Below are 72,089 nucleotides of genomic sequence, written 5' to 3'. Positions count from 1 at the left end.
GATTTAGGCACAGATATAGAGTGGGGGAAATTTTTCACGGTGGATTCAGCTAGACGGGTGTTTTTCGTGAAATATTGGCGAGGGGAGACCAGAGATTGGAGCTCAGATGAGCACCTGCCATGGAAATAACGATAAAACAAGGATAGGTTCGCAACGTCTCTTCTGTGGGAGAGAGGTTGCAGGGTAGAGAAAAAGGCATCCCCCACTAAGCCACGAAGTCTATTTTGTACTCTGTCCAGGCAGGATAGGCTGTTTTTAGCAGCTCCTGCCCAGATATGGCAACAGTATTCCATCCTTGGACGTACTTGCCTTTTATATAGATAGAGAATTGCATCAGTAGTGAGATATCTTCTGGAGCGGTAGAAGGATCCCACCATCTTTCCAGCGACCTTGGCAACAGACTTGATGTACGTGTTCCATTTCTGATGGTGATGGCAGTAAATACGCACTAAGTTACACTAGGGGATTGAGATGAGGACTGATATCAAAGATGATGACAATGACTAAAGATGAAAAGATGTCCATACAGAGAGAGATGTCTGAGAGAAAAAGAGGGACCAGTTTTTGATCACTCATATATTTTCTTTATATGCATTCCATCGCTTTTCTCTATTTAATTAGCTGTTCTTCTTATCTTTCTCACTATCTATGTATCTCTCTCTATCTCTCTCTATCTATGTATCTCTCTCTATCTCTCTCTATCTATGTATCTCTCTCTATCTATCTATCTATCTCTATCTATGTATCTCTATCTATCTATCTCTATCTATGTATCTCTCTGTATCTCTCTCTATCTATGTATCTCTCTGTATCTCTCTCTATCTATATATCTCTCTGTATCTCTCTATCTATATATCTCTCTGTATCTCTCTCTATCTATGTATCTCTCTGTATCTCTCTCTATCTATGTATCTCTCTCTATCTATGTATCTCTATCTATCTATCTCTATCTATGTATCTCTGTATCTCTCTCTATCTATGTATCTCTATATATCTATCTCTATCTATGTATCTCTCTCTATCTATGTATCTCTCTGTATCTCTCTCTATCTATGTATCTCTCTGTATCTCTCTCTATCTATATATCTCTCTGTATCTCTATCTCTATCTATGTATCTCTCTCTATCTCTCTCTATCTATGTATCTCTCTCTATCTATGTATCTCTATCTATGTATCTCTATCTATGTATCTCTATGTATCTCTCTCTATCTATGTATCTCTATGTATCTATCTCTATCTATGTATCTCTCTCTATCTATGTATCTCTATGTATCTCTCTCTATCTATGTATCTCTATCTATCTATCTCTATCTATGTATCTCTCTGTATATCTCTCTATCCATGTATATGTCTCTCTATCCATGTATTTCTCCCTATCTCTCCATTCGTCATTCTCTTTCATTCTCTCTCTATTTCTGTTTTATCGAATGCTTTGTTTCATCTCTGTGTCTCATCATGTTTCGTTTCCTAAGAAAGAGAGAAAGGGAAAAGAATAAGTAGAAGGGGAAGAAGAAGAAGAAGAAGAAGAAGAAGAAGAAGAAGAAGAAGAAGAAGGAAGAGGAGAAAGAATGAGGAGAAATAGAAGGAAACGAAGAAAAAAGAGATAAGGTGAGGTAAAGAAGAAAGAAACGGTGAGAAGGAGAAAAAGGAGAAGAAAGAGAACGAAAAGGAGGGAAGAAGATAGAAACAGATGGTCGATCGACAGCTTAAGATTTAAATATAAATACAAGAAAATTGAAAATTATCAATGTGTGAGTGATTAGTGCGGAGGGATATTGGGAAAGGATATGTTAAAAAGATTTACGACGCAATCAACAGACGATAAAAGAAATGAAAGCGGTGTAAAACATCAGAGTCGCTCTGCCTTTGAAAATAATCGCTTTAGTCTTTCAAAAAGTAAATTTACATAAAACAATAACATTCATATAAGCGAGTACAAAACCCACATTTCAAAATGGTTTCTTTGTGTTTAAACGTCTTTAATTTTGTTTCATTTGCTTATTTTTTCCTTTTTTAAAGATTTTTTGTCAGATGTGTTTCATTTAAGAAATCTTGACACTCGACAGAAACAACAAATTAAAACTAATGTTGATGCAGTTGCAAACATAATAATAATAATAATAATAAAAATAATAATAATAATAATAATACAAATAATAATAATAATGATAATAATAAAAATAATAATAATAATAATAAAATAATAATAATAATAAAAATAATAATCATAATAATAAAAATAATAATAATAATGATAATAATTATAATAATAATAAAAATAATAATAATACAAATAATAATAATAATGATAATAATAATAATAAAAAATAATAATAATAAAATAATAATAATCATAAAAATAATAATAATAATAATAATAAAAATAATAATGATAATAATAATAATAAATATAATAATAATAATAAAATAATAATGATAATAATAAAAATAATAATAATAAAAATAAAAATAATAATAAAAATAATAATAATATTAAAAATAATAATGATAATAATAAAAATAAAAATAATAATAATAATAATAAAAATAATAATAATAATAATAATAATAATAATAAAAATAATAATAATAATAATAATAATAATAATAATGATAATAATAGGAAGAGGAAGAGGAAAACAACAAGAAAAAGGAGAAGTTAAACGAGTAATGCGTGCCAAATAATGTATATAAAGTTCGATTGCAAATGAAAAAGATGGGGATACTAAAAAATGATAAGTTCCCCCCGACGCACATCTAAAACCAATATTTTCCAACAAATCAAAAAGAAAGAACAAAGTTGCTATATTGAAAAAGAGCAAATGATTAAGGATTCACCCACGGATACAACAGACGTAAGCAAACAATAATAATAAAAAACTATTCTAAAATATATGCACTGCTACAAGATTTAGAAGCAAAAGAAAGATTTGATGAGATTATTTTCTACATTTTATTTCTGTGACATCCTCATGATAACCTTATGCTGAACATTCCGTTTTCAACATTATTGTAAGAAACATACATACGAATATTGCTATAAAAAAGGTGAAAGCGCGTGAAAAATACATTAAAAGTTATGAAACTGACCACTAAAATTTATAGATTTCAAACGAGAACTAATTATTATCAGACGATAATCTTTAGACTGACGCGAAGTGGATTCTCTTCTCTAAATTCATGCAGAACCGATATCAACTTTTATTGTTTTTTTTTTGTTTTTTTTTTGTCAAGTAGGCTGAGACACGTTTAAATTGGCCAATGACTTATGTCATATCAATTACAGAAGATTATCTCTAGCCATGATTGTATCGAATTTAACTTCAATCGTCACCAACGCTCGCAATAGTAACACAATAACCTCGTGACTGTAAACGACACTGCTCCTTTCTCTCACTCAAGCTTGCTTTTTATCCAGTTTCACCGTCTCATTTGCATGTGTGCCCTCTGTTTTCTCGTGATCTCGCGATCTCGCGAGACCACAGTTTATAAAACACCAGGCACCATCTTTGTTTCTCTTTTCCCACCCAACACGTCCGTGCGGCAAGTCCACCCTCCTCCGTCACACCACCGCTCGCACGCATATCCATACAATGCATAAATACGCTGACGCTTGCTACTCTGGTGAGAATTACAATGATTACATTAAAATTTACGCTTAATGAAATGCTACGGATAATGATGATAAGAATACAATTTGAAATCTCTTCTGATCCATTCTGGCGGAATAGAAATATAATGCATTACTTTTGGAATGACCTTTGTAAACGATTGTCAGCAATAATTGTAACTTATGAATCTTTAAAATTGTTTCTTGTTCTAGTTTTGAACGATAAATAAATGATGACCACAACTATGGACATTATTTTGTATATTCGGTTGTTTTTAATCGATCCATAGCCATAAGAAATAACTTTTTGGTGTTCAATGACTTAATGTTAACATGTGTTTTAACAGTGATAACGGAAGTAGGAAACGCGTGGGTCACACCATATAATCAAGGAAACCGATTGGCATTATACAGTTCATTGGAAACGAGCATGGGAGATCTATATTTAAAAATGGTATGCTGTAAATCTCTTTCTTCTTCTTTCTCACACACACTTACTATGTATTTTGCATTCTCTTTCTCTTTCTCTCTGTTTCTCTCTCTCTCTCACACACACACACGCACGCGCGCGTTGTTTTCCTATTCCCCCAACGTTTTTTTTTTCTTGCTAATTCGACCTTACTTTATCTTTGGTCCATGTCTCCTACTTTTTCCTTGTTCGCGCTTACTTTCTTTCTAGCTCTCTCTCTCACTCGATTCAGACGATGATTGATTACTCTTTTATATAAAAAAAAAATGTCAGGGTGTCGATTTTCCGTCTTCCTAGACGACCAATATTTTGGTGGGGATCGTCGCAGTATGTTGCTAAAAACAATTAAAAATGTAACTTTTGTTCCTTCCTACCATAACAGTATTTGTCCATATCAGAATCAGTTTCCCGTAACTGCCATTAAAAAAGGAAAGTAACTTCATAATCATACATGATATCTATTATCTCTCGGAACACAAAAATTATATTTTTGCAAGCAAAAGGGAGTAACTCTGTATTCGTTCACGCATATTCAGTTTCCATTATTAACGGGAATTTTATCGTCACGTTCAACGAATTTTATCCCGTTCCACGAGACTAAGTGTTCTAAAGAAATTTAATCACATTAAAAAAGGCCAAGGTAAACCGGTATAAATTTTATCAGAAAGAAAAATAGGAAAGGACGGAAATGTATAGTTCGGCTGGGCTGCCAAATACGCCCCTCTGGCGGTTCATAAAGAACACTTATAACAAATATACTTTTTACTTGATTTTTTTTCTTTTGGCATTTTGAAAGTTCGCAACACCGCTCTGATATAAAGTAATTCCAAAGTCGCCTAACACCGCTCTGGCGTTTTCAAAAGCCTAACACCGCACTGGTGCCTTCCTTTTCTTCTGCCAGTCTGTTGTGTATTTTTGTTTTTCTTCTTTCTTTTATCGAATATCGCGAGACACAGCCAGAAGTAGTAGCACCAGATTCACCGAGAGAGGGGGAGAAAAGAAGGGGAGAAAGAGAGAACAAAATACACCAATTAGAGCGGGGAAAGGAAGGGGAGGTAAATAAAGAAAAATAAAAATAAAATTTCTACACTATTTGATATGCTACAGATTTAAACCCGAAACAAATCAAAATACTTTAAATAACAAGAAAAAACATCGGAAATACATGAGACAATTTTAATACCATAATAGTTCTACATTTACTTGAAAATTCATAATAACCAGTTAGTGATTCCTATGCATACAAATATATATGCATGCATATATTAATTTACATTTTAAAGGCAGCAAAATTCAAATTGGCAATTTTATTGTTTTCATTGCAGATGTAGTAACTGTCGGTTATTTTCAGATCCGTGTGGTTTAGAAAATAATCTTAAGACAGACACCTTAGCTGCATTTTAATATTGCCATTGATACGACCAATTTTTACTGCCAGAAACATTTTATAAAACAAATAACTACAAATAATTAACTTGCCCACTGGCAACATTGTTTGCGCGATTGAACCTCATTAGATAATTTCGTTGTGTATATATAAGAGCCCATGTCTATCCTAATAAACCAGACACAATAGAAAACCTGGAAGACAATATTTGACGTGCTTTTTAATGTGAAAAATTAGAGAAAATCAGACCTCTTTACGCCATATACATGGGAGCCTCGGGAGCCATATGCCTTAAAATCGTATATAAATCATGAATGCAAATAGTTAATCTTTAGAATAAAACATATGTATGTTATAATAAACCATTTTTTCTGTGATTTATTTTAATTTGAATTTCACAACCGTTAAAAATAACATCTTCATATATGCGAAGGGTCGACATCTTTATGCATTTTCCTTCCTTTTGAACACTATTATGACAATAGCTCTCTGCTTCTCCTGACATCTGTAGAATTTGTTCTTCATCTAGTCTACAGCAGATTGTGTTACCTCCATTGGTTTCCGAGGTGCGAATTCTGCTACTGACATGAACGGTTAATTGAACACTGATAATTCCAAAATGATGAAACGTATATTTTTTTAACTTGGTTAAGTAAAAAAAATGATATCGTTCTATTCCTCTTCTGTCTCTATTTCTCTCTTTAGTTAACTGTTTAATAATCCTACTACACGTGTTAGCGTTTCGTTTCCTTTACATCTTCTTGCTTTGTCATCTCGTTAATAGATGCGACTGCTAGTAAGCGGGAAGAGCATTACTGGGTAATGATTGACGAGTGCAGTAAAACATAAACACTGTGATAGAGCAACAGTTTTTGAGAGAAGATAAGCTTGATAGCTAGGCAATTAGTAAGAGAAAATCCACTTGGTAAGTTAATCGCAAATTTGTATCAACTCCCTATATCAGAATTTTTGTCCTTGAAAATAGATTTAAATTTTGTTGCCAAACATGTTGACCGTATATGATAAAATTAGTGCAAGGCACGAATCCTGCTATTTCGTACATTCATGGGTAATACAGAGCGACTTTTGAAGAAATCAACGCTTGTGATCGATATTGCAACTAAGAAATGAAACAAACAGGATTACATCAATGTCAAAGAACGGTAAACAGATGTGCTCAGCCCAATATTAAGGGGACATTTATTTTTAGTTTTATTCTATTGGCACTGGCGACAGTCGTTGGCCATCGGTCTTACAATTAAAAAATGATACAGACAAAAATACTTCGATAGTAAGTAACGAAAAACCAACTCGATGACGCAGCAAAATATAAAGGTAGCATTTATTTGAAAGAAATAATATTTAAACGTGATATATGATTCAGTTAGTAGACAGGAAACGAGTTGATCCGCATTGCAATGTTATTTCAAGGCCGAAAATCATTTTAATGATCATGCTTGATCATGGATCGGCTGACTGCTGCTGTGAGAACGGAAGATCGTGGATGAAAGGTCATCGGCCTTACAACTAAGAAATAGGTCAGTTACAAAAAAGTAAAAGAAACTCATATGCGCAATAGTATATGAAGTTGCTATTTATTTAAAAACATAGTTAATAAAAAGATGATGGATCGTTACGAAAAGATGGTTATGCTTATAAATGCTGTGGGATTATTGTCTTTTAGTATTTTTCACTGAGATCTGTTGTTTTTGACGTAACTGTTGACGTAACTTTTGAAAACCAGCTTTAGATGATGATCATCATTATGATCATGGTGATGATGATAGTGATAATGTAGAAGTTAGTTAAGATGCCGTCCAATCCAACAGTAATTGGCGGGATGGTAAGGATGCTGTTGAATGGCCTGCAAACATTTAGAGGGGAGGAATGCTCCGTTCGCGAAACTGGAGAGTGAAATCGCACCATTAACATAATTGTCTTGCCAGCAGCAGATGGTGGTTGTTGTTATTGTTGTTATTGTTGCTGTTGTTGTTATAATTGAGCACTATTCATGTACATATTTAGAATAGATCAGATGATTATTGTGGCCTTTGTTACTAGAATATTTTCCAGAAAGAAAGAGTATAAGGAAAGAGTTACGGAAAGGTTACATTGTCCTTAAGTAAAAACCTTTCTCTCAAACGAACTCCAGCTTGCCACACCCATGTTTTCAGTTCATGTATTTAACTACTTAGCCACCATCAAATTTTGCCATTCCTGGTTAAGATTTATCAAACTAGATTAGTGTTAAAGGTTGGTATGTTATTCTATATTTAAATAGTTGTATAAGAAAAATATAGAAATAGGTATATTTTCATTCATATTTGTATGAACCAGATGATTATTCGGCTCCTTCGTTTCCCCGGTTTCCAGCTGCTGCTGATGCGTCGGTTTTATGAGATGTGATCGGTGGGCTCGATGGACGGCATGCGTAGCAAGAAAAGAACTGCGTCAGTTTCTGTCACAACGGTGTAAGAGGATTAAGGGTTGAACATCCGGTTTTGTTAAGAGTGACGAGTCGTAAGTAACGTTAGAAGACAACTAGACTTTTTATTAAATAGGTACTGACAAAATAAAAGACCCTCTTTAGAAAAAGGTTCCCTAATACTATATAAGTTTAACTCATGAAACGTCGTAAAATCAAAATATCTTCTTTATTAAATCGGAAGTATTTTAGGAGCTTTTATGTTTCACATTTTTTAAAAACCTATTCTATTGGTTTTTACGAATTATAATTTTTAAAATGGACTGTTACTATTATATTTAACCATTACAGTATCATTTTACGAACTACATACAGGGTGGAACGATAAAATTGTCGCCATAGAAAAGCCGATATTATTGTATTTCGATTTTCTGAAAACCGGTTTTCTTCTTTTTTTTTTCGTTATAATAAAATCATACATTTCATCCAAGGCGCAACACCCTCACAATCGCAATTTAGTTGGCCAGTCGTGTACAAATCTCAAGAGCAATATAAGCCTTTCATTATGACTTAAAGTAACACAGTGTTCGGCTAGCGACATCTGAGATGCGCCGCTTCACAACTCATGCTCTCTACCGATACAAATTATGGAAATAATTTCAATTACCAGAACCAAATAAAATGCACCGCTGAGTTACCAAGAATAACGGTCGTGCCAAGAGTGATGAACACAAAGTTTCAGGCCAGGTTATGGTCTTTGGTGCGGTTTAAAGTGAGGGCCACATCATGCCTTTTCACATCTTCGAAGTCGGCTGAAAAGTCAACACCAAATGTCCCTGGATGCGTTGAAGAGTGTGGTGATCCCCTGGTCCAACCACTGTTCCCACTGGCATACCCTGGGTTTGGCAGCAAAACTCGGCACCGGCCAACAATTCTAAAGAGACCTAGGCTTAGCTTCGGAAGGATTGCTACGACTTTAAACCTTTTCTTTCACTGACATCTTCATCCCACGTTCTGAACCAGCTAGACTCATTCGTTTTGTCATACGTCATACGTCGAGAACATCACCAACATATCGTAGTTTGCGACAACAGATGCTACACACAAATTTATTATGTCTAGACTATTAGACACTATCTTATGTAACGTTACAGAGCCATTTTAGACATATTACGAGGGGCGTGCAATAAGTAATGCCCCTGACTCACTTTTAGTTGTCTGATGATACTGAAATTTTGCATGTGCGATGATTTATATCTCTACGGGTTATGTGACAAATTACAGCTCTGAAGTAATTGTGGTTTCTGTTTGAACTGAGTCAGGTGTGAAATGGAGCCTATTGACTGTCAAGAAGTGATCCGGTTTTTGTATTTGAAAGGATGCACACCACAGGAGACTTTTGATGAAATAAAAGAAACTTATGGTGATAATGCCCCATCATATGACCTTGTAAAACGCTGGCATCGTGAATTCAAACATGGCCGGAGTCTGTAGAAACAGCTCCCTGACATGGCCGCCCCCCCATCCTTCTGCCATTGATGAGGCATCTGTCCGTCAAGTTGAGGCTGCCATTTTGGAAGATCGGCGCATTATTATTCGCCAAATAGCCCAAGATGTCCAGATTCGTACAGGGTCTGTAAACATCATCATTCATGACCATTTGCATATGCATAAGGTGTCTGCCAGAGGGATAACCAGGTTGCTCACACCATTCCAGATGCGAGAACGCGTCGCGTACTCGAGGATGAATTTGGAGATGAGCCAAGACGATGAGTCAACGTTTTTCATCAGACAGATTACACAGGATGAAACCTGGGTCCATCACTATGATCCAGAGACCAAAGCCCAGTCAATTCAGTGGAAGCACTTGGACTCACCACTTCCAAAGAAGGCAAGGGTTCAGCCCTCTGCTGGCAAGGACATGCTCACAGTCTTTTGGGACCAGGACGGAGTAGTGATGACAAATTTCCTGGCAAAGGGTACCACAATTACAGGAACCTATTATGCTTCACTTTTGAGGAAATTAAGGGAAGCTATCAAAATCAAGAGGTGGGGCAAGATCAGCAAAGGTACCCTCCCCCCGCAGGACAACGCTCCAGTCCACAACTCGCATGTCGCCAGATCAGAAGAACGGGCGTGTAGTTATGAAATCTTTCTCCATCCTCCTTACTCTCCTGACCTTGCACCCTCTGACTTTCACCTCTTCCCAGCCATGAAATTGTTTTTGAAAGGAAAGCGTTTCCCAGAGGATGCAGCCTTGATCTCTGAAGTCACTTCGTGGTTGGAGAACCAACCTTGGGTGTTCTACAAAAACGGCCTCCAGAGCTGCATCAAACGATGGGAGAAATGCATAACTCTGGGTTGTTCCTATGTAGAGAAAGACTAATACCTGTGCCAAGTTGCGTTGCTCTACTGCTATGGGAAGTGGGACAGGGGCATTACTTATTGTACGTCCCTCGTAAGTTGTTATAAGAAAATCATGCTCCTAGGAGCAACATCATCAAAATCGAAACCATCTTTAGAGGAAGTATATCCTATTTTTCTATCTAAATACCAATTTTTCTTACTGACTAATCACCACCAGGAATAATTTTGCACTTTTAATAGATATGGGGTTTTACTCTTCGTAATTAGATCATAAACTCCTAGACATGACATAATTTTTCTATTTTTTTTATTAAAATAAATCTCCCTAGACTAATTCCGCTCAATCTGATTGGTTGAATTCTAACTATTCCTATATTCCGGATTTACGGTATTCACATGCTTGACGCTCGCTAATATACCATTCAAATATGGCGTAGCAATGATACCCACTTTTTCCCTCTGAGTAAATAGCTTCGTTCATTTTCTTACAATTTACGGCCTAAGTTTGCATTTACTCTCTCTCTCCCTCTTTTTCTATCCTTCCCTATCTTTTTCTGTATAATTCTTCTTCACTCTCTCCCTAGGTCTTTCTCTCTCTCTCTCTCTCTCTCTCTCTCTCTGATTCTTAAGCTTTCTTTCTCTCTCTGTCTCTCTCTCTCGCTCGATTTTAGATTTCTTTTGTACCAAAGAAAAAAAACACACGATATCGAAGAAAAAAACAACAAACGTTTATAACTCTTCTCTCTCTCGCTCTCTCTCTCCCTATTTCTTTCTCTCTCTCTCTCTCTCTTACACACACATACACACGCTCACCTAATTTGTACATTGGTTCCAGGAAATAATTATATTTTTCAAACATAATTACGATTTTTATGTATTTTATTTAAATATACTTTACTTTAACTTGTGTAATCGATTACGACCCTTTTTGATTAAAAAATAAATGTTTCGGTAATATCATTTACTGCATTATCGACATTGCGCACATGTTAACATTTTTATGGGTGAGGGTTAAATTGAACATTAGGTCTACATCCGCAATTTACTTTAGAATGAGGACGTTTATAGGTTTTCAACAATGCTGATTAAAAACATCCCATTCAAAATTTTCGGAGTACTTCTAGAGATATAATATAAAGACCTCTATTATGCACTGTAATTCACTGGTTGTCAGGTTGAACGCACGCGCAATGAACAAATCTACTACTCTCCTACTGACAATATCAGCAACCAATCTATTTTTGTAGCATTTGCGGGTGCGTTCGCTGACAAAATTTGTCAGGGTTAAATGTGTGGGAATTACTTTTCCACCAACCCCTACAAAAATGGTGGTTGTCTACTACGAAAGCTGTTCATTACATATGAATGTTGGGGGTGTCTTTCCAAACACCGTTCTTAAGATGGGGATGTTGTTGGTGTCTGTTCCAAAGCCGTTCTTAACATGTGTAGTCTGGGATATCTATGACTGCGACCACGGGTTTCGATCATGCTAAGCAGTTAATATGTAGTGAGAATCCCTAACTTCTAAAACTTTAGTTTTTACTTTCCATTATTATTCTATTGAACCATTTTTCGTAATTTCATTTATATACCGATTCATCTATTCCCTTAATTGCTTATCTAAGATGTAAACAGTACCTGCAAGTTATCGACCAAAACCAGTTCTAATCGCCAGTGAAAGCCACATTATTTTTTCATCCACTGCCGCAAATGTCCGCAATTATTCACGGACGACAGTGGCACCAACAACAACTGTAGTTTACTGTTTTGCGAGGGGGGGCTAGCTTTAACCGGGCAATGCCAGTTTACGGGTCCAACGATTATATATAAATTTCAATCGGTATAAAAACCAAAAGCAAAGAAAGCATTATAGAAATAGATTTACATCTTTTGGTAAAGGTGAGATTGACATGTAGCCCCGCAGAGAGAAACCTTTCAACTGGCATCGAGACAAGGAGAGAGAAAAACAGTAATAAACGTGTGTTAAAAAAGAAAGTAAAGCCGAGCCGGATTTATTTATTCTTCTTTGTTTGTTCCTTTTCGACAGCCGTGGGGGGTATGAGAGAGGTTTGAACTATAACGAACACTGGTCGTGCATAACGGACACGTTACAATGGTACAATCCCTTCGTACAAAACAATAGTGTCTTAAAAACTGTCGGATTAAGACAGATACTGCACTAGCTCATCTTTCCATGACATTAGCAGCTACTAAATCAGGTTGTCTGAAGATATCAGCTTCCTAACTTAAATGCACCAACGATTGGTGTATACTTGCCTTGCTTTTTGTAAAACTCAATTTTGTTTTAGGTTAAATATTAAAAGAGAGTAGAATAGTACAACAATTGAAAGCAGTCGTTTCGTTCCGTTCAGACAGAAAAATATTAAACTTTATTTATAATAGATATGATTCGTTGTGAAGAATTGTATCTATTAGATAAAATGTTATTCAATATTTCAGCGATGTATTTGTTTCATATACATATCTTAAATAAAAGCCATTATTTCAACTGCAATTTTCTTCTTTTTTTTCTTATGCTAATTTTATCACACTATGCATTTGACTAAATAGATACTGACGTTTACTATCGATAATGTTAATTCACAAGTTAATGCCCTTGAGGTATGTATGAACACAGAAGTGTTCCCCCCGCAGGTAATAAAATAGCAAATTATCTTGAATCTACTGCATATCTTGAATCTTTGCAATACGTAAGAAAATAACTCAAACACACGTAGCGTAACTGATTAAGTACTAGATGTCAGTGCGTGCGACACTCGAAATATAATTAATTACTTATGACTTCTTCCTAATCATAGCTGATGGAACGAAAGCATGCTAATCCCGTGGATTCAATACTTTTCTTTCGGCCAAAATTCTATGTAAATTCCTGAGTTCGGCAGAAAGTTTTCCGAGTTCGACAAGAGACGCATGAAAAAGGTGAAAGATACATCGGCCGAAATGTTGTGAATAAGACACTCGAAATGAAAACAATAGTCCGAATAATCCAAATGATGAAAACTTAAAATTAGTTCTAGATTTCAAAAACCAAAAAAAGTAATTTCATTTTATAACATCAACTATTGATTGTGTGTTGTTTTTATTTTTACATCTAGTGGAATGCAACTAGGAATTACATTATAACCAGCCAATAATCGATTGAATCAACGAGAATGATATACGTCTAAAACATTTATGGAATTGGGTATGTCTCATACTTCAAACCGTATTTTACAAACTGGGTCTTCTTTTCCACCTAAGGGAATGTGTCAAATCCTTTTAATAGCACTTAATGGTGTTATCAATCATGAACGTGCTCGCTTCAGGTTTCCGGAAGTACTTACTCTGACAGTGCACACAGCGCATGCGTTGTACGAACAGCGATCTTTGTCTCCATTTTCTTGTATTTTAAGTCTGACTCATGACTCCTGGAAAGGATTATGTGAGCTGAAATTAGAGCCGCTCGAAGTTTGGCGAATTAAATATGTTCTTATACACCGTCCATTAGTGAGGCTGTAGATATTGTTTATTTTTCAGTGCCACGTTACTCATGTGATTTATCAAGCTCAGTAGCTGGACCACGTGCTACTATATATATATATATATATATATATATATATATATAGATATATATAGATATATATATAAAGAAATAAATTCATGTTGAATGTAATAATATATATATATATATAACAAATAACATACAATAAGTCACTACTTTTGAGCCACCCTGTATATATATATATATATATATATATATATATATATATATATATATATATATATATATATATATCGGGTGGTCCAATAGTATTGACTTTTATATAAATTATTCATTACATATATATATATACACATATATATATATATATAGTATTATTACATTCAACATGAATTTGGTTCTTTATTATTGAATTGTGTCCAGCTTGAAATGAATTGATGTCACGTTATTAAATTAAGTAATCCTCTAATAACCGTCGTATCAGTCGATAGGTGAATCTATGGCCAACCGTTATCAATCATACATCCATGCTCCTGACTAAGCATTCTACACTAAATTTTATAAACATTTTACTCATACAAAAATTGTAACCATTTCGACTGATTTGATTAGTCTTATCGCATATCGACCCTTTTCACTATTTAACTTTAAACACGATGATATAGCAAATAATTCATCAATTATTTATCTGTATGTTTTACCGCATATCAACTTCATTTACTTCATTTAATACTGAAATATAAAAATTAAAATGATTCATTAATTGTTTGGATTTTAGATTATATCCCTTTGAAAGCGTATTAGTTTTAAAGAGATGTAAGTAGCATTAGCAGGAATATCAAATCAAGCCACCGAGCGCACAGACTCTGTTACTCGGAGGTGGTTTACTAAGTGGTTCACAACACAAATTGACAACCTGGGTGTGCAAAGTTCGAAACCAGTTGACCAATAGAGGCACTTTTACTAAAGAGTGTTAATAACCTTCATGTGATCTGTTCCATAAGCAGCCGACGCCATTCTAAGAAAATCTAATCAAAATAGAAATATAACTAGCAACGGAATGCCACCAACAATTATTTGTTTCGTTTGGAATAAAGTAATAAATATTATTAATAAACAACAAGGACACTAAAAACTGGTGAACAATATAATTATTAATTAATAAATCTTAAAGTAAATTAAAAACGAGGTCATATATAAACACATACACACGCGCACACACGTACACACATACACACACACACACACACACATATATATATATATGTGTTACGTTGAACAGCAGGCATAATTGCTGTCTATTATCTTACGATGCTTTTAATAATTTTGAACGATTTTAAATTACTTTTCAATAACTTCACGAAACGCAAATTTTAATTCACCATTCGCCTGAAGACGAGTCATGGAAGTCGAAAACGTTCGCAACTCTGGCAAATATATTTTTACACTCGAGCAAAATGTTCGGACATTTGCCTGCCAAATGGAAAAAACGAATCGCAATAGAAACAAACATGAATTACCCACTGCTGTTCAATGAAACATGCTTAAGAGAATAGGCTGCCTTCACACACACACACACACACACACACACACACACACACACACACACAAACACACACACACAGACACACACACACACACAAACACACACATATATATATATATATATATATATATATATATATATATATATATATATATATATATATATATATACACACACTAGTAGTGGAGGATTTTCCGGGTCGGAGAATACGCTTGAATATATTTTAATACATGCAGATTTCAGATTTCAGATTTTCTATTTATTATTACAGAGGCAATTATTTACTGAATATTATATTGTACATAATATATAGTAGATTTCCAAACTTAAAAACAATGATTTGGATGCCATCAGGTAGAATCGAAACCAGTCCTTTTAGTGCTCCAATCCCACGTCTAGCAGAAGTAGCTACCAAAAACAGGCAATAAACTTACTATATAATGATTGCAGAAATTTCCCTCTCTATGAGTATCGTAGGTTTGCAACAAAACCCTTATCCCTGAGTGGCTTCCGGGCCTTGATAAGCGGTGACCACCCTGAAATAAAAAATAAACACATGCCACATACAAATCAAATACTTTTATACTATTAGCCACTGTCTTATGTAACTTTACAACATAATTTCAGACACATTATAATAATACGTTATACTAAAATGCTACATTGCATCGTATGAATAACACCATCATAGTCGCAATATCTGCAGAGAAAAGGGTTCCTATTTTTCCCCGTAAGTATTTAATCCTACACCACTATCATTCAATATCTGAGAGAAATTTACACTTTTGGCAGATATTGTGATTTCACCGATCGTAACTGGTCCATCGACACATGGACATAACATAATCTTTCCGATTTTCGATTTATGAATAATAGCAGCTCCTTTGGCATATTCCGCCCATTCTTACAATTCTTATATTCTGGATAGAAAATATTTTCTACATAAACGAACACTTAAAAAAGTTTGCAATATGGTGTTTCTCTTTACAGGAGACGATAATGCTAAAAACAAACAAATACACACGTATTAACTCCTTATAAACAGACAATTAAATTAATTACTGGAAAATAAGTGTACAATTAAAATATACATAAGGTTTTTTCGTCTTTGTTTGTTTTCACAAAATATCTAAGCGCCAATATCCCCCCTCTTCCCCAAATACCAGCCCTGAAAAAGAAAACTTACAGGTACCAATGTTTATTTTTTGGTTTTGGAGCGATTATCGACCCTTATAGTATACTATGTTTGTTTTGTTTTTCTTTGTTAGTTTTCTTTTTTGGTATTTACTATCCTTGTGGAGGATTTGATTTACTTTTATATTTCTCGCTGATTAACTGGCTTTAGTTTTAATGTAAATTTAATTGGATACAGAAATATTTATTTGTTTATATATGTGGTTTTCCCAAATTTATTTCTGTGGACTATTTTATTAATATTTTTCGGACTGATTATCGAGACTGCATCCACGTTAACGGGGGGGGTCAATTTTTACATAAGGTCCACCTCAACAATTATCTTTAAAATAGCGATTTCTATAGGTTTTCGACTATGCTGAGAAAATCTCATTTACATTTTGCAGAGACAAGTAATTTTGGAGATATGGCCGTTAGCTTTGTACGCACGCGCGATAAACAAATGTACTTCTCTCTTACTTACACTGTCACCCCGAATTTTTTGTTTGATAGCATTTGTGAGTTGTATGCTGATAACTAATATTACGGTTAAATTTGGGAGAAATATTTTTAACCACCCCCCTAGTCCTCGAAATAGGGTGTCAATTCTAAAATCAATTCTTAACATGGGGAGATTAGGGGTGTCTATTCTGAAAGCCGTTCTTAGCAAGGGGAGGTTGGTGATGTATATTCCGAAAGCCGTTCTTTACATGGGGGAATATCTATTGCGAACACTGTGTTTAGCATAACATTACTTAAGGAAGTGAAAAAAAATCGTAATTGTTTTTTTTTACACGTTGAAAACGAGGACGTAAAACTGGAATTGAATTGAATAGAATTAGTGGAAGATTTAAAAGAAAAGGAAGACTTGAACAACAAACTGAAACACCAAGGACTGCTACTACTGATTTCTAAACAGTTAATATACGGTGAGATCTGCTCACTTCGAAAACTTCTGCTTTTACTTCCTATTATTATTATTATTATTATTATTATTATTATTATTATTATTATTATTATTATTATTATTCTAGGGGATCATTTTCCGTAATTATGTTAATTCCTACTGATTTACGCATCCCCTTCGTTGTTTTCTTTTAGAATCCAGCAATACCTACAGATTATCTCCAAGGGAAGACAGATTATTTAATTTTTTCACATCTGTCCGCGTCCGCAATTGTCCAGGAACAGCAGTGGCCGCCACCAACAACGGTACTTTATTTTTTTACGAAGGGGGCTCCAGTAGTTAATATTAGACAAAGAAAGTAATTTAATTTGGTCATGCGCAAAACAAAACCCTAAAATATTCCGGCAAGTTTAAAGAAATATTTTGCATTTCAACTTACCAATATATGTGCACATTCATCTATTCAAACAAGAGTTTTAATCGTTATAAACCATCCTTGGTGTATGATTACTATTCCTGTTCATGTCAGTGTTATAACCTGTTGTTGCAAAAAACAAAAAAAAAAGAGAGAATACACACAACCTCAGCTCAATGATGCAGCGTCGTCCGTCGTTTTCACGTCTGTCCCATCTGCTTCACTGGCGTGTTTTTATAAAAAGACAGAGTTCTCCAAATTTGCATATTTGCATATGTGCGCGAGAGCACACGAGGTTCTGCGATACTGCATGTTTATATAAGGCCGCAGACGCCATCTTGGACCCTTTTAAGCATCATGACGCTGCGTCGGCAAAGAGCACACCGAGCGTTCCCACAATTTTCGCCCCCTCCCTAATATTACCATCACAGAGGGCAGGGACGCGGTGGTCTTTTTCTTCGGGTGCTTCTTGAGAGAGAGAGAGAGTTCTCGCATTTAGTTTTCGTCCTCGGTTTCAAGATCAGTGAACCTAAGGCTGCTAATCTCAGGGTAGCTGTACGAGAAATCGGCATAACCCAGAATGATGGTTCACTGGTCTCGGATCCAGTCTCGCTCTCATCGCCGAGTGACGGCTGCGCTTGTGATATCGGTCGAGTATTCTTGATGTAACGGGGCACCTCGTCAACCTGCTGTGATTGCGGCCTGATCACCTCAGTAACACGCCTGATTCCGTACCATGTGGTGCACTTCCGCGGGGGTTCTTAACCCAGACAATATCCACCTCTTTGATACTCTCTCTCGTCGCCTCCGGCTCGGGAAGTGGGTTGGTCTCCATGGCTCTCACCCAGACGTGGTACCTGTGCAGTGCTTCGGCTGGTGCGGTAGAGGGTGAAACGTCGTCCTTACGGGTGACGTTATACCTATTGACCGCCTCAGGCACCGTACACCCCTTCCTAACTGCGATGATCTTGACGGTCCTGTGGTTTCTCTTAATAATTTCATTCCCGTTAAGCACATGGGGGAACTTAAATCGCAGACGTGTACCCCAGCATTTTGGGTCAGTATCTCAGAAGTGGGGCCACGCTCGAGGAACACACTTTTCATCTTACGGACAATGCAAATCTAGAGGGTCGGCGATCGATGAGCGTAAAAAAATGTCAGCCGCTGTGGTGATTTACGTCCATGATAAAAAAGGTACGCAGAAATAGCTTGTTGTTGCAAACGAAAGTTTAAAAAACACACAAAACCTCAGCTCACTGCAGTAGCGTCGTCTGTCGGTACTTTCTGTAGACACGTTTTCACGTCTGTCCCATCTGCTCCAGTGGCCTGTTTTTATAAAAAGACAGATTCCTCCTAATTTGCATATTTGAGTATGTGCGCGAGAGCACACAAGATTTCTCAATACGTCGGAGGTTCGATCCACGGCGGGGGAAAAGCGGACTGATAAGTTGTGATACAACGAAACAGTACTGTATGTGGATCACACACACACACACACACACATATATATATATATATATATATATATATATATATATATACATATATATATGTCATTCACATACAGTACTGTTTCGATGTATCACAACCATATATATGTGTGTGTGTATGTGTGTGTGTGTGTGTGTGTGTGTGTGTGTGTGTGTTTATTTGTTTTTGTTAGCAATACGCTTTGAACGAATTCAATTATTTATACAAAAGTGCATTTTTACCTAAATGCGAGTTGGAAATAATTTTCCTTTTAACCAATTTGGTACTCCCTAAATGGGGAGCGGCATATATATTATTTTTAAAATATAATTATCCACATACATAGCGGGGGGGTACCAAATTTGAATTCATTCAAAGAGTATCACTAACAAAAACAAATAAAACCATCTACATAAAAAGCGATACATTCAGTAGTTGAGCGAGGTGGTCCCCTGGTAGAGGTTTCAGCTTCTTATCATGGGGTCCTGATTTCGAATCTCGCTAGATTCAGCCACTCGGATGAGTCGTAGACGACGAAAAACGTGTCAGTGGATAATTATGTTATATATATATATATATATATATATATATATATATATATATATATAATTATCCACTGACACGCATAAGTCATATCGTCGGATTTAATCCAAACAACAATCATATATATTAATCCAACTCAACAATCATATATATATATATATATATATATATATATATATATATATGTATATATATATATATATATATATATATATATATGTGATTGTTGTTTGGATTAAATCCGACTATATGATTTATGTGGGCTTTTTCAAGAGTGATGTTCACTCTTGAAAAAGCCCGCATAAATCTGGCGAAACGTTGAGTAGTCAGGTCCTTTCACCTCCATTCTATTTCATATTTATAAAATTAATATATTAAATATTATATGGCACAATGACGTTAGCACCCCGGTTCTCGCCAGAACACCGCAGTTAAGCAACGTTGATCCTGACGAGTACCAGATAGGTGACCATTTGGGAAAACTAGGTACGATATGTACCGCGCCGAGTCACAGGAATTTCCTAGTTTGTACATCGGGGCGCATGAATTCACTGGGAGGTATGCAAATTTTCATGAAGGCGTGCATCTAGGAGAACTTAACTCTGATTTAAAAACCTGCGGTCTGCAGTATTTTCTGTCCTGTGGCAGTATTTTGTACCGACAAAGCATTGCAGTAATACCAAACAGTGTGGATGGTTGGTTCTATACAAAGCCTTCACCACTGTAAACAAATCAGCTGTGTAGATTACGGGCAAATTTGTTTTTGTGGCGAAATCGACGGATGAGTCCATCATATATGAAATGCACACACACACACACACACACACATACACACACACATATATATATGTGTGTGTGTGTGTATGTGCATTGTGTACGTCTGATATATTTATATAGTGCTAGTACTTACATTATTTTTTGTTGGCGATATTAGTATTGTTGATGTTTTTATTATCATTCTGGACATTATTTTATATTTTGGGTATTGATATTTCTTGTTTCATTTCTTATTCGTTTATTTTTTATAGCATAATATTCTTGGCATCAGTTCTCTTGGTATAATGTTTTATCGTTGGAATTTATATTATTTAGAATTTTCTATATTGTTATTTTTTATGTGCATTATTGATATTTGTCTCGTCGGTTATTACCCTGTGTTGTTTCTATTTACATTGCGTATTATTTGTATTGTTATTAGTATGGCTATTTCTTGGCGGTATTCTTTGTATTTACTTTATGTGTTTTTATTGATTTTTTGTGGCTTTATGTTATATTCATGATATTTTAATTATGTTTCGTACTGTATAATACTAGCAATGATAGCCAACATTATTTACTGTTGGTGAAATCACCACTTTTTTAATCAATTGGATTGATTGCCTTCTTTACTAAAGGACCCATCGCAGTTCATAGGGAGGGAGATTTACTGCTTTCCTACAGCAACTTAGTCCACAAAACATTGTAGCCTATATTACACTGTAGAGAACCTACTGTTGATTTTATAAAATTATTTTATGTATAATAACTTTAATTAAAGTCTAAATTTCAAAAGTTAATTATCATACTTCAAAAACATTAATATATTACACACATCTGTTATATCAAAGAACCTACTGTTGATTTATGTCTTGTCTTACTGCTTGTGTTGTTATAATTGTTTGAATATAGTTTAAAATGTAAACGTCACGTATTGTGTTGCAATTGTGCTTTTAACATAAACATTCATTTCGACCTCCTCCATTCATATAAAAAAGCATATTGCTGATTTTGTATAGCAAGCTTTTCTATTTGTGTGTTAATAAAACTTCCCAAATGCAATTGTGATGTTAGGCTGTATAAAATTGTTCATTTTGGTCGAAATCGCCAGTTATTTCTTTCATCGAATTGTTTCAATTATCGATTATTGATAATTATTGAAGACATTGAGTACAACACCTATCTAAGAACATTGCCAGCCACATATAGCACCTTTTTTAAATTTCCTAAAAATCGGTACAGCGGTTATCGAGTTTATATGTAACGAACGCACACACAGAGAAAAGTTCCTTTTGTATAATATTAGAGATAGAGATTCGGACTACGTTAATTATTCAGGTTTTTTTTATTTGACTTGATCTCGAGATAATGATATAAAAAATAAACACTATTATAATGTATAGTTAGAATTTTTTAAAGTCACAATAGAACACTTTACAATTATTCAAAGAATAAGAAACTAGAAGTTATCGTATTTTCGTTGATAAATTGTAGTTAGTTGAAAACACATAATTTAGTAATCAGAAGTCTAATATCTCGAAGTTTACTTAACCACAAACCCGAAAGCTGTTTGAAATGATTTTTTCCTTCAGTAAAGGAAGTGTTAAGAAAAAGGGGTTTTCATAGTTTACAATAAATTGCAGTGGGATGCTGTCATTTTATTGTTACGTCAGCTTTATACACACTATCTGGGGTACCCGGCGTTACCCGGGTGTTTGTAGGTGTGTGTGTTGGGGGGAGTAGATCAAAAAAGAAAAAAATCAGTTTTGGTAAGAAGGTAGGCTCGAAAACAAATATAAAGAAACGGACAAAAACAAAACAAACAAAAAACAGCGAAAAAAAGTTGTTTGTAGGTGTGTGTTTGGGAGTGTATATCCAAACCCTATATTAAACTTCTTTTAACAAATCGGAAAAACAACAACAACAAAAAACAGCGAACATGATGTAAAAAGAGGAAAAAGTAAAATTAAGAAAAGACTTGATAAGTTACCGCTCACTCACGAAAGGAAAGTAACTGAAGCAAATTTCAATTTAACGTTTTAAACACACAAATGGAAGGTGCGCACCGAATTTAATTAGGTCAAAGGAAATGAAATTCCGCACTTAATTTTAACTGTGGGACAGTTCTTTTGGGTTTGTTTTTGAGTCAGCTTTGTCTGGTTTTGTTTCCCCAAAAGTAGTAGTAGGGGAGTGTCCGAATGAAAGCAATTGTCTGATATTCACTGACATTGACCAAACGTCCATTGCTTTCTGGACGCTTCCGGTCCCGTAGGCCGGGAACAACACCTTAGTTGCACATCAGTTTTGCTTTTATACGAAAAAGTCGAATCAACACGAGAGGGGCCGAAATAGCAAGAATTGTGTAAAAGTCGACATAAATGAATCTAGACGCGACGCATGTTCGCAAATCCTAGATATTATTATCTAGGGGGTATATAAACAGTTGTAAGACATAGTATCCCCCACCAGAAGCCCGGTTAAAAAAACCCTTTGTTGGACATACAAAACCTGGCGCGCCCCTTTTACCTATTATATATAGAGATGCTGGAAGTACCAATATCGGGACGTTTAGTCGCTAAAATATTCAGGCGAGCTATTTTGTTTTGCCTGGTTTTCTTAAAGTCGTGGGTGTCTCTAATTCTGATATGTTTTCTTCGCGCATTCTTCAAGCCAGCCTCAAATAACCAACATCTTAATAATCTTTACAATATTTATATTTTGATTTTTCTAGCACTCCTAAAAATATTAAAACAATCGCACACGCAATCCATTAAAATAGTTGTTGTTGTTTCACTACGTTTCGGCCAACTCATCCTCTGGCCTTTTTCACAAGACAGAAATGCTGGGTCTTGTTACTTATCCCCAGTAATTATTGCCTTCCATAGTTGTTGTTCTACTACGATTTGGCCAACTGAATGAAAAGTAATAATTAGTGGAGGTGTTACAAAACTCAGCATGCCTATTCTGTCGAAGTTAATCACGCGAGGAAGGCCAGAGGATGAGTTGGCTGAAAAGTGGTGAAACAATAACTATGAAGATGAGGATAACAGTATACAAAAAAACAAAATGCCCAAATTATGAAACCGGATCTAAAAGGATTCGAAAAATTAAAAAAAAATAATAATCCGTCCATAATATTTTAATAATTCTAACATACTTAACATTTATTGCGAACAAGTCATTTTTCTTGCTATTTTAAAAAAATTAATTTCTTATGAACAAATGTTATTGTAATATTATCTCTAACGGGCCGAAAATTGTTGGTCATAGTTTTCCACGAACGCTATTCGTGCACACGTAGACACAACAGACATGCTGTAACTGTTCAGTACTGTCCAGATAAGCAGCTGTAGAATTGGCAATCACACAGCCGAGGCCAATAACTTTGGTTTGGTTTGGTTATTTTTGTTTTACGGCATATCAACCCTTTTCGGGTTATTTAATGCCGAATCCAAAGATTTTGAAGAACAAATTTTTAATAGAATATATTTATTGTGTTCAAGTTGGTTTCTTTTTAACCCATAGTTTAGACCCTAACAGGTACTATCATTCTGGGTCACAGTGGACCTGGAAGCAATGGAAATTAAAGGGTGACTCCACACTCCCCAAAGCTCGCAAGCTGAGGCTCACCACTGGATATAGTTTAAGGTCATATCCAGGGCCGCAATAACTTTAATTGCTTTCAAGCAGATGAACTGTGAGAAACAAAAAGTATATTTATAAATCTCTTGTAATCCTAATAATGGCATGCTCGTATAACATTGTTACAACACTGATATAATTTCCAGCAGCAAATTTTTATCTCATATGTGACATTACAAATATACGTATTGCGTTTAATCTGTCCTTTTAAAGTCGGTTATCTTCTACGCTTGCAAATCATTCCAGGCACGCAAATTTGTTCAAAATATATGGTTGCCTTTCTAGAAAATTGCCGCTCGGCAAGCAAAGCACATAACATGCTTTGAAGAAATAATTGTTCGTTTCTAATGTCGTACGAAAGTTTTAATTAATAATTAAAACATAGTTTCAAACTTAAGCCTAGCATATTGATCCACCAATCAAGGTGAACGTTTTAAAAACGTTTGGACGTATCTGAACGACACATTCTGAATTTAGACACGCGTTTTTGTTTAACTAAATTCCAACTCACTTTTAAGAAGATTAAAATTAACAAAACAAATCAGGCAATTCTAAAAATAAAAAAGCTATTAAAGTTGAGAGTTGAAAAGACACTTTACTTAATGGAAATTTAAACTGATATTTAAAAAAAAATCAACAATCCCGTTATTGTAAAGATCGATTGCAACGATTCTCAGCAATCACTTACAAAACGGATGACTGCTATTATTAGAAATATATGTTTCAAATAGCAGATAATTAATTCTCTTTCAGCTTAGAAATATAAAATTTTGGTTGTTGATGTGAACAATAGTTGCGATTCTATTGTTTAGCGATGATAGATTTAAGATACTAAACCAGACTGAAATCAATTACGTCAATTGTTCAGTTGTGAGGCGAGGAGACCAAATATAAATTAAGTAAAGAATTTTAGACGGGCTGGACATTATCTTTGTGGAAATTTAAGTTAAATGAAAAGAGTACATATACTTGTACTTAATTGATTATTTACGTCCGCAGAAGAAACTTTAATCCGTTAACAGAAAATATATGTCAAATTGTTCTTTGGTATCATGTGTTAGACCACGAGCTAGAGAAAAACAGTGAGCTGTGTACTTTAATGACTCAGGCATCACAAACACATTCTTCCAAACAAAGCCATATCACAGAGTGTCCTGGCGGCACACACGGTTCCGCCATTGGCACCAATTAGATCTCATCATCAACAGAAGAAACTCGGAAAATTGTCTTTGGAATACTCGCAGCTTCCACAGTGGAGACTGCGATACTGACCACACGCTAGTTGCAGCTTAAGTCTGTATCAAACCAAAGAAAATCCACAACGCAAAGCAAAAAGGACAACTTGCATAAATATAGCTTTTATCTCCTTTCCCAACGCATGCGCGCACTTTGCAGACTTACTCTAGGAAGCCTTAAAAGACTGTCCAACCAATATAGCGGAAGAGAGATGGAGACACCTTTGTTAAGCAGGAGAAGAAGAATCCAGACTGGTTTGATCACTGAACTAGAGCCAATTATCTTAGCTAAACGTGTTGCGCTGCTTGAGTATAAAAGAGATCATTCCGAGAAGACACTCGCTGCAGTCAGGAATACCAAAAGTGACGTCCAGAAGACTGCAAGACGCTGCGCCAACAAATATTGGCTGAACCTATGTACCAACATCCAACTTTCTGCTGACTGCGGAAACTTTCGTGAGTTTTAGCGCGGTTGAAGGTGGCCTTCGGCCCAAGTATAGTTAAGACTGCACCACTGAAGTCAGAATCAGGCAACATTATTACACACTGAAAAAAAAACAAATGAAGAGATCGGCTGAATACTATCACCAGCTATACTTGCATGAGAATATCATCACTAACGCAGCAATTGAAGGCATCTCACCCCTGCCAGCCATGGATGAACTGGATAATCCCCCCTCCCCTGACGAACTCACTAAAGCCATTGATACCCTCGCTAACGGTAAAGCTCAAGGTGGTAACGGCATTCCACCTGAAATCATCGAGACCAGCAAAAATACAGTTCTCCTTGATCATCTCTATCAACTTCTGCTCCAGTGCTGGGAGGAGGGTTCGGTTCCCCAAGACATGCGCTACACTAACATTACAACACTTTATAAAAATAAATATGATCGTGGTCATTATAATAATTACCGCAGCATCTATCTGCTCAGCGCTGTTGGAAAAGCCTTCGCACGTGATGTATTGAAAAGACTCCAATCACTTGCAGAGAGAGTTTACACAGAGGTGCAATGTGGTTTTAGAGCAGAAATGTCAACGGTTGATATGGTATTCTCCTTACGACAACTATAGAAGAAGTGCCAAGAACAGAGAAAACCACTGTACTCGCTTTTATTGATCTCACAAAGGTATTTGTACTGGTTAGCAGGAGCAGCCTCTTCGCGCTGCTACAAATATAGGATCCCCCCCACTTAGTCCTAAGAATGATAACCTCTTTTCATGAAGACATGAAGGGCTCCGTCAAATTCAGTGGATCACTTTCGGAATCTTTTCCCATACTTAGTGGTGCGAAACAGGGCTATGTTCTTGCCCAAACTCTTTTTTTGCATATTTTTCTCACTTCTGCTATTGTATACTTTTCATGAAATTGGTTGGCGTCTATATTCGCACAAGAGGAAATTGAAGCCTTTTCAACCTGCCCATTTACGTGCCGAAACTAAAGTCAACATGACCCTCATCAGGGAAATGCTGTTCGCAAATGATGCAGCATTAGCGGCCCATTCTGAGAAAGCCATTCAACAACTCATTAAGCGCCAACCGCTCATCTATGCTTGCAATGAGTTTGGTCTGACAATAAACCTCAAGAAAACAAATGTCATGGCTCAAGATGTCAGCAACGTCCCCTGCATATCCATTGGCGATCACACACTGGAGGTGGTGAACGACTTCACCCATCAAGGCTCCATTATTTCCAACCTCTTACTGGACGCAGAGGAAAGCCAGTTCTACTTCCGGCATTCTAACGGCAATCTCTGAACACACGTACCATACGCTGGACAAGACAAATAAAGTTAGAGTGCTAACGCTTGATGCATCTAAAACCTTTATAAACGTCTGGCAGGATGGTCTTAATTGTGGTTAGAATAGTTATGTAATTGAACAGAGTAGTCATACGGTATAAGTTTATTGTGCACTTATGGTCTATTGACTTGCATTTGATATAAACATATGATTTATTTGATTGTGACATACGAAACACAATACTCCCACGTAAGGGTCAAGTAATACAACAACACAAAAAATTGAAAATCGCATTCGTACCTCTAACATAATGTTTTGTTTACTTATTTATATTCCATATTCACTCCAAACAAGGCACAGTGCCACTTTAATGTAAAGGACTACTATCAGGGCAATGGGTTGCAGGGATACTATGTAGGTAGTTGAGCAGCAAAATATCTGTTCACATTACACTTGAACTTCTTCATGTCAGTACAATTGGGAAAACAGGAACCCGGAAGGGAGTTCCAAAGTCTAGTAGTTCTGAGGAAAGAAACTATTAGAGGAAACGGCTTTCTTACATCTAGGGATCTTTATTGTGTTGGAGTGGGATTTTTTTGTTTGTCGGGTTTCTCGGAGGTATTTAAGTCGAGGGGTACAAGGGCTTGTAGTTCGTCGGAGCATTAATCATTAAAATACTTGTAGAACAGGCAGATGGGACAAAGGCTGAAAATAAGATAACAACTCAGGACCTATCATGTTAGCGATACTCTTATGAACCCTGTCCAGTAGCGAGAGACTAGTAGCAGATGCACCAGCTCAGTGTGACAGCAATACTCCATGTATGGGTGAATGGTGGCCTTATAGATGTACAGGATACTTTCAGGGATAAGAAACTTTCTAGCACAGTAGAGAGAGTCCAACTTACTCACAGCGGTCTTAGCAATGCTCTCAATGTACCTGTTCCAACTCATGTTCCCTATGAACGTTAATCTGAGGAGTTTGAAAGGAGTACTTTCAGGTAATATATCTTTAGACGTAGCTTTGTAGTTTAGAAGGTCTCCTGTAAATATTGAAGGTAACAATCTTAGTCTTGGCACTTTGAAGGTATTCCTCTAGTGTTTTTGCCATTTCCTTAAATATGCGTTTATTTTTTTCCTTCTGTAGCTATTATAGAGCGTGGTGTCACCAGCAAATATACACATCAGACACAACTTTATCAGGGAGGTTATTTATGAATATTAGAGATAATAAAGTTTGAATCATAGACCTCTGAGGCACACCCGCATTTATATCATTTGTTGAAAACAACCTGACTTATTTAATTATTTAAGGAAGATTTAATTATGTTAATCATTCGTCCATACAATACGATCTCATTGTTTTCGTGCCAAACCCTACCAAAAGCCTTAAATATATCGAGGACTACCACCCTACTCTCCCCTGCTTTGTCTAGTGTATGGTATATACGTTCAGAGATTAGTTAGGATATCTGCTGCAGAACGGACTTGCCTAAATACATTTTATCAGTCGGTCTCAGGTTTAGCAGCTATAAGGTGATGGCTTAGAGCTTGGCTAATTATGGAGTCAAATATTTTGGCGAAAAGCGGGAGAAGCTAATGGGGGCGATAATTTAATGGTCAATTCTTTCGCCAGAATTCTCGTAAACTGGTACCTCAGAAGCAGTTTTCAATAGTCAGGAAAGCGAGATTCGTTAAGGTATTTGTTGAAAAGTTTGAAGAGGACTAAAGAAACCTCAGCTGAGCATTACTTTTTTTTTATATAGCACAACTAGGATGAGATCGGGTCCACATGCTTTTGATGTATCTAGGTTTTTATGATATCATGCATCTGAGATCATCTAGTATGCTATGTCCACAAAAAAAGGTCCGGGAGGGAGTGGTCCAATGTGGAGTTTGAGAAAAACCGACTGACAAGCATGTCAGCCTTCTCGGTGGAGTACAAACAACCTCATGATAGTGGGATAGTAGGGGAATAGTTGATTACCCATTATTTACTACACTGAAGAAATCACGAGTTCCTAATTTCTGTGCTTCGATGCGTTTTCTATTGGTTTCGGTATATTCTTTCGTAGCTGTCGCTATTTCTGCCTTACACTTACTTCTAGCTTATATAAACTTGTGTCTGTTTTTACTAGACTTATGCCGGTTGAATCTGTAGTATCCATGCTGCCTTTGAGCAATGGCAGCTGCACAATAGAAGTAAACCATTGGGATGAGTGGGGTTTGCTATAGAATTTCTGCATGCGAATACATGCTTCAATTGCCGTTTTAAACCCTTCAGTGGTCTCAATTGCGCACTATTCAGCGGGAAGAAAAACGATATTTCCTCATGGACCATCTCTGATTTGATGATTTCCCTGTCAGCCTTCTTATAATACCTTGTCGTTTTGTGCAAGGCTTTACAGTTTGGGGTCGAGAATTTAGGGCAATTCCCACCATTATCTCAGCGTGATCAGCATTCCTGAGTGGGATATGCGCATATATTACACAATCATCGGAACTGAAAGATAATTGTCCTAGAATTGGGATTATTTGGAAGCAGAGGTATAAAAAAAAAACTAGATAATAAGGTTGTGTTCCCTTTCACAAAATATAGATTTATTCTATTATTTTTGCTCCACTATTTCTTTAACATAACAGCACCAGATAATCAGAAAGATACGTAGCGGATTTTGTCGTCTAAATAGTAAAAGAACATGTAAAAATGTCGGTAATTTTATTGTAGGATTTTGAAAAGTCAGATTTGGTATTTGTGAACTTAACCTCGGCAGAGAATATTCTAGGCTCGTTACCTGACTGAATCGGATATCCGTAGAGCAGGTGAAACATGAAAATGATGTCTGTTTAACCTTGTCTTGAAAGCATGCGCTCGGACCCGCTAATCCATCGGTTGAGCTAATCTTTTACATCCAAAATGTGTCTGGTTATCTTCAGCTGTTTGAATCAGATTAACACGCCGTAATCGAAGAAAACAAGACGAAGAAAAGAGTATTAGGAAGAGTCGGTTGGTTTTGTTGGTTTTGTTTTACGGCATATCAACCCTTTTCAGGTTATTTAATGCCGAATCCAAAGATTTTGAAGAAATATTTTTTAATGGAATATATTTGTTGTTTTCAATTCGGTTTCTATTTAACCCATAGTTAGGACCCTTACAGGTACTACCAGAGTGGACCTGGGAGCAGTGGCAATTAAAGGGTGGCTCCACACTCTCCAAAGCCCGCAAGCTGGAGCCTCACCACTGGATATAGTTTTGAATCATATCCAGGACCATTACGAAGAGAAATAGAACAGAAATGACGCAACAAAAAAGAAATAGATGTTTATAGTGAAAAAGAAGCAAATAAGTAAAACAAGACGTGAACTAAAATGGGAAAAAGATAAAGAAGAATCGAAATGAAATAAAGTAACGACAGGATTAAGAGATAAAACACATAATCAGACGTGGGCAAAGAAAAATAAGGAAAATATATCAACTAAGTGGCAGAATAGCAGAGAAGAGACAGGATCGAAATATAAAAAATCGAATCTATACTTATACGTATAACATATGAGTAATAAAATATCAAATGAAACGGAAAACAAGAAAATGAATAAGAATAGAGAGTAAAAGGTGAATCAAAAACGAACGGATATAAAAAACAAAACACATAATCATTTTTAGTTGGGGAAGAAACGAGAGAAGCAAAAGCAAAAGAAATAAAGATTAACTCTTAATGAAGTGCCATAATCTTAGAGAAAGACGGGAGTGAGAAAAAGAAGTATAATATACGTGATAAAGAGAATGAAGAAAACAGAATAGAAGAAGGAATACAGAATTAAGAAACAAATGCAGGCGAATAAAAGAATAGTTAAAAGGTGAATATGAATAAAAGAATAGTTAAAAGGTGAATATGAATAAAAGAATAGTTAAAAGGTGAATATGAATAAAAGAATAGTTAAAAGGTGAATATGAATAAAAGAAAACAAAAACAAAAGAACAGAGGAGGAAGTTATAATCAAGGAGCAAGGAAATGGTTTAGAACCTTAAAAAGATTTTTTTAAAAATAAATAAATAAAACAGAAAAAAAAAACAGAGAAAAATACGTGCAGAATTTAACAAATGTAAAAAAAAAAGCCGAGCAACTGATAGAAGCAGGAAAAAAAGAGAAACGGAAAATGAAAAGAAAAATGGCGAATGTTCTCATGCGGCAATTAATAAAAATGTCAGTTAAACGCTTAAACCGCTATTTATTCTGATCCAACGCATGTGTCACTGGTTGTTAACATGCCTCAAAACAGACGTGGAATAGAAAGCCATTGCAACTCTTCAGTGCCAGGAGATGTGCAAATTGTCAATGCGATTTCCATCACGCTATGGGAATATTAAAAATTATGCCAGTAACAAGGCGGCTTATGGCAATTATACCTCAGTTAGATAACGTAGATATCTCACACATGATTTAAGCATTGTTCCAGAAAAATCTGTTCAGAGAATTAAATTAAAATGTTTCTCCTGTCATTATTCCCCTCAAAATGGAGACTGTATGTTTAAATCAAGAATTCTTTAATTTGCGTTCATTCAATCTGCGCTATTAAAAACCTAAGCGAAGCCGTTGGAGGTCACGATTACTTCAAATCTAAATGTGCAATACTAATCGATATAAAGTCAACAGCAGATGTACGTATGTCTGTGTGTAAATATTTAAATGGTAAACCCTTAAAACTGCTGGTCATATAACACTTCAATTAACGGGAAATAGTAATCCTACACCACGGATGGTTTGTAGTGAGTAAAACCTTTATTTAAATGGATTAATAATGGAAACAGAAATATGTTGGGATTGTAAAATTCAAACTGTTCATCTCAATTTGTCGACACGCTTCTACTATTTTGCGCGTGCGCTAATCCATCTTTAAGTGGTTTTATTTTTCAGTCTTCCTTATCTATCTGTCGATGGCTTAAACGGTAAAGGAACCTGCTAGAGCACTAAATATTTTTGTTTCGATTCTAGCAAATGGCACCCAATTCATTTTATTTTAAACATTTGAAATCAGTACTCTATACTAGGTACAATATGATGTTCTATAGAGAATTGCCCCTGTAATAATACATACGAAGTCTGCATAAAATTAAGCATATTTTAGATTAAGACCAGACGTGTGTGGACTCTGACAGATCGCGGACTCCCAACTTCGAGTGTCGTGGATTTCTCGTTCAATTATTCTTCTTATGGCTGGATCGTCATTTTTCCGCTGGCGACTGTCGATGTGAACACACGTGGTTTCACAAAGAAGAAATCTTAAAATAAAACAAACACGAAAAACACAACGCCAATATTTCACATATATTTGACGGTTGGACTTGTGAGTGTGTGTGTCTGTGTCTTCTCCCCGTTCTATCCATGTTACGTTCATATGTCAGTCGCAATTCGTCTCTATTTCTGTTTCGCAATCAACTCTGAAAACTGTCCAACCGTTGTCGCAATCAACTCCCATTAGTCGCGAAGGGCATCTAGTGGCTTTCTAACTCTCTGCGTCGGTATCTGAAGTCGCCCCCACCACGACTACCAGACGCTCCCCTTCCCTGTTTTATCTGTTCTGTGATGATGATGACAAGGAGATCTAGGTTTGCTTTGTAATCAGGATCCCCATCTCAGCGTTACAAAGTCCGACGGAAAGGCAAGCCAATACAGTCAGAGACAGTGTTGCTGCATGAGTTGCCAGAAAAGTGTTGTAGTACTTCACCATTCGCCTATACAACAACAACAACAACAACAACAACAATAATAATAATAATAATAATAATAATAATAATAATAATAATAATAATAATAATAATTGTGACCCAACAACCTGCGCTGGTCGAAATTTATATCAATAACAGTTAAATAAAAAGCCGTCTGTATGGAGTATTGCTGTCATATTTGGGCTGGTGCATCGGCTACTAGTCTCTCGCTCCTTGACAAGGTTAAAAAGAGAGTCGCCAATCTGATAGGCCCTGAGTTGGCATCTAGGCTTCAGCCTCTGTCCCATCGACGAAATGTTGCATCCATCTGCCTGTTCTACAAGTATTTTAATGAGGAATGCTCTGACGAACTGCAAGCACTTGTGCCCCCACGACGTAAACACCTTCGACAAACCTGACAGGCAGCAAAATCTCACCCCCATACAGTAGGGATCCATAGCCGTAAAAGATCTTTCTACTCCAGTAGTTTCTTCCCCAGAACCACTAGACTTTGGAATTCCATTCCAGGTCCCTGCTTCCCCGGCTGTACTGACGTGCAGAAGTTCAAGTGTAACGTGAACAGACATCTTGCTGCCCAAATCCCCACATAGTGTCCAAGTAGATGTTAGCCCTGTTCGTAGACCCCTACACCAAAGTGGCAATGTGCCTTGTTTGGGGTGAAAATTTAATAACAAAAAAAGAAGAATATAACTACGAATTAATTAAACTTTCTAACTTCTGTTTATTCCCGATTCCGCTACGATTATCGATTCGTTTCTAAATGATTTATTCTGGTAAATGATTGAATGTGTTCTAAATTTCTGATTTCGATACAATTAAAGAATTTGATGACGATTCCAATGACCATCGAGAAAATACTTCCACAACATAGAAATAATCAGCAACTATAGGACAAATTGAGGAAATGGTGATAAAAGAACTTGTTTATGAAGAAATTTTCCAATATTTGATACCTTTTATAATTGAACACCATTTTATCAAATTACTGATGGGATTAAAATGTCACTACATATCAATGTCACTTTTTAAAAGAACCAGCAAACAAATCGTTTGCGTTTGTTTTTTGTTTGTTTTTTGTATAATTTTGCGTTTGAGTAAAATTGATCTGCCCAATTTTGTATCTCACTGATGTTTGAAAAAACAAAATATGCTTTGGAAAACTTGTAGATAATTTTATTTCCATTCTTGTGATAATGTTCTATGCATTTATAATGATGTTAGAATCTACCATTTTACTCAAGATAATTTTACTGCTCTTAAATTTGACGAAAAGAATACATTTATATTCTTCAAACTAATGTTTTCTGAGTAAAATATTTATTGATAATTTCGACTATCTTATAATTTTTTTCTCTTTAAAAAACCTCTATTGATTGGTTAATAAATAAATAAATAAATAAATAATAATAATAATAATAATAATAATAATAATAATAATAAATGTAAAGGTGTTTAGTCTTTAACAAAGGATAAGAGGAGCCATAACGGGCCTTATTAAGCCAAATAGTAAAAGATTAGGAAATCCTGATGCAGAAGGCTACAAGTACTTGAGGGCACTTGGACTCGATACGATGCTTTGCACTTAAAATAAAGAGAAGAAGAATGAGGTGTTTATAGGGAGACTTAAACTGCTCCTGAAATATTGATTTAATAGTAGGATCCTTTTCCCAGCCATAGATTCATGGGCAATTGCTATAATCCGATACAGCGTAGCTTTTGTATGATGGACACAGGAAGAAATAAATAAGCTGGATAAAGGCATACGGAAACTTTTGGTCAAGCATGGAACACTTCACACGAATTCTAATGTGCTCAAGCTGTATATCTCAAAGAAGAAATGAGGAAGAAGTCTGATTTGGATTTAAGAATGTGTTGGAGGAGAGTTTAGAAGTATTCACTACTACTTGGCAAACAGTTATGAAGTATTACTCGCAGCAGTGGTAAAAGAGGAGGAGTTAGATAAAGATTCATTGGAAGATAAGCAAAAGTACAAAGACAGAACCGGAGCAGAAAAGTTGACTGAGTTAGTAAGAATGAAACTTCATGGTCAGTTTGAGGGAGATACTAAGATACAAATATGTCAGGACACGTGGAATATTCTGTCAAAAGGTGACTTGAAATGAGAAACAGAAAATATTATAGTTGCTGCCCAGGAACAAGCACTAAATACAAATGCAATAAATAAAGACATCTATGGGAAGGACTGTTCTGATAAGTGCAGGTTGTGTGGTATATCTCTTGAAACAATGTCACACATTGCTAGTACGTGTTCTATACTTGCTAAAAAAAATACAGCCGTCGCCATGACAAATTTTGTACAAATGTGCACTAGAGTTTGTGACAAAGGTTTAGAATCCAAGTGACGGGTAAATGGTACCGACATTACCCAAAAGGGGTAGTGAAAAATTCAGTATGACCGGAAGAAAACTAACAGGAAACCGGATATTGTAGTTTTGAACAAAAAGACCAATGAATGCCAAATTGTTGATGTAGCTTGTCCAAACGACATCAACTTAACAGGCAAGAAGAACGAGAAAACAGAACTATCAGAAACTAAGGGTCGGAGATTGCTAGATTGTGGAATAAAAAAACCCTCCATCATGTCAATTACAATAGATGCGATTGGCTCAACTTCTTAAGATCGTATGAAAAAGGTAAACTACTTCGGAATCAGAAACAAAATCACCCTACTCCAGAAGTCATTTCTACTTGACAAATACCCTTCGCCAGGTGGTTTCCATCTAATTGACTCTTTGACTATCCTCGCTAGCTTTGGTGTAATAGCTCGTTATTGAGGAAAAAATAACGGTGTAAAAGATCGCAGCACTGTAACGTAAATGGATAATAATAATAATAATAATAATAATAATAATAATAATACTAATACTACTACTAATAATAATAATAATAATAATAATAATACACATTGGCTATATTCTAAATAGGATCACCGGTATATAAATGCGGTATTGTTATGACCTAGATTATTCTAGCAAACAGTACAATAGATAACGTAATAATTATATTGTAAGGCGTAACACTCATAATCTGAAACGTCCCGCAATTAAAAGAAAAGTATGTATTTTTCCTTTTAAAAGGTGGATAAAAGCAATTGATAAATGCAAACTCACATTTTTTACTCAAATCATTTTCTTTTCTATTTTATATCTATATTTATTTCTTGTAGATAATCGATATCTATTAATTTTTGAAGAGAGGTAATATAGATCTTTACGCGAAAATTCTTTAGGTAAAATACAATATATTTTCATTAGATGGCTGGCGTTGTGGTTATGCTTTCCTATTCGGTCCACATTTTTTGATTCGATGCATTTATTTTCTAGCCGATATAAGTTTTCATCATTAACCGAAATATTTTAAAATAAAACTGAATGAAAAATATATAGTAAATGTTCAAAACATCAAATGTTGGTTATAAAATTCAGGAAAAGTTGAGAATCCCGACAAATAGAGTAAATTTATTCATTATACCAATTGTTTATAGAAAATTTAGCAGAAATTATAATTCGATATAGAGCATATATAATATGTTTTACTTTACATTTGAACAGACACAGGAAATTAAAAAAATATCAATAGGGGATCTACATATATATATATATATATATATATATATGTATTTATATATACAAACAAGATAAATGCAACTGTAGACACCGCACACTTTACCCAGTTCAAAATAAATGTCTAACAAAAAGCGTAGTTTATCAAGCAACAATATTTGCGAAAGAAAACCAAAATAACAAGAAATATTACGTAGGCATGACTTCCTTAGATGTCAAAACCCGATACTATTACCACAAAAGTACATTCAAAAATAAAAAAACACCGTATAAAAACAACACTAGCGAATAAATACTGGGAACTCAAAGAAAGTGGACATTCGCCGGTAGTCGAATGGAAAATAATAAGACAAGCTACCACGTGCAGACATTTAGATGACCCATGTAAATTATGCCCCCATGAAAAATTTGCTATTCTGTACTTTAAAGAACCCCAGAATCTATTAAACTGTAGACGAGAAATAGCAAACAATTGTGTTCACAAAATAAAACTTACTCTAGAATAGCGATACAAAATAGCTTTAAAACTAACAAAAACAATAGAAAATAAACAAATAAATAAATCAAATAAACATGAATATACATAAACGACCATATATATATATATGTAGGTATGTGTGCATGTATGTGTGTACACATATGTATATTTATATATATATATATATATATATATATATATATATATATATATATATATATATATATAAAGAGCAGAAATGAGGAAAATCGTCTGCCTTAAACCATTAACCTAAGTCTTAAACAGATCGTTTGTTCGATAAAATGCATGCCCATTGGCTGATAGGAAGGGGCGCGGTGGATACTAAAAAGCTGATTGGCTAACAAAAATCCTCAACATATATAAAAACGAGAAACAACCACAGAATTCGCGCATAAGCCTGACGAATCCTATAGTGGATGAAACGCCGAATATTCAGTGTAGCTTAATCGCTATATATATTTTATAAATTACTATATACATATATATATATATATGTGTGTGTGTGTGTGTTTATCATCTATAATTTTATTGATTTATTTCATTCCTAATGAATCCCACGCTAGACGTCGCATCCCCCTTATGTTACCTAGCATCTTCTATACACTTCTGATGAGAAGCATTATGCTTCTAAATGCCTTGAAATAAATAGTCCCCTCTATCCACCAACTAAATGTATAAATGAACCATTCTGTATTTACCAATATATAGTTTTTATGACTTAATTTTCCATTCTTATTGTTTTCCTATATAAGCTCCAATGAAACTTGTTGAGCTTTATATTATCCTGATAAGTCTCCTCTTATAAAAGTGAACTTACTCTCTTATTCCGATTCATTAAGCTATAAATATATATATATATATATATATATATATATATATATATATATATATATATATATATATATATACATGGTACGTATGAAGATTAAATCCCGTTCCCGTTTTTTCCGTGAGTCACACTCGGTAACGCTTGGCGGACGACGAAAACCGGCCTGGAAAATACCGAGTGAGCTTACTTACTGAGAAACCGAGTGGCTAAAAGTGACGCGAACAAGGAGACGACAATAAGTTGCAAGAAAAAAAAAGATAGGAAAGTGGAGAGTTTCATTGCGTTTAAAAAAAAAATGGAAAAATAAAGGTCAGAGTATAATTGTGTTTCAAGCAACAAGTCTTTATTCTTCTGACAAGAAAATTAAAAACAATTCCAGGCTAGAAGCTATAATGAAGTCTCCGAAAACGGTCTTCGCGTTCTGCCAAGAAAACCAGTTGCTGGCAACTGAGAGCAGATGCAAAAAATCAAATCGGATGTCTATCTTAAAACCGTAACCCGTAACGAAGGTTTCGGCTGGAGGTGTAGTAATTGCCAGTGTCGACACTGGACCTCCGTGCTCCGGATACTAATAAATATAAGAGTAATATATTTGTGGGCCTACGAAACGGTAACGAACAGCAACTTACGACGAAAGTGCGCTATCGGGTCGGATCACAGACAGGAAAAACCTCGTGAGGGATATTTGCCAAGACTATTTCGTTCCGAATACTCAATAGATCGCAGGCCCATTGCACACGGTGGAAATTGACGAGTCTATCTTTTCTTTGAAAACAAAAGTTTTACGATATATATATATATATATATATATATATATATATATATATATATATAAATTGAATGTTTGTGCGTGTGTGTCTGGTCACGAATAGGTTCTTATATGGTTGACTATTTTAAAAAAACTGATTACATATAATAATAGAAGCTGTATCGAGACACAGGAATGGGTATGTTTGATCTGGTAAAACAGTGGTTCATTAAAATTGTTGGGTCTGCGTTCGCGCCTGGTCCACAAAGTATGGAAATAAAAAGTTAAAAAAAAAAGTTTACCAGTGTTTCTGATATAGATGTACATAAGAATACTTTGATACGTATGTTTTAACTTCAATAGGGATGGTATAATAAAATTGTGGGGTCTGCGTTCGCGGCTGGCCTCACTAGAATGTAAATATGCACAAAATTTAATAAAGACTTTTCATATCTACCTGTGTAAGTATACTTTGATAATTATGTTTCAGTTTGAAGAAATATGGTATAATAAAACTATGGGGGTGTTCGTTCGCGCCTGACCTCTATAAAATGGAAATATGTCACAAAGTTTAACAAGGTCTTTTAATATAGATCCACAGAATATTGTGATAAGTGTTTCAGCGTGAACAGGTATGGTATAATAAATGATGGGGTTTATCTATTTTATTTTTACTTTCATCATATTTTGCTTTAGTTTTGATACCCCCAAATTCAACCCAAATTTACAACCCTTCCTTTACATAACGTATCATACTTTCATAAATCAGAGTCCATTTTCTGTAAGCTGTTTTTGAACCCAGTCAACAACGGGTACTTTTTCTAGTATATATATATATATATATATATATATATATATATATATATATATATATATATATATATATCCTACCTTCCCAAAAATACATAAATTTTCTCTGTACCAAACGTTTTGATTAATTGAAACAGAAATAACTTTTCATACTAAAAATAAAAATAAAAATGTCTTCTTTGTTCCTAAAAACAAATAAATATTTGTTCACTAATTCAAATAAACCAAACTTTTATTTAAAAAAAAACAACAAAAAACATTTGACAACATAAAAATAAAGCAGTAAATATTAAGAATTTATTACGGTAAGTTGTTTATTTTTTATTTTATTTTATCTTTTATTTATGTTTTTGTATTGACTTTGTATTGGCTCGGTATGATCCCGCGATTTTCGTCGTCCGACGGGCGTTGCCAGGCGTTGGCGGGCTTTTCCGGGCTTTACCGGCCGAGACTTACAAAATAACTGAATTCAAACTTCAGAAGTACTATATATATATATATATATATATATATATATATATATATATATATATATATATATATATATATATATATATATATATATATATATGGGGGTCTGTGTTGTAAAAGAAATACGACATATTCATTCTCATGAATTCTAAAAATCCAACATACGGAAGAGCTTTGTGTACGATCGCTTCTGAGACGACATGCTTTTTTTCATTAACTCAGGGTAAGGATCGAATATAAAACATCAGTATAAAGACAAAATTATAATTTACTTTCGGTTATCCAGCAATTTGAGAGGATGAAAGATAGATTATACATATGCTATGAGAAAATCTGAAACTTAACAAAAAAATTAATGGAAATATCAGGAGGTTCTTAATAGCGCAGAGAAGTTCTGGATGAACGAGATTGCTGCTCGATGCGATTCCGTCTTCTAATACGACCCGACCACTGCACACAATTCAAGGACACCCCCGGCGTAGCTGCCCAACAATATTCAGTATCACTTGTCGCCAGATATGTTTTTGCCCTCCTTACCGGACTGCTTGGATTATAATTACATATGAATATATGATATAAAGTTTTAATTTAGATAACTTAATAGCGCTATACTAGGACTATAAATAGTTTTCTTAAAAGATACCACATTTAAAGGAAATAGACACGCAAGTATGTATTCATTTTCAAAATCTGTGTTTCTATTGGTAATATCTTGCAAGATCTTTTGGTTAGAATGTCTGAAATAGCGTGTGTGGATGTTTTGCATCTAGTAAGATCTCTAGCAAAAAAAAAACAAACAAAAAAACTGATAAAACAATTACAAATATAAAGCTCTATGGCAAAAATGTACGTTTACTCAATAAAAGAAATAGCGAACATCAAATAAAGTTGAAAGATTATCAGAGAAAGCGTCCAGGGTTACGTCATGCCAACAGATATTATGAATCATCTACAACAGAACCGAAAGACAATGCGTTAGCACAGACTGGTTTATCATGGAGAATTGCGTCTTCTAACGCTTACTCCCTGGTGACTCTTCGGGACACGACCCAAACAGACTACATGTATGACTTTACTCATTTTCACTACATGAATAATTCTCTCACGCATTTGATCTTTCCTAGTATGTAAGTTTGTAAAGATATAAACATACAACACAGTATGTTTATAACTTCACGAATTTTTTACAGAGAGGGTAAGACGAAGTGTAATCAAAGATTAGATCACAGTCGAGCAGCTAGCATCGAAATACCGATAGAGTAAAGTAACACAAGCAACGTTTCTTCGGTTAGAAGGTGGATGTGGAAAGGAGAAGCGATCATCTATCACTAGATTGTGAAGTCTGTTTTGTACTCTGTCGAGGCAATCAAGAATGCTGCAAAAGCAGTACATCCACAGATGTGACCTTAAATGAGCATAATAGATATAGATCTGTAAAATGATTCCACGATTTTTATAGGAATCGTAACAAGAACTTGGATGCAAATTGTATATTTCAGGTTTTCAGTGAAAATTAGTTCGCAGAGAGTTTCTAAGCTAGGGGTGTCGTCAAAGAGAGCGTCATTAATTTCAACTGACTCCTAACAAATATCCACGCATTGGTGGTAAAAATCTTTATTTCCAGAGGCGCTAAATATAAAAAGCGATATGCAATTATGTTGTAAGAATAAATATTAACGAATGGTCTTAGAATATATTTTGGAAAAACGTTCGCAACAAAATTCACTCATATATATATATATATATATATATATATATATAAATACGCATGAAATGCGCTTGAAAGCCAAATCACAACGTAATATTATCAAAATAAACAAATATTTTACTTGTTTGTAAAATATTTGTTTATTTTCCTAATATTTCACTGTGATTTGGCTTTCAAGCGCACTTGATGCGTATTTTATTATATATATATATATATAAAGAGAGAGAGAGAGAGAGAGAGAGAGAGAGAGAGAGAGAGACCTGTTTTACATACTTAAATCTATAACCTACAAGCATTTATTTACGAACAAACAAGAAAACCGGACGTTACTAGGGATTTAATCTGGACCATTACTATCGTCTTTTTTTTCGTTTTTACAATCGCTGTTTAGCCCTAATGTCATATTTTCCTTGGACGTGCACTTAGAGATTGTGTATATTGATGAGACACGTTAGGATTCAGTATCGGTTCTTGGATTTTATACATATTACGCAAATTTCGTTAAATAGGGTATATTTCAAGCTTTATGAAAGGTTCGACAATCATTTCTCTATTAGGAGAGCACGTAAAGATTCGAAATTACATGAATTAACTGTGCAAAATATATATCATTTAAATTGTTCTGTTCCTCTAAAAATATTACATCGGAATGCACTTGATTATGTTAATTATCTAATGTTTTTTTGTATATACTTGGCACGCACATACATTGGCATTATCTCGTATATATATATATATATATATATATATATATATATATATATATACACGAGATATATATATATATATATATATATATACATACATACATACATATATATATATATATATATATATATAATGCTCCGTATACTGGGTTGAGAATATTGGGAAGTGATATACAAACTGTCATTAGCGTATTAAGCGACGCTCTTTGTGTAAACAAATTGAGCAGATGCATTTTGACGATGTCAAAACATCGTTAATTCAATACCCTTAAAATAGCAGCTGTATAGCGTTATGGTGAAACGCCTTGATTGTCATTTGACGGTTGGGGTTCGATCGTGGCGTGAGGCAGTTGCCTGTCTAGCCGCACGAATGAGCTGTGAAACAGAGAGAGAGAGAAAGAAAAAGATAGATAAATAACGAATTATATTTTATCTTCGTAAGACTTAAATTGATATAATAATCGTGACATTTTTTTATGTGTGCCTCGGATGCTCTTGAAGCAAAGCCTTATGCGAATATCAAACAGAACATTTCTCAGGTGAATTTCTGAATAAATCTGACGGTTGTGTTAATGTCGCAGTATTTCTCTTGAAAATAATATACCAGAAACTGGTGCCAATAGAGCAGGCTGAACATGAAGTTACCGGTTTTCTTACTTAAAATACACCAAACATTGATATAATTTGTTTTACTCTCCCTTGGTTAAACTCAATCATCTTCTACTAAGTCCAAAACAAATTCAACAATTGTCTTCTGTTAACCAACAAAACTAAAATCAAATATTTGAAGATATGAAAAAAATTAAAATCATAAAACTCTTTTTACTGATTCGGCATTAAATTTCCTGATTTCATTGATTACCTAATTCGGCATTAAATAACACGAATCGAATTGATATACTGTAAAAGAAAACAATCAAATCAAAACTTATGAATAAAGATTTGCAGATATAAATAACGTGAATCATAAAAACGTTTTTATTATTATTGGAATCGGCATTGAATAACTCAAAAAGGGTGGATATGACGTAAAACAAATCAAACTAAACACCATAGAAACAATATGTGAAGATAAAATTGAAATTGAAGCATAAAAACTTGTTTCTAAAATCATTGGCTTCAGTATTAAATAATTCGAAATGACTTGCTTAGTCGTAAGACAAAACAAACCAACTAATATAATATGATATGTGTTCACGTTATACATCGTAAGCAAAGAAGACGGTTTATTTATTGTGTTCATAATTTGAAATTTAAAAAAAAACAACATAAAATAATATTACAGGATTCCTCGTTTTATACAGTTGTATAAAAGAGTTCTGGGTAAAGCCTGTGTGTTCCCCGGTATACACAATTATATCCCTTTTTTATATAATACTCGCGGGGATACCCGACATTGCCCGAGTGTTGTGGTGTGTGTTGGAAGGGTTAATCAAAACAAAATTGAAAATAAACATTATGCGAATGTAATAATCCTGTTTAAATATTACAACTTTTCCCTTTTTAATCGAAAAAAAAAACAGCGAACGTGATGCAAAATAAAAGAATAAATGAACCATATAAAAACTTCTTAAAATACCGGATAAACAAAAACAGAGAACGTAGTGGAATTTTTTTAAAAAACAAACGAAAAATGCATAAATAAATAATTAAAACTTTAAAAATAGAAAAAAATATCTGATATCTCAGCTCGAATGTACAATCTTAAGATACCAATGCTGCTACTATAACGACTGGTCTATGACCGCGTGAGCGAAATGAGGTTGTTTTTTTTATATTCAAACTAATTAAAGAAATAACGCTTTCTGCACATGCAGTTTGTTCCGTCAATAAAATGGGCGTTAAAGTTGGTTTGGGTAGTTCTGAATAGCTAAAAAAAAGGGTAAAACTACCCTGGAAATATCGAAAATGATAGGAAGTTAACATCAAACTGTGAAGAACTTTGTCAAGGACTTTACAAAGGTACGTAATAGAGCTGATAAATAAAAATCTAGAGTTTTTTCACGCCGTTCTCTACTCCAAATTTAACGTGAAGTTGTTAAGAATCCTGGGCAGACAAGTCGAGAAGTCTTTGACCAAGCTAGATTAAAGATTATCTCAAAAAGTACTCGATGTCGCCTTTTGAAAGAAGTTGTAAAGTCTGTTAAGCCAGTGACAAAGTCCCTAATTACGCAGCATCACATACAAACCCAATTGAAATGGACAGAGGACAACATGAAAACGGATTTTTGCAAAGTTTTGTTCACGGATGAAGTGCGTGTCACTCTTGATGGCCCAGATAGCTGGAGCAAGGGATGAGTCCTAGATGGACAACATCGTTATCAGCGTTTAAGGCGCCAAAAAGGTGGTGGTGGGATAATGATTTGGGCTGAGATTATCGGAGGTACTTTAGTTGGCACGTAAAAAGTCCCAGAAGGCGTAAAAATGACGTCGAATGCTTACATAGCTGTTCTGAAAGAGCACTTTGAACCATGGCTGAAGAAGTAAAGGTTGACGTTCAGAAGAACCATCATTTTTATGCAGGATAATGCCCCCTAGCATGCAGCAAGCAAAAGCAAAGGGTATTTGCAACAACTGGGTTCTCTGGGCTACAGAAGATGGAGTGGCCTGCGAATTCACCAGATTTGAACACAATGGAAAACCTTTGGAGTATCACGAAGCGACGCCTGTATGCAAGTGGATGCCAATTTAAGAGCAAGAAGAGTTGTGGGATGCTCTCCAAGAGGTATCATGAGAAATAACTGTTCACAGAATCACACATTTGACTAATTCTGTTGGCCAAGGTTTTTTACAATTCATTCATAAAAAGGATCGGATGTCCCTTACTAATTATGCCAACGTAGAAATTGCTATGTAGTTATTGTGTTCTAAGCATTTTTCCTAGTTCATTTAGTGTTTGAAAATTATTTCAATAAACAAGTTACGGGTATCTTCTTTTTTTCTCAACCACGTTAATAATTTGACACACTGAAATCAACAGATATTCCTATCTTCTGCCATAGTTTCGCTAATACTGCTTTAAATAATTTTATTTTCTGACTGGAGTAGCTGAATAGTATTGTAAGAATTTTCTCAGTTTCATGGATTTTTATTCATTCGCTCCTTAAATATTTAAAAAATGAAAACTCGTTAATAATTTGATACGCAGTATATATACATACACGCACACACACACACACACACACACACACACACACATATATATATATATATATATATATATATATATATATATATATATATATATATATATTATTGAAAATTTGCAAAAATTCTCAAAAATAATTTCTAAATATATATTGTACAAGGTCACGCTAGCGTAAGGTAATGGTGTCGTAATCATTAACATCGCAAATTGGTTGAAATTTGTATTATTTAAGGGAGCATCTCAACAAAAACTTGTTTACATTAAACTTTATTGTAGTCAACCGAGTAGCAGTCAAGTGTAATTGTGTTCCACAAGCGGACAGTTCTAGGAAAAGCTTTCTTCGTGAAAGTTTCTTTTAGATTCAAGCAAAAATAGAGAGTTGGGAAATTGTTGATAGTGGTTGGGGCTCAAAACGATAGTGATGAAAAGAGAAAATTGCGGTTTGAGGTGCATTAAAATTAATCAGCAACCTATTGCCCTATTATATTACGTTCTCCAGATCAGAATAGAGAGAATCAGAAATATCATTGTCATTGCCGACCTTTGAAGTGTCGGCATAAGTTGTGCTGCCGTCTGCAGAAATGTATGCGAAATACCTAAGAATGTGGTTTGGGATATCATAGATTAAGATCAGAAAGAGATTTAGGCCCAGGATGGTATCCTGAGGAACGTTAGCATTGATAGTTTGAGTTTCTGGTTTCTGGCCATCGACGACTACTTATATAAGTCTATCAGGGAGAAATGATTTTATAATTTAGAGGACATTTTTAGCTGTTCTGTACCTGGCAATCTTGCTTAGTAAACCTTTATATTACACCTTATCCAAAGCCTTGTATAGGTCTCGTTAGATAGTTATTGCTCTAGAACTGACGCCCTTATTAATAGATTCACTAATACTGTGTGATATTACAATTAGCACATCAGCTGTAAATGTAAATATTAGAGCGAGGATGCGGAGAAAGTCCCCGATCTTGTAAAAAACGTTAATTGAGCAACTAATAAAGGATGAAATAAAAAAAATCATCATACAATATCGTAGTAACCCATTTAACATTTCTACTGAATTACTTTTCAATATGGCCGACCTTGGCTGCAATCATTCGTTCAAGTCTTCTCCTGAAGCTTTTTACTGCGGCACGGAGGGTTTCTTGGGGAATTTTTGCCCATTCTCGTTTAAGGGGCTTCTTCAAAGCTTCTGTATTATCTTGAACTGAAACGCAGGTCTTTCGCTATAAGATGGACCAGACACAAAAGTTCAGAGGGTTTAAGTCTGGAGATGAAGGATGGCCATCCTTCCTTCCTTCAGGAAGCAGGAAAGTGACTCTCGCCTAATCCTGCTTTTTGTTTGCAGTGTGAGAAGGAGCACCGTACTATTGACATGTGAAGGGCCTATCTTTGAAATGCTTATTCATTTTGACATTTGCATAAGTGAAAATATCCTCGATGTATGAGTTTGCGTTAATTTTTGCGCCTTCTTAAACAAAATTCATAGGTGATCTCCAACGTTTAGAGATCGCTGCCCAAACAATTACCGGGGCAGTTTTTAGCGACGGAAAACAGATTTAGCAGAATAGGAAATGCTATCCGCGCTCTGTGCCAAAATTTTGTCGTTCTGCGAGCTGAAGTTGGCCTCGACAATGAACATTTTCTCGCCAGAAAAGATAATTCCACCAGCGTCTGTGTTATCCTTCATTCGATTCAAGAGAGTCCTGGTTCTTCCCAATCTCTTTTCTTTCTACAATGTCAATAGTTTTTGTCTGCTCGTCATATACAAGAAGGACAACTGGAGATCTTCTTTAACAATGGTTCTAACGTTTTTTCGTCAATTTCGAAGTTCCTAATCATTTCACTCGTGCATGTACTGAGGATTCTCCTCATTCGCTCTCTAATGACCTAAATTTTGGATGATGTACGAGCAGTTCGGCGTCATCCACATCTGGGGCGATCATTTGTTGCACCAAGTCATTTATAGCGCTTTACCGCATCCTGAACTGGGGACTTGGAGCTTTTAAGAGCTTTACAATCTCGCGCAATGTAGCTGGATAATAGCCTCACATTGACTCATTTCTACAAAACAGAAATTAAATTTAGGAAAATTTGAAGCTGAAACATTAAAATATATGAATCTGCAAAAACAATGAACCAAAAATAGACAAATATGGAAAATAAATAATATCTGAATTAAATTTAAAATTTCGATCATGGAATTTTTCCGCGCCTTGTAAATGTCAGAATGAGAAAAAAAAACTAACACACACACACACACACACACACACACACACACACACACACACACACACACACACACACACACACACACACATATATATATATATATTTTTTTTTTTTTTCACACGGTGGTCACCACTTATCAAGGCCTGGAAGCCACTCAGGGATAAGGGTTATTGCAAGTACAGTACGTTAGTGAGGGGATTTGATGGAGTGGAAAGGGGGCGGTTCATTAGGAATTTGTTAACGTTGGATGTGAAGACATCCAAGTTGTAGTCAGGTGGGAAGCAGGCAGACGGAACAGAGTTCCACAGGCATATAGTTCTAAGAAAGAAGCTTTGTTCATGGAATCCTCGCTTTGATTTAGGCACAGATAAAGAGTGGGGGAAATTATATATATACATATATATATGTGTGTGTGTGTGTGTGTGTGTGTGTATTTTTTTTGGTAAAATATATATTTCCAATTATATTCCATTTTTGTGTATTCCAATTATTTTTGCTTAGAAAGGTCAATGTATGTAAAATATAAAACATATATAACAGAATAAATGTATAACTACATTCCACAATCCAAATATTAATTTATTTTATGCAGAACAGCTCCATTCAGCATGTTAACATTTCGGTAAATGAATAAAGATGTCTGTTGGAACAAACACACGATACTAAGCCTTTTACTTTCTTTTTACATTATATCGCCATGCATTTTTTCTTTCTAAGGTAAGCATATATATTTTTCTGAAGACTATGTGCACGAGAAGAGTGACTTAATTATCACCGTATGTCTCTGCGTAAGGAAACGGATCTGTAAAAAAATGTATCGAAATTTAAACATGCTGAAGATACTGTGCTGCACAAGAAATAAATATTGGAACTTGAAATACTGTTAATCTTTGATATATGCATGTATATATAAAGAGAAAGGGGGAAAACAGACATGTGTTTATATTTCCACAACGCAGAGAATCATCAAGACACTTGTAAGAAATAGATCGCACATGCAGAAACACTGAGATAAATATATCCTACAGCTAAAAAAAGTACACACAGAATACACGGAAAGGAATGGGCATAGATACGTTAAGTGCTTAGACTTCTTTCTTAGAACTGCACGCCAGTGAAACTCTCTGCCGCTTGTCTGTTTCCCACCTGACTACAACTTGGACGTCTTCAAGTCGAACATAAATAAACTCCTGACAAACCGCCCCCTTAAGTACGACACTCTATCAAAACCCCCAATACTAATGACTACTACAATACTATCTCATTGATTACTGTACACGCAATAACCCTTATCCCTGAGTGACCTTCGGGCCTTGATAAGTGGTTACCTCCATGTAAAAAAATGACTAAAACCTGAAATAGAGATGGCAGTTGATTCGTTAAGGATTGTTTTCAGGGAACTACTTGTTGTTGTAGTAGTAGTAGTATTAGTAGTATTAGTAACAGTGTGCTACTACAAAACTTTATATTAATATAAACACTACCACACTTTACTCGTAGATTTACAATATTTAGGTAAATACTGCAAAATATATACACCATATGCAATATCATTTATGGTATATATGTATGTACATGAAATAATAAAAAAATTATATTTATGTATACATATAAATATATATATATATATACTATATAAAAAAGGAACGTTGTGTGTTTGTGTGTAAGAGAGAGAGAGAGAGAGAGAGAGAGTGAGAGAGAGAGAGTTTCGCGTGAACTCGAAAATGCTTGTGCCGATTTTTATGAAATTACACCCAAATATACTATATGAGTATGGCGATGTTCTAAGATAGTGTTTGTATCAGAATATCATCAATAACTATCGATATTGATAATCGAAAACCCCGATAGAAGAGGTGACAGGTGATTTGGATTAAAGTTAAAACCTTACACAGCCTAACATCACACGTTCATTTGAGAAGCTTTGCTATCACACAAGCGTAGAGGTCCGACATATAACATCAGCAGTATACGGGCGCGTTCAAAATGAATGTTTCTTTTTAAAGCACAATTGAAGTATGATACTTGACTTCTTTATTTGAAACTAAAATTCAAGCCATTATCATTGCATAACCAGTAAGGCCAGACATATCAAATCAACAGCAAGGGCCTGTTCCGTATGAATGTTTTTGTTTAGAGAACAGTTGAGGCATGATATTTGATTATTGCATTCAAATCTTTAATTCAAGTCATTATATGTAAAATATAATTATATAAAATCAACAGTAGATTTTTTACAGTGCAATGCAGACTACAAGATAAACTCACAGAGGGTGGGGTCTCTAAGCGTAAGCAGGCAATCGATCGATTCGATTGAAAAATGGGCGATTAAACATATTTCTATGACTAAATTTATCGGAGTGTAAAACATTCGTTGATCATCATTCAATCCCTGGCAACGTCTAGCCTCACTGCTAGTATATAAATCTGAAATAATAACATGTATATATATATATATATATATATATAGAGAGAGAGAGAGAGAGAGAGAGAGAGGGAGAGAGAGAGGCAGAGATGCCCGACGTTGTCCGCGGTTGAAAGAGAATCAACAAATCTTTCACCCTGTGGAACTCTGTTCCGTCTGCCTGCTTCCCACCGGACTACAACTTGGATGTCTTCAAGTCCAATGTTAACAAATTCCTAATGAACCGCCCCCTTAAGTAAACACTTCATCAAATCTCCACACTAACGTAATGAACTTGCAATAACCCTATACCTGAGTGGCTTCCGGGCCTTGATAAGTGGTGATCACTGTGTAAACAAACAAAAAACAAACCTTTGCATACTTTTATTGTCATCGAATTCCGTGAAATCGCCTATTTTTCAATCAAAACGATCGATTGCCTGCTCTTGATGAGGAACCCATCTTTTACGGTGTACTGGGAGTAAGCTTCACAATGTCCCCTTCCGAGCAAGTGTATAATACCTTGTAGTCTACATTGTACCCTAAAGAACCTTCCGTTTGGTTTCATAAAATTAAGTTTAAATTTTGTCTTGACAAAAGTATACTCGTTACATTTGGTTCCAATGTAAACTTTCATCCGTGCGCGTTTTATCCAAAGGCATACTGCTGATGCTATTAAATTAGTTTACATATCATTTGAATTCAAGTTAAACCCCCAAAATAAAGTATCATGCTTAAAAACGTGCAATGCTCTCAAACATTTCCCTATGTTTTCTTAAAGAATCTACTGTTGATTTTATAGGTTGTGCTTTCTGATTGTGCGGTTATAAGACTTCTCAAGTGCACATGTGATGTTAAGCTGTATTATAGTATGAACTTTGGTCAAAATCAGATTTCCTTTCTTTAAGAAGATATTTCAATTATCGATTTCCAATACTTATCGGAAGCATTCCAATACGAAATATACATAAGAACATTTCCAAACACATGAACTATACTCTTATGAAATTTCGCGGAAAATAGTACACACACACACGCCAACGCACACACACACACACACACACACACATATATATATATATATATATATATATATATAGTCATCCACACACATTACTGTTTCACTGTTTCAAAGCTCATCGGCAACTAGCCAGGCAATTGCCTCAAGCCAGAATCGAAACCTGACCGCCCAAATTACAGTCAATACTTTTCACCATTACGTTATACGGCGGCTGCTGTGAGGGTAATGAATTAACGTTGTTTTGTCACACACAAATTATATATGTATATATCTATATATATATACAAACTTTATCTATATATGTCTATCTATCTACCTATTTATATATATATACATATATCTATATATCTATAAAAGTGAACGTGTCTGTGTGTATGTCTGTGTACATTCCCCTACGCAATAATTCTGTCAATTTTTAGTCTACAGACTCAAAATTTGATATGCAAGGTACTGAGATTTGGAAAAAAATCGATGTGATCGGGTTTCGGCCAGAAATTTCGCTGTTAAGAGGTCAAAGTTCAACGATTTGACCTTTGAGAACTCTACCAAACTCTTCGACAACTTTGGGCATATACATTTGAAATTGTAAATATAGGTTCCTTGTACAGTGACCTAACTTAATAAAGTGATTTCAGCCCAAAACAATAAATGTTTACGGGCAAGAAAGGGGTCAAAGTTTTAAAAAAATTTTCCTCTGCGGTCTCTTCCAAATTACACAGACAATTTCTGGCCTAAATATTTGAAATTTTATATAAAGAGTATTCAGAGATAGGACAAGCTTTTTCATTGTTTTGGGTCGGAAAATTTTAGTTACTAATATATAAATGTATGTATGTATGTATGTATGTCTGCCTAAATCTTTCAATAGAGGCGACGGATTTTACCAACATCAGTATCGTTTTAAAGTTCGATCTTTCATATGAAAAAATAGCAAACAGAATCCTGAACAGAAGCGTGTGCTCTATCCCAACCATCATCAATGGACCTGAGGTAATCTCGTCAGCATCAGATAAAGCCAAACTCTTTGCCAAGAAGTTTGCAGCTAATTCTGCCCTGTGCGACCAAGGCGGCCAACCCCCAATATTTCCTCCTGTATCCGAAAACACGAACATTTAAGAATTCAGGTGATCGGTCATCCCCCTCTCAGTACAGGCCAATAAGTCTCCTGTGCGTCATGAGTAAGTTCCTGGAATATGTGTTAAATACAGAAGTAAGCAATCATCTCAACAAAAATAACCTTCTTAGTGACACTCAATATGGTTTCCGTTCTGCTAGATCTACAGCAGATGTGCTTACAATTATATCTCATAGGATTAGCAAATCTCTCGACGGAGGCAACCTTTCTAGGGCAATTGCTCTTGACATATCTAAGGCCTTTGATAGGGTATGGCATAAAGGTTTACTTCACAAGATCTCCAGCTATGTTATAGCTGAACATGTCTTCTCAATTATTAAATCATTTCTTTCTGATAGGTTCATTAGAGTAGTAGTTGAGGGGCAAAAATCTGAAGCTCACAGTATTAATGCTGGTGTCCCTAACGGGTCCATCTTGGACCCAACTCTTTTCCTGATCTACATTAATGAGCTTCCAAATCACATCCTTACATCATTTGTAGACATTTATGCTGACGACACTACCATTTATGGTAGCACATCTAAGACAGTAAACGACCAATATCTCTCCGATTCTCTCTCCTCTGATCTTGAGCTCGTAGTACAATGGGGAAAGGAGTAACTGTTTACTTTTAATGCACCTAAAACCAAGCTTCTCTCTTTACATCATCAACATCCTGATCCACATCTGGCATCAGTTGAAATGAATGGCTCTCGTCTTGGGGAGGCCTCAAGTTTTGATAAGCTTCTGGGTTTGACCATTACTCCTGATCTTAAATGGAACACGTACATCAAATGTGTTGCCCAAGGCCGCTGGAAAAATGGTGTGATCATTCTATCTATCCGGTAGATATCTCACTACTGATGCAATTCTCTATCCATATAAGTAGCAGATACGTCCAAGGATTGAATACTGTTGCCACATCTGGGCAGGACATGCTAGAAAAGACATCCTGCCTTGATAGAGTTCAAAATAGACCTCGTAGCCTCGTGGGAGATGCCATTTTCTTTTCGCTGCAACCTCTATCTCACAGAAGAGATGTTGCGAGTTTGTCTCTGATGTATCGTTATTTTCATGGAAAATGTTCGACTGAGCTTCAGTCTATGGTCCCCCCTCGGCAAACTTTCACAAGAAACACTCGTCTAGCTGAAAACACTATCAATAATCCCCCCACTCTTTATCTGTGCCTAAACCTAAACATAGATTCCATGAACAGAGCTTCTTTCTTAGAACTGCACGCCTGTGTAATTGTCTTCCGTTTTCCTGCTTTCCGGCTGACTACAATATGGTTGTGTTCAAGTCTAACGTAAATAAGTTCTTGATGAGCCGTTCCATATAAGTTATCAAATTTACCGAATTTTCATTATTAATGATTGCTATATTGTCCAATTTCTACTGTACACTCTTTAACCCTTATCCTTGAGTGGCATCTTGGCCTTGATAATGTGATGATGCCTGTATAAAAAATATCGGAAAATTGGCTAAAAACATTAATATCTTCCCCTTCAACTAGGCACTTTTCTACAGGGGGGTAACTTTTTTCGCCAGTATTTTTTAAAGTTATCCTCTCCTTTAGATTGTCTAGCCTTAATTTTAAAAAAATTCGCGTCCTGTTTGGCAGTGGTCGTAACACCATAAACGTTAGGTTTTTACCCCGTTCTTTTCCTCCTTGTCGGTACAGGTTCGAGCCTGCCTTCCTACTACCACATTTTTTTTTGTTCAACAGACACATTCAAACACCCGGGCAACGCCGGGCTGAAATGCTAGTATATATATATATATATATATATATATATATATATATATATATATATATATATATATATCCAAACTCTTCAAATTCGCCTAAACATTAATAAAACCATAATTAGATGAAAATTCCTCTTAGCTTAAGTAGCAAGCCACTTCAATCTACTGGACACACCCTAGACAATATTAGATGCCTTCTCATAGAGTCTAATTTCCTAACAATACGCAAACTAAAAGAAATACAAGATATTTCCGATTCAACAGGCAGAAGATAGCTCTCAACTCAGATATCAGCCCTCGGAAATCCCACAAGAATTTCCAAAAAAAATAATTGATTTGCACAATCACGCCTACCTACATCTATGTATGTCTTTTTTCTATATTGATTTCAATCTTTATGTTATATGTTTTGTTTTAATCACTAAACACATATATTAGCTTCTTTTGATTTCTAAATCATTACTATCCTAATTATTATTATTATTATTATTATTATTATTATTATTATTATTAACTCACTAGGAGTATTCACGCAAGCCATCATCAAGATTGTTCGTTGAGAACTTGTTGAGTTCCCTGGAGTTTAAGTGACAACAAGTCTCTCCAAATTTCCAGTACTCTCCACCTCTTTCGATAACTTTAGCAAAATATATTGCGTTATCGCAACAACCGCTTACCATTGATTTCTCGTTGGCAGCGACCATTGGTCTTCACTAGAATTTGGGTGATAGTAAGCCTCTCCAATGGTTCCAGCGGAGGTCTGGCTAGTGCTTTCTCTCCTCGGTCTTCCCCTCCTCCTTAACTTTTATTATTAGTTGTGGTGCCTGTTTATGATGACACTCACACAAGAAAATGTGGGCGCGTTTTTTTCAGTTTTCATGATTTCATGTGATGTTACCTTGTGTTTTTCATCTAAAGCCGTGTCTGTATCCAGTTTTTGTGTAGTTTATATGTCGTGGTAGTGTGACGTGACCGTCCTAGGGAATGATCGGGCTGCACACTGAGGAGACGCTAAGACTCCCGAAACATTGGAGAATGCCGGGCAGATATGACTTTTATTTTTTAAGTATCGTTGTATGCCCGGGTACAGCGACGAACCCTTCTGAAGGAAAGTTTTGAGTTATAAATTTTATTGTTTCGTGAAAGTGACAACTTGGTGTCACTTTGAGAAACATAACAAAGTATAATTTCGTTTCCGATGCCTATGAGTGCTGACTCAGGTTTGTTTGGTTTCTGAGTGCTTTTACTAGACGGAGGGTCAAAGGGTTAACCTTTCGATTGTGAGAACATGGCCTACAATCGCAGGTGCAACCGAGGAAGAAGGGGCTTCATCTGAGGTGATGTAATTAGTTGTGTTGGCTAGGAAGCGGCCCAACCCGTCACCCGACTTTATAATCGAGTCCCCGTGCAGAAATCGGCAGATTGAGCTGATATTCTTATAGAATTAAACACAATCGAAAAGTCGTCACCCCTCCTCTCTTCCTCGCATTCTTTCACCGCCATTTCGAGAGAGACAAATCCATCTCTTGTTATATTCTTTTTGGCTCAGTTGAATCTGGAAAAATACGGACAATTGTATATATTTTGTACATCAATTGATTCCCTTCTGGTGTGACATATCGAAGAAACAGCGGCATATCAACACGAAGGTGAATCGACTCCGACCAAATCGATCAAAGGGTCCTATTACGCTGAGATACCTTATGAAGAATCCCTTTTTTTTACACAGTGATCACCACTTATCAAGGCCCGGAAGCCACTCAGGGATAAGGGTTATTGCAAGTACATTACGTTAGTGTGGAGATTTGATGAAGTGTTTACTTAAGGGGACGGTTCATTAGGAATTTGTTAACATTGGACTTGAAGACATCCAAGTTGTAGTCCGGTGGGAAGCAGGCAGACGGAACAGAGTTCCACAGGCGTGCAGTTCTAAGAAAGAAGCTTTGTTCATGGAAACCACGTTTTGATTTAGGCACAGATATAGAGTGGGGAAAATTTTTCACAGTGGATTCAGCTAGACGGGTGTTTTTCGTGAAAGATTGGCGAGGGGGGACCAGAGATTAGAGTTCAGACGAGCACCTGCCGTGGAAATAACGATAAAACAAGGATAGGCTCGCAACGTCTCTTCTGTGGGAGAGAGGTTGCAGGGTAGAGAAAAGGGCATCCCCCACTAAGCCACAAAGTCTATTTTGTACTCTGTCAAGGAAGGATAGGCTGTTTTAGCAGCTCCTGCCCAGATATGGCAACAGTATTCCATCCTTCGACGTACTTGGCTTTTATATAGATAGAGAATTGCATCAGTAGTGAGATATCTTCTGGAGATATCTCCTGCGAAAGACGACCTGCAACGAGGATAGCTTCACATGGGAAAGTGATAATTACTGCTACTTTCAGTGTTTGCGTTGATTGCCTGTAGATTCCAATTCCCCAAGTAGCAGTAATTATCACTTTCTACCCTGATGATTGCATGAATATGAAACACTAATGATTGTAAGTATAAAAATATTTGTTGATATTTATTGTAAAAATATTATATATATACATATATATATATATATGTGTGTGTGTTTGTGTGTGTGTGTGTGTGTACCTAAAAGTACTTTTTTTCAAACTCTTTGGCTTAATAGTCACATGGAACATGAGTTTGAACAGATAAATCGAGAGCATTGCCAAGTCTGCTGTGAATAAAGTGGGCTCTCTCTATCGTGCTAGAAAGTTACTTACGCCTGAAAGTATCCTGTACCTCTATACGCCACCATTCGCCCATGTATGGAGTATTGTTGTCACATTTGAGCTGGGGCGCCTGCTACGGGTCTCTCACTCTTGTACAGGGTTTAAAAGAGAGTCGCCAACCTGTTAGGACCTAAACTGTCATCTAGGCTTCAACCTCTGTACCACCGATAAAATGTTGCATCCCTCTGCACGTTCTACAACTATTTTAATGGTAAATGCTCCGTTAAAATACAAGCCTTGTATCCCCGCAAAGTAAATACCATCGTCAAACCCGACAAGCAACAAAGCCCCACTCTTACGCAGTAGAAATCCCTTGATGTAAGAACAGATACTACACTTTGATCTTGAGCAAAAGGCCAAGTAAATTCGAAACTAATGGTTTCTCCCAAGAACTGCTAGACTCTAGAATTCTCTTCCAGGTTCCTGTTTCACCAACTTTACTGACATGCAAAAGTTCAAGTGTAATGTGAAAAACTATCTTGCTTCTCAACTTCCAACATAGTATCCTTGCATATATATATATATATATATATATATATGTATGTATGTATGTATGTATGTATATATATATATATATATATATTAACTGTACCTGTCCACGCGTTGCTGTGGCTCTGTTTGTTAAAATGGAACACATTCCCCAAGAAAAACTGCATTTTGTATTTTTATTTACTTTTATTATTTTTTGCAATGTTTTTTTATGTATAAAAGTTGTTTTTTCCCCAAGAAAAGATGAATTTGCTTACCATAAATTTTAAGTGAAAGTTTTTTTTTTGCTTTTTTTTAGGAAAACTTGGACTTTTTTAAAGAAAGTTGGCAGTAAACGTTTCTTTTTGAAAACAGAATTTGCATTATAAAAAGAAAAGACAAATGCTTTATATGAACACTGTAAATAGTTAGATGAAAGTAGAGAAAAGTTATTTTGTTCAAGAGAATGTACAAATTATTTTTTGTCAACAGATGTAAAGAAAATAAGCAGAAAAAATACTCCCATCATTAATTGATTATGCAAAAAAATAAATAAAACATTTATTTAGTGTTTTAACATTTAAATAACGCTCGGCTAAATCCGGTGATTGCCGGTCGAACTTTAACCTTAATTGGAATCCTGGGGTGGGGCCGAGGAGCGGGTCTAATCTGCATAAGTAACATTCTTTTTAATTTCGTCTTTTGTTCAATTTATGGAGTGGGCTATCAGCGATTGCAAACTAACAAATTTAACCGAAATGCAAAATATTCAAGAATTAAATAATTTTAATAAATGCTGAGCTTCTAAGACAGATCCTAGTAAAACATGTGCTTCAATTGCCGTTTTGAACCATTCAGTGATCTCATTTACGCACTGTTCAGCAGGAAGAGAACAGATTTTTCCCCATGGGGCATTTCTGATGAGATCCCTGATGGCTTCCCAGTCAGCTTTTTTATAATATTTCGTCGTTTGCGCAATGGCTCTGCAGTTTTATTTCTAGAGTTTAGGGCGATTTCTACCATTATCACTGCATGATTTACGTTCACAAGTGGGCTGTGGGCATTTCTTATACAATTATTGGAGACTGTCATCAGAAACAGATCTAGAAGTGAAGCGTGTTGTTCTTGCTGATCTGAGAAACGGGTTGGAAACGTAATCATCTGTGATAGAGGGTGAGATACTTATGTGATATAGAGATGCTATGGGTTGTGCTACCAGCTGCATCTGTGTAAGTTTCTGTGGTTGACATTGAAGTCACCAAATACATGTACTTGTGCACTAGTGCCGAGGGTTTCGCCACCTTAACATTTGCAGATAATTATGTCTCTGCTATTTTATTAATTGCTCTCCCGAGAGACGGTAATTAGAGGTTAGTTAAAGGATTTGGATAATCTGTTAGACCTGGTTCTAAGCACGACCCAGGATGAGGAGAAATCGCATCTTTCTGAGATTAAAGAGGAGTTTTCTTCGGAAACTGAAGAAAAATTGTTATCGTTGAAATTGAAAACAGATGCGTCACAAGTTATTCTACCTTCGACGGTGATACCCATAAAAAAGTAAACTGGACACTCCGTGGTTTTCCGGAACGTCTATAGATGATAAGTTTTCGTTCAGAACCTTTCTGAACAAATTCGAATTTTGTAAAGATAATTTGAATAAGGCTGACAACTTGTTAGTGCTTAAATCAAAACTAGTTGGTGGTGCCTTTGATGTAGACTCCAGTCAAGATATAACATCAGACAATTATGATGTAACCCTAAAACTTTTATGGGAAAAATATTTAAATCCAGATATAATTAGAAATCTTTTTTTTTTAAGAGTGTATTTTTACTTCGTCTCATATAACGGATATAAAAAATAAGGTCATTTCTCGAAAAGGTTAAATGATATCTGACAGAACTTGATAAGTCTTTCGGGACTGACTTTTTTTACTGAGGGTGTAACCTCAGGGGTATTGATAGCCCATATATTATTTGAAAAACTTCCTAATATTATAAGGAGAGAATTAATCAGTAGAAGTGGCGAACGATTTCCTTCTCTAAATACTATAATGTCCCACGTGTTTAAAATTACGGAATATTAATTAACCGCGCCGCTCGATGTTCGGCGGAAAAATTGCGCGCCAAGATTGGCGCCTTCTCCACTTAATATAACATCCAGTGTGGCCTCTTCTTCTCCACGTGAGGTGAAGGTCACTTTATTATGCAAGCTGTGTGGAGCTACAGATCATTTGATTAAGAACTGTAATAAATATCCTTCCTTCGAAGCTAAATGCCGAAGGGCCAAATAATTGAAATTATGTACTCGGTGTCTTGGTGAACACTCAAATGCTGTTTGTCGAGGAAGTAAAGGAGTTCTGTACCCTTGTGCAGTCTGTGGATTAAAAAACACTTTAGTGTTATGTGCTCTAAGAGAAATAAGTCCTTTGTGGGCAGAACAACATATTCTGGATAACAAAGCAGTATTTTTCCTGTCCTTAAAATATCGATGAAAAAACATGGTCGACCTATTTACTATTTCTGTTTGATTGATACTGGGAGTCAACAATCGTTTTCGCTCTGGCAATTCTGGTAAATATATAAACAGTCAGCTCTTAGTTTAAGTTGTGGATGTTATAGTGAATTAATATCTTTTTACATTTAATCCATTTTATCTAAACCAAGACGTTATATTTGTAGACTCTAAAATCAGTATATTAGTCTTTAATAACATTGGTAACGATCAGTATTAATATTCTCTGTAGGTCGGATTATATTTTAATTAAAAGTTGTTATACATCTACAGCCTACTATTATAGATGCATTTAAGAGGTTTTATCACCGTAAAAGCAGAAAGACAACGCGTATAAAATCAGCAGTAAGTTCTTTGTGAAGACAGAGGCGTATCCGAAATAATTGTATCGGTTTACAGCACAATTGATCCATGATACTCGACTTTTGTATTTTAAGCTTTAATACTAGCGATTTTATAAATGTATTTTATAAAATTAACAGTACGTTCTCTACATTACAATGTAGATTACAGTGTACTGTTAAATAAATCACTGAGAAAAGGCATGTGAAGTTTTCTTCCTGTGCATAAATATAAGAAGACGATAAATCGATGTGAAGGAAAATCAAACTGCGATGACAATAAAGTATTGGAAGTGTAGAATATTTCTTAATCAGTATTTGATGCTTGTCAATACCATGTCTCTCTGATATTCAGACATATACAGTGATGATCATATTTATTGGCACGGTAAAATAAAAGTTACATTTTGTCTAATAAATTCTAAAAAAGGGATTAAATTAAAGAAAATAGCAAAGTATATTATGTATTTTTAACTGGCCTTTCCGATGCAGCAATCGGATTTTAGAAAAAATAAATAACAAAGGAACAACAAACATAATTGCAAAAAACCCTTGTTCAAAATTATTGGCACGGCTTTGTTTTTCTTTTAGTATCAGTATAATATCAATCAATTTCCGGTTTACGTGCTTTCTGAACTTTTTTATAGCCATATTATGCTTGTTTAACGCTAATTCAGTGAATAATTTTTTTCAGATAATTTTTAGATAGCGATTTATTTAAACTATTATAAGTGACTAAATTATAATTTTCAATCGCCATTGTTAAAACTAAGGAACACAGCGAAGACGTCAGGAAGCTTGTTGTAGCATGCCATACCAATGGGGAGGGCTATGATAAGATTTCAAAGAAGCTAAACCTTCCCAAATCCACTGTTAGAGCCATAATAAACAAGTTCAAATCGCAAGGCCACGTTATGAGTTTAGAGGGTAGAGGGAGAAAAAGGATTCTTTCCCCAAGAGATGAACGGAAAATTGTTCGACAAGTAAAACAAAACTCAAGGATCTCTGTTGGGGAGATTGTTGATGAACAGAGCACCTCTGGAGTGAATGTATCTCGACATACAGTTGGTAGAGTTTTGAAGAGAGCTGGTTTAAAAGCATGTCGTCCGAGAAAGACTCCCTTATTGAAGCCTATGCACCTGAAAGCAAGGCTAGCCTTTGCAAAACGTCATATTGATAAAGATGTTGCATTCTGGAAACGTGTTCTATGGACTGACGAAACGAAAATAGAGTTATTTGGCCATAATAAAGTGTCTTATATTTAGAGAAAATCTGGCGAAGCTTTCCTGCCTAAGAACACCATACCCACAGTGAAGCACGGTGGAGGCAGTTTGATGTTTTGGGGATCCTTTGCTGCCTCTGGACCAGGGCGACTTGTTAAGGTCACAGGTAGCATAAAAAAGGAAGATTATGTTAAAATATTGGATGAAAACCTGAAAGACTCTGCTAAAGAGCTCTCACTTGGTCGTCGTTGGTGGTTCATGCAAGATAATGACCCAAAGCATTCGGCTAAACTGACTAAGAAATGGCTTGAGGACAATCATATTAATGTTTTGGAGTGGCCATCACAAAGCCCAGACCTTAATCCAATTGAAAATTTATGGAGAACATTAAAATTGAGGGTAATGCAAAGGAAGCCTAAGAATCTTATTCAATTGGAGGATTATTGTCAGGAAGAGTGGGCTAAAATTACTACTGAAGAGTGCAACAACTTGGTTGTAAACTATGAAAAGTGACTGAGGAAGGTAATCAAGGCCAAAGGCTATACAATTGATTATTAAATAAATCGTGCCAATAATTTTGAACAAGGGTTTTTTGCAATTATGTTTGTTGTTCCTTTGTTATTTATTTTTTCTAAAATCCGATTGCTGCATCGGAAAGGCCAGTTAAAAATACATAATATACATTGTTATTTTCTTTAATTTAATCCCTTTTTTAGAATTTATTAGACAAAATGTAACTTTTATTTTACCGTGCCAATAAATATGATCATCACTGTACGTTAAGAAGTATGGTGTAGTTTGCTTGAAGCATTGTTGGAGACTTAAATGTATTTTAGAAGGCTAAAACAATGCAAGAATGTACAGTCGTTATGAGAAGATAAATAAATAAATATATGAATAATAAATAATTCAATATTATTTTCTTATATATTTATTTATTATTTATTTTTTATTTATTTTTAATACATATTTATTCATTTATCTACCTGAATTTTAACTGAATTTTAAATACCACCCACAGTTAAAATTCAGGTGGATGAATGAATATGTATTAAAAAATAAATAAATAAAAAATATCAAATTAATTATCATTCATATATTTATTTATTTATCTTCGTACAACGACTGTACATTTCTGCATTGTTCTTGCCTTTTTAAATACCTTTCAGACATATAAATTGTTATTATGTCCATTCAAAAATAAAATAATGCTTTGTTTCTCTTAATCAGTGTCTACTTATGTAGAACGAATAAAAACGCGACAATTATAAAACAAAAATATGTGCTCATTAAATGATAGTCTAATTAACAGAACATGAAATTATACATTTAGTTTTTCTGAAAGGATAAACATAGAAAACAGATGATTCGAAAATCAATTATTTTTTTTACTGTTTCGCAATTAAAATATTGGACTGACGCGTACTAATTAATCTGCAGTCGATATCCAACTTCTTAAATTTTGTAAACCAATATCTGACTCGTCCAATTAGTTAGAGTCTCATTATTTAGTTTAAAAAATAGTCTTTTAATTAAATAGCTGTATTAATCTTATGTTTCGATCCTTCAAGATATAAGATCAAACTGAAAACTAGAGATATCTATGAGAGACTACGTCTTCTATCTCTTTATATATAAACGTACTAGAAAAATATCCTTAAATTAAATCACTGAGCAGAACTGCTTTGCACCATGTTCATGTCCTATTTGATAAAAATCCTTTGCAGCATTTGATTCTATAGAATCTCGAAAATAACACCTTAAGGTTAAGTGAACCGTAGGGAGAAATTGAAATTCAGAAAACTTAACTTAATTGGTACAAATGCACGCTGGGTCAACGTAAATTTGTACCATAGTCGTTAGATGATAACACTAGGAACCCACACGTCGTATGCATAGAGCTGCACGGAAACAAAAACAAGAGAAGAAATAGAATAACTTTTTTCCAGTTAAACAGCAGCCATTTATTTACAGATACTTTCCAGAATAACCTCTCGTCTATTCTTCAAAAGTCTACTCGTACTAATTAATGTGATTAACAAGACTCTGCTCTGTGGTACTCTGTCTTCGTTTCCGACACATTTTCCTGTCTCTCTCGTATAACACCTCTATTCCTGTCTTTTCACCAGGTCATATGTTTTACTTTTTTATAATCTCTTCCTTCTCTTCTTGCCGATTGTGTCGTCACCTCGCATATGCGTTTGTTCTTGTACAACTGCTGTTGCCATACACATGTCCACACTCTCATACAAATGTAGATCTGATATATTTGAATTTTCATGTATGAGTTTGTGCATATTATGTCCACTTAAAGTTGTTAAAAATCTTCCAAATGAACTGCAATTTGGAAAAAAATGTATATTAATTGATGCCTCAAACTTCTTGTAAAAACTTAAGAAAGGAGATATCTTAATATGCTGAAGATCTTTCCCTCCCTTCTTTGCCCTCTTAAAATACTAAATTAAAATAAATGAAGCCAAGTACGTCCATAGATGGAGTACTGCTGCCACATCTGGGCAGGAGCTGCTAGAAAGGACTTGTCCTGCCTTGATAGAGTTCAAAATAGACTTCGTAGCCTCGTAGGAGATGTCCTTTTCTCTTCCCTGCAACCACTTTCCCACAGAAGAGACGTAGCGAGCTTGTGTTTGTTCTATCGTTATTTCCATGACTAGTGCTCGTCTGAGCTCCATTCTCTGGTCCCTCCTCGCCAATCTTTTTTTAAAAAACACCCGACTAGCTGAAACCACCGTCAATAAATTTCCCCACTCCTTATCTGTGCCTAAATCAAAACGTAGATTCCACGAACAAAGCTTCTTTCTTAGAACTGCACGCCTGTGAAACTCTGTTCCGCTTGCCTGTTTCCCTCCCGACTTCAACCTGGATGTCTTCAAGTCTAACACAAACAAATTCCTGATGAATCGCCCCCCTAAGTAATGACACCTTATCAATTTTCCAATACTATTGCTACACTATCCCATTGAGTACTGTACACACAATAACCCTTATCCCCGAGTGGCCATTTGGCCTTGATAAGTGGTTAACTCCATGTAAAAAAAGCTTACATTACACACCTCTACGCATAGCAGCTAGTTTCCAAAATTCATAATGATTAATTAGTTTAGGGGTAGTCAAATGCATACAACCATATACAAATATACACATACTTGACTTTATAGAAAGATATGGCATTTAATTGTATTATTGGCATTTCAAGCTCACTTACACACTTTTGATGAACGATTTATGTTTCCATTTAACAGATTGAATATTTCCATAACGGATCTTTAAGCGCTGCAAACCATACGTTCATTCAACTAAAGAAACGTGGAATATTCCTACCGTAAAGTAATGTTTAATATGCTCCATAACATGTAACATTATTGCTCCATACACTCTTGCGAAAACATTTTTAAAAGTGTGTAACATTCAACGTAGGAGGCCTGTTCAAACATCCCACCCGAGAACCTAGTAGTATTGATCGTACTCTTTGAGTTAGAAACTCAGAGATAGATAACACTAGCTATGTGTATTACTTATAATATGGTCTCGAAAAAATAAATTTGAAATATTCGGTTTTTGTCACTTCTTCTGCACCCATTAACCTTGTATTTCACTTCCGACCACTCAATATCAACTGTCCCACTTCTCAACTCTTCCCAGTCACTATCCTATCATCAGCAGGAATCTAGAAGCAGACGCCATGTTGCGAATAATTTCTGTCAATAAGAAGCAACTTCTAAAACCTCTTGACGAACCCAAATTGACGAGCAGGAACAAATTGGGAAAAGTCATATTGAAAAGATCCGCCGGTAACATGTTTGCTGTACGCGCCACTTATTCGCTCCCCTGTTGCGTTTCCTCGTCGCTCTGCCGATCATAGCACTCGTCTAAAAACACTGAGTCGGAAACCCGAACTAAGGAAGCCAGTCTCGTATAATATGGGGAAAAAAACGCAAATAAGCAGTGCTAGCGATAAAAGTATTAAATATAATAATTATAGATTCGGAAACTATTGTCTTGAAGAATCGAGTCCGAATCCAATCTGGTACGTTTACTCATGTAACCGAAAACCACATGAAACCCTAAAAGCAAAACGAGTAATAACAATAAATGTCTGATGAAACGTATTTAATAAATTGCATAAAAATGTAGAGTGCTACGGGACTAAGTAACTTAAATAATGGATCTGCCTTTAAAGGGAAACATAAAACTGGGACAATATATAGATATACATTAGCTTAGATGGATACTAGCCGGACTCCAGCCGTTGCCCGGTCGCACGATACGCTTAAACATTATAATTTAATTTATGCAGATTGCGTGTGTATTATAGAATCAATCTGCTATTAAATATTATATATTAGGAGGACTAGTTTGCCTGGTAGACTAATTCAAAAATAAATACATAAATACATAAATACATAAATAAATAAGATTAAATAAAATAAAATATTAATAATATAGTTTATCAAACCTGATATTTGAGCTTGAGGATGAGAGTATCTATGAGAAAATTGGAACATTCTATCTATCTCATCCCTCGGCTAATATTCACGTCTGTGGAGACTTCAATGTTCACAATGTCGAATGGCTAACTTACTCAAACATGACAGATGACGAGAGGAAGTACTGCCATGATTTTTCTATTGCTTATTACCTAAAACAAATTATTCACGAACCCACCCGTATGACCGACACTGACAGACAGTATGCAAGTCTTCTAAATAGTTTTCTTACGATTTGCCCAGGACTATGTTATTCTTTTGTTCTATCTCTTTGGAGATTTTTAAATCACTCGGTTGCCTCGATTAAGATAAAGACAAAATGTATTATAATGAGTCTTCAAATGTACCTCTCTGTCAGACTCTATCGATACTCTATGGCTGAGTTAGATAACTTCCGCTCCAAGAAATTCACTCATATCAGATATACCTCTGCAGAATAGACTGCTTCAGAAGCTTCAAGAAATTCCGATAAGAGCCTAAAAGTCAACCGTGGTTTACTCGAGTATATGCTGCCAATGCTCTCAGAAACAAATATTTGCATCGCTTTCAATGGAATAGGTGAAATTAAACTACCTTTAGGGCTGCCAGGATCCACTGTAAAAAAGTAATACAGAATGAGAAAGATTCGTATGCTGAGTATGTCATTAAATCTAGCTGGGCAGCTCCTTTGTTCCCACCAGTTTTGGCGAATATTATACAGGTTGGCCGTCTATCCTAACCATCATCAATGGACCTGAGGTTATCTAACCATCTGACAAAGCCAAACTATTTGCCAAATTCTACCCTCTGCGATCAGGGCCACCTACACTCTATATTTCCTTCTGCGACTGAAAACACGCTATGCGGCATAAAAGTATATATACTTGATGTTTGCAAGCGTATCACAGATCTTAATTCCAGTAAATGCGCGAGCACTGACGGCACTTCGATTATAGTTTTCAAAAAACTTCAACCGGAACTAGCTTCCATAATCACAAATCTGTCTTAACGTTGCCTTAAGGAGAAATGCTTCCCAACATCTAGGAAAAATCCGTCAGTCTCCCCCATATTTAAAAAAGATCCGGAGATCGGTCATCTGCATTTCGGTCTCCTGTGTGTTATGAGCAAGTTACTGGAATCTGTAATAAATAAAAATGTGATAAACCACTTCAGCAAAAATAACGTAATCAATGATAATGCTGTGCTAGATCTACAGATGATGTGCTAATGAATTCCGTTGTGCTAGATCTACAGATGATGTTCTAATTGTAATATCACATGAATTTCTTAATAAAGGGTTCGTTTCCAAAGCAATAGCCCTCGATATATCAAAAATGACTTATTAAAACCTTTCTCTCTGATCGGCTTATAAGAGTAGTCGTCGATGGGCAGAAACAAGAACCTTAAAGTATCAATGCTCAGGATTCCTCAGGGTTCCATCCTGGGCCCAACTCTGTTCCTGATTTTCATCAATGATCTCTAATAATCACATTCTTAGGTTATTTGTAGATATTCATGCTGATTAAACCATAATCTATGGAATAACTTCAAAAGCTACCAATGACCGAGTTTTTTGTTGTTTATTTTAACCCCCCTCTCTCTCTCCCTCTCTCTCTCTCTCCCTCTTTCTTTCGTCTGATCGTGAGTACGTCGTGCAATGCGGAAAAATATTGTTAGTTAATATTTATGCAACAAAAACAATGCTTCTCTTTTTTTCATCGTAATCGTTCTGACCCTCATCAGGCCCCAATTAAAATGAATGGCTATCATCTTGGGAAAGCACCCTTTTTGATAAGCTTCTGGGATTAGGGTTAGGGTTAGGGTGTGAAATGGAATACATACATCAAATTAGTTTCCAAGATCGATGGAAAAATGATTGGATCATTCTGCCGCTCTAGTAAGTATCTCACTGACGATGCAATCCTCTATCTGCATAAAAGCCAATTAAGTCCTAAAATTAAGTACTGCTGCCACATTTAGGCAGGTGCTAATCGCTGCACCCTATCCTGCATCTATAGATTTCAAAACCACTCGTTTAGCTATAAACACTATCAACTGCTTGTTAAACATTGTTCTATTGGCCGTCTTCATGGCCGATTACAATATGGTAACCTTCAAGTCTGATGTAATGATTGTTGAACCATCCTTTTAATTAACCAAATTGCACCCTACTTACAACATTAACGATTGCTTTTCTATACTCTTACATTCATTAACCCTTATTCTAGAGTGACCTTCGAGCCTTGATGAGTGATTATTCCTTTGTAAATAAAGAGATAATATATTTTAAAAAGAAATATTGATGACCTCTTCAGTTAATTATAAATTGCAACTAATTAGAACAACAAAAGCAGTATAACTTAATGACAGGAGAAAGCGATCTTTTAGTACACCCCATTTTTCTATCATTAAAAAATAAATAGAAAAAAAAGCTTTAACAACACAAACGTTGGCTAATTAATATTTTGTATTATACCACGGAACCATTGAGATCATAAATTAGCTGTGAAACAGCGAAACAGTACTGTATGTTGATGACTACAATGCTCCCTTTCTTAGGTTTAGCATTTGGGAAGTAATATTCAAATTACCATTAGCGTATGAAGCAATGCTCTTTGTGTAAATAACTTGAGCTTACGATGGCTGTGCAATAAGTAATGCCTCTGACCCACTTTCATTTATCTGATCTAGCTGAAATTTTGCATGTGCAATGATTTATATCTCTACGGGTTGTGTGGCAATTTACAGCTCTGAACTATTGCGGTTTCTGTTTTACAGGTGTTTGAACTGGGTCAGATGTGAAATGGACAGATAGAGAGAACACAGAAAGTCAGAGCAGAGCGGGCTTTTGACTTAAAACACATTTATTCCGATACCCAGAGACCGACACTCCACAAAGTTACAAGCTGACGCCTTAGAATAATAACACAAAGAAATATAAGAACTGTACTTTTTTTTAATATATATTTGTGTGCAGAATCGTTTTATCCTGTTTTCTTTTACTACACTAAAAATCCACGGCTCTCTTTCGACGACGTTCGTCGTTAAGAGGGTACACAATGAATTGGTCCAGGATATATATTTAGACGATCAGCCGATAATTCGGTCACTTCCCCATACCAGTAAATTTAGACGGCCAAGAATTATCACCGGCAGTGTAAGGGTTCGGATGTCGACGATCGTCTTCAACCAACTGGTGAAGGAGTGGGAGTAACATATATATATATATATATATATATATATATATAGAGAGAGAGAGAGAGAGAGAGAGCGAGAGAGAGAGTCTTATTTGTAGTATTCCGAATTTTACTGGGCTAATATAATTCAGTAATCGTTTATATACCAATAAATTTAAGTCAAAAAGAGATGACTTAAACGGTAAGCTACAAAATTATCATATTTCATAATTGAACATTCATATACTGTTTTAACAATAACCAAGAACTCAAAGAATGGATTGATAGCAAAAATAAGTGGATTTTATTGTTAGTTACAATTGTTTCAGGACCATTTGGATGAATTCAAACATTATGACGTTTGAAAATTTTCCGATAACAAGCCTTTCTTCAGACTTATTGAATAAAAAACACTTTAACAATAGAACATTATGGAAAACATTTCCCTTAAAAAGAACATAGAAAATATATATATATATACTAGTTGAATGCCCAGCGTTGCTCGGTCGTACAATACGCTAAAACATGATAATTTAATTCACACACACACACACACACAGACACACACACATATATATATATATATATATATATATATTGATTGCAACGTCTTGTCAGACGAGTTCCTCTCCCTCAGGCCCTGAAAGTCCATGAACCGAAAATGACTTTAGTCCTGCCGGCAAAATTCACACGTACAAGCAGACATGACGCTGAAAACAGTCACTGGTATACATACATATATATACATGCACGCATACATACATATATGCATACATACACATACACACATAAATATAACCCACATATATGCATACATACATACACATTACATAATACGCATACACACATACTTATACGTATATAAACATACACAAGACGGTCATTGACATGCATACATATATATATATATATAAACACAAATATACATACACACATACATATCTGTAAGCATCCACACATATATACATATATACATACACAATAAATAATAAACATGCATACGTATACAGACACACATGCATACATACAGATATACATACGTATATATACAAATATATACACACATATACATACATATACACATACGTACACATATGCAAATATATATATATACTTACACTTGTCTACATATACATACACGTACATAAATATGCAGTCATACACATATACATACACATACATACACATATATATACATACATACACATGCATGCATCTACATACATGCATAAATACACAAACACAAGCATATATACACAAGCTCACACATGCATATATACCCATATACACACAAACATATATACAGATACATAGATACATACCTATACACATAGATATACACACATATACATTCACATGTAAATAAATATACATACACCTATACATACATACATATAATGATGGCAGATCAATCATTACATACTTCCAGCATTTAAGACATACATGCGCCACAACTTTTCCATTGCAATAAGACACATTTTTTTTTATAGACAAATGCCTGAGGGAGTATCTATACAAGATTGTGTTACAGAGTTTTAGCTTTGTACGACAGCTAAATCTCTCTCTCGGTTCAAAATGTTGACATCCAGCAACAAGCAAGAGCAAGATAGCCAGCAACAAGTTAAACTGCAGACCAGCTTAATGCGGGTACTGATCTCCCGCTTTATGTTTTTTTTAACTCAGAGATTTGCTTCTCCTAGAGGGGTTGCTTTCACCATGGCTTACGGGAGCCCTCTCCACTCCGAATACACATGGAAATAAACACATGCGTACATACAGATGTACGCCAACATACGTATGCATGTGCACACACATACAAACATAATCACATAGAGGCACGCAGATACGCATATACACACATATGCATATACATAAGTACACACATATACATGCAAAATAAACATTCCAAAAGTCATTAATAGTAAGTGATCAGCGATTGGACCGTTTTTGTCACTTTTCCGTCCTGCTTGGATTTTTTTTTTAAATAAAAATTCTGTTTTAGGCTCATACCTCTGCAGCACATGACAAAAAAGTTGACAAACTCACACATAATTTTCAAAATAAATCACCGTACGCAACGACGAGAAAACAATCCAACTGAATATATATATATATATATATATATATATATATATATATATATATATATATATATACTAGTATGGATGGCCGGCGTTGCCCGGGAGTTTGGAGGTGTATGTTAGGCAAAAAAATATGGTAGTAGGAAGGCGGGCTAGAACTCGTACCACGAAGGAGAAAAAGAACGCGAAAAAAAACGTGACGTCTTTGCTGTTACGACGTAGGTTCAAATTAAGGCTAGACAATCGAAAAGAGATGATGACTTTCGAAAATATCGGCGAAAAAAGCGACCCCTCCCTATGGAAAGTGCCCAGTTGAGGGTGAAGAAATTAATGTTTTCAGCCAATTTTTCGTATTTGTCCTCTGAAGGGTCGCGCTTCAAAATGATACTAATCTTATGAAAATCCGTTGCCTCTATCGAAAGTTTAAGGCAGACATGCAAACATACATACATAGATTTATATATTTTTAGCTCAAATATTAGACCCAACCCGATAAAAAAGCTTTCCTTTCTCTGAATACCCTTTATTTAAAATTTCATATTTTTAGACCAGAAATTGTGTGAGTAATCTGGTAGAGACCACAGAGGACAATGTTTTTAAACTTTGACCCCTATTATGACCCCTAAACATTTATTATTTTGGGCTCAAATCAAGTTATTAAGTTAAATCCATGTCCAAGGAAATATGTAAGTATATAATATTTCAATTGTTTATACCCAAAATTGTCGGAGGAGATTGGTAGAGTTCTCAAAGGTCAAATCGTTGAACTTTGACCCCTTAACAACTAAATTTCTAGCCGAAAACTCAATTCAAAGATTTTCCCAAACCTCACTACACTGTATATACAAATTTCGATTGTGTAGATTGAAAATTGACAGAGTTATTGTGTAGGGAAATGTACACAGACACACAAAAACACGCACACAAACACTTTCACTTTTAAAGGTACTAGCATTTCAGCCCGGCGTTGCCCGAGTGTTTGGGGGTGTTTGTTGAGAAAAGAAAAAGACGGGGCAGTAGGAAGTCAGGCTCGAACCCGTACGCAAAGGAGGAAAAGAACAGGAGAAAACCTGACGTTTTTGCTTTTACGACCACTGCAAAACCGGAAGTGATGTAGGTTTATATTAAA

The sequence above is a fragment of the Euprymna scolopes genome, chromosome 19 (assembly GCF_053919585.1).
Source record: "Euprymna scolopes isolate OS-2025 chromosome 19, ASM5391958v1, whole genome shotgun sequence".
Classification (NCBI taxonomy): Eukaryota; Metazoa; Mollusca; class Cephalopoda; order Sepiida; family Sepiolidae; genus Euprymna; species Euprymna scolopes.
This window is presented reverse-complemented; position numbering follows the sequence as displayed.